At 45.5% G+C, this 70,286-nt stretch overlaps 4 protein-coding genes across 6 annotated transcripts; 2 read left to right on the plus strand and 2 right to left on the minus strand.

Annotated features, from left to right (window-relative positions):
• Nucleotides 1-1,754: 1,754 nt before the first annotated feature.
• Hsbp1l1 (heat shock factor binding protein 1 like 1) lies at nt 1,755-6,861 on the plus strand. Its single transcript, XM_048419431.3, has 4 exons — nt 1,755-1,935; nt 3,153-3,219; nt 4,796-4,890; nt 6,472-6,861. The coding sequence occupies exons 1-4, from the start codon at nt 1,885-1,887 to the stop codon at nt 6,475-6,477; spliced, it is 219 nt and encodes a 72-aa protein (XP_048275388.3). The 5' UTR covers nt 1,755-1,884; the 3' UTR covers nt 6,478-6,861.
• A 7,337-nt stretch (nt 6,862-14,198) lies between these two features.
• Txnl4a (thioredoxin like 4A) lies at nt 14,199-29,965 on the minus strand. 3 transcript variants are annotated; one of them, XM_048418996.3, is made up of 4 exons: nt 29,844-29,963; nt 29,419-29,608; nt 17,771-17,874; nt 14,199-14,548 (listed from the first exon to the last, which is right to left on the minus strand). In XM_048418996.3, the coding sequence occupies exons 2-4, from the start codon at nt 29,569-29,571 to the stop codon at nt 14,377-14,379; spliced, it is 429 nt and encodes a 142-aa protein (XP_048274953.1). In that variant the 5' UTR covers nt 29,572-29,608; nt 29,844-29,963; the 3' UTR covers nt 14,199-14,376. The 3 variants fall into 3 exon arrangements, with proteins under 3 accessions (XP_048274953.1, XP_085532503.1, XP_048274955.1); XM_085676377.1 differs by having other exon boundaries at nt 29,714-29,853; XM_048418998.2 differs by lacking the exon at nt 14,199-14,548 and adding an exon at nt 26,525-26,593 and having other exon boundaries at nt 29,844-29,965.
• LOC125390165 (N-alpha-acetyltransferase 11-like) lies at nt 17,771-24,791 on the minus strand. Its single transcript, XM_087895911.1, has 2 exons — nt 19,244-24,791; nt 17,771-17,874 (listed from the first exon to the last, which is right to left on the minus strand). Exon 1 carries the CDS (start codon nt 24,789-24,791, stop codon nt 24,132-24,134), a length of 660 nt encoding a protein of 219 aa, XP_087752037.1. The 3' UTR covers nt 17,771-17,874; nt 19,244-24,131.
• A 9,967-nt stretch (nt 29,966-39,932) lies between the features above and the next one.
• Nucleotides 39,933-49,660, plus strand: Rbfa (ribosome binding factor A). Its single transcript, XM_048419348.3, has 6 exons — nt 39,933-40,206; nt 42,781-43,000; nt 43,558-43,670; nt 46,570-46,654; nt 48,408-48,481; nt 48,880-49,660. The coding sequence occupies exons 1-6, from the start codon at nt 40,043-40,045 to the stop codon at nt 49,277-49,279; spliced, it is 1,056 nt and encodes a 351-aa protein (XP_048275305.1). The 5' UTR covers nt 39,933-40,042; the 3' UTR covers nt 49,280-49,660.
• Nucleotides 49,661-70,286: the final 20,626 nt, after the last annotated feature.

The following is a 70,286-nucleotide window of genomic DNA, read 5'->3' on the forward strand; positions in this document are numbered from 1 at the left end:
ACACAAAATTAATGCAGAAACAAATCCAAGTGATGGTGGCCTACGCCTTTAATCCCAACACGCCCTTAATCCCAGCACTAGAGGGAACATAAAATGAGAGGAGAGAGAGGCAGTTCTGCTTAGTTTATGGTCGCCCAGCCGTGGCAGAGGTGAGACTTCTCTAAGGGCTTGACTACCTTGCTTTTCTGGTTTTTGGGTCAACCCCCAATTTCTGTCTCTGGGTTTTTATTATTCATGCTACAGGTGGCCTTTCTTCCTTTGCTGTGTGTGAAGTTTGTTCGCGCCATGTGTACCATCGTACTTGCCTGTTGTTGAGTGGCATTCATAGGCACACACACCTTATCTGCTTGCCCATCAGGCTGCCTCCTCCTTGACCCGTGTGATGAGTGGGCGCTGCTATAAAAGGTGTGTGTGTGTGTTTCTGTGTGGGTGTACGCGGCTGTTTCCTGTACACACCTAGGAGTGGAATGTGGTTATGTGGCGAATCCTGTCTACCTATATTTTCCAAAGGGGCTGCACGATGCTGCATTCCTGCTGCCATCCCTGTGGGGGTGAAGCAGGGGCTCGTGGTGGGTGCTGATGATCAGTGGCGTTGGGTGCCTCTGCCTGGAAGGCCATGTTCTTTTTAAGGTTTTTTTCTATTTATTTTATGTGTAGACATGTTTTCTCTTCATGTCTGTAAGCACATCATGTACATGCCATGCCTGTGGAGGCCAGGAGAGGACATTAGATCTCCTGGAACTGGAGTCACAGACAGTTGAGCAGTCACATGGTGTTCTGGGAACCAAATCCTAGTCCTGTGCAAAAAGCAGCCGGTGCCCTTAACCAATGAGCCAACTCTTCAGCCATGCTGCACTGCCACCCCATCTATTTAAACATTCGCAGCACGCTGGCATCCATGTGGTACCTCTGCACTAGGCTCTAGAGATACTGAGGTGCCCTAAATGACACAGTCTGCTCATCCTTTCAGCCTTCAGCCCAAGGAGTGATAGCGTATAAACAAAGCGGGTAACTGATAAAAGGCTGGCCCTGGGAATCACCCACAATGTGACCACAACTCAGACTTAAAAAGAAAAGGAAAGCCAGGCGGTATTGTCCCACACCGTTAATCCCAGCACTCAGGAAGCAGAGACAGGCGGATCTCTGTGGGTTCTGGTCTACAAGAGCTAGTTCCAGGACAGGCTCCAAAGCCACAGAGAAACTCTGTCTTGAAAAACAAAACAAACCAAAACAAAACAAATCCAAAAAAAAAAAAGAAAGAAAGAAAGAAAGAAAGAAAGAAAAGAAAAGAAAGAAAAGGAGTCCTGAGATCATGTTTCCAGACACACAATGAAATCAGACTTGTGAGCATCCCTGAAGATACTCAGCTCTGAAGCTTACATCTTTAGACCTTCAGAAACGACAGATTTGCAGTAACAGATTCAGTTGTTCAGTGTGGTGTGCCATCGCCCCACTAAGAGCCAGCGCATCATATGAAAGTGTGTGACTAGACAAAAGCTAGCAAGGTGTGGGATCAAGAGGGGAGGGTCCCTTGCTGTTTGATGGGCACTGAGTATCAGTGGGAGACCAGAAGCTCTGGAGATGGAGAGGCGGGGTGTGCGTACTTACTGCATTGCACTGTGCATTCAGAAGTGGCTAGGGGGTCTCACTATCTGGCCGTGTTTACTGTATCACAGTAACAAGAATAAATAAGTACCGACAGAGTTCCTCCCAGGTCACCTTCGCTGAAGGATGAAAACACGCAGCAAAGCCGGATTGGCCGGCTGCTGGTCCGGTCCCCACCTGCCCCTGCGCTCTCTCCAGGGTTGCCAGTGCCCTACCCAAAGCTCGACACCTGCTGGGTTCACCCAAAACCCGGGACCCCAGACTGCTACGCCAGTGCAGATGGACGCCCGAGCGCCGGAAGTTCCTTGCGGGGACGTGCTGCAGAACGCGGTGAGTGACGCGTGCCCTAGGGCTCCGAGGACCGAGGTCACCGGCTTTAGGGTACTAGAAGGGATCGAGGTCACAGCCGTAGGAGTGTTGGGGAACCGAAGTCTTGAGCCAAAGCGGTAGATGGCGGACGCTGAGCTGTTGGGGATGAAACTTGTTCCTACAGATCCCGGATCCTTGTCCCATACCTTGCTCAGCCTCTCCCCTCCCCCACTTCAATTCTGTCCTAAGTCCCTAGCCATCTGAGAGTCCTTTTCCCTTTCTCCAGGTCCCACTCCCGTGCCCCAGATCCCGCCCACCCCTCCTTTCCCTTCTAAAGGCTCCGCCTCAAGCCGAAGCCCCGCCCCGTTCCTTCTCCTGGTGTCTTCTCTGGCCCCTGCCAAAGCAGTTCCTACAGTGGTGTTTCTGATAACTCCTGCCAGCATAACCATGAGGACCATGCCAGGTCCTTGTGTTTGTCCCATTTGAAAGAGTCCACTAGAGCCCAGTTAATTTACATTCTTTCTGAAGGCTGCCTGCCACAGGGAACCTACACAGAATGCAGGGTCCAGATTCCAGGACCCACGCTTCCACACTTTAGGACAGGCACCAAAGGTGTTGGGACAAGGATCACACAAGGTAGACACATACAGGATGTGTGGACCATAAAGCATCAAAGAACCCGAAAGCCTGGCAGTCACCACAGTGGCATTTCTGTAGGCGTTGTGCCATACACTATTAAACAGCCGAAGCTCAAACAAAGGGCCCGCTGGCCTTTGATTCGCCCTGAACTGCTTCCTGTGCTCAGTCCCCAGGGAGATGACTTAGAGCCCCTCTGTCTTGTTTAGATCTTGTCCATCATACAGATGGCACAGATACAGGCTCAGGCCTGTAATCCCCGTGTTGGAGAGCCGAGGCAGGAGGATCTGAGTTCCTGGTCAGTCTGGGATACATAAGCAGACCCTGCCTCAACAACCAAAACAAGTGCCCTGTATCATGGCGAATAACTTATTTTCCCAAGATTGCGAGGCAGAAGGAGGTCAATGAACATTGGAGGCCATCTGGGTCCATACAATGAGTTCCGGCATAGCTGGGATTAATAGAGAGGCCCTGTCTCAAGCAACAAAAGAAAAAAAATAAACCAAAATCAATGGGCATGTATGTTTAGGTACTCCATGATATTTATGATGTCCTACACTAATAATAAATACTTTGTTCAGTTACCTAAAGTTCATTTTCAGGCAGAAAATCTACTTCAGGAGCTTGAAGAACACTTCCGAGCTATGACTACAACATTAAACCTCAGAAATATCCTTTCCTGGGCTCACCAAACACTATCAAGCCGTCGGGGTGGTAGATTGCAGTGGAGTAGTATCTTGTTCTCTGATAGCGGCACGCGACTGCTTCCGCGTGATGTCCTAGTGTTTGCGTTTGTGTTTCTATGTGGCAAGGGGGGTATTAAACATCATTCGCTTGGCACGGGCTTTGCTTCCGACTGACTGGCAAAGCAAGGCATTTGAACGGCCAGTAGAAAAAGCTGAGAGAGCAAACCTCAGCTCTGGCTGAGGGGCTGCCCTGCAGGCCTCACTGAGCCTGTCTGGCTTGCAGCACAGACACCACAGCAATCGGGAACCGAAGAGAGCAGTGCTGATGGATTCCAGCACGGAAGGACATTCCTGGGGCACACCTTCAGTTTGCCTGGAATAAGCAAGTCAGTGTTCATCTCAGAAGAACCGGATGCTCAGTCCCAGCCCCACGTGTCAGGGAGCCTCTTCATGTTTAGAATGGCAAGCTGGAACCGGGCAAGTGTTTGGGTGGCTTGCTTAAACTGGTTCTGTGATGGCTTTACTTGTGAGTTTACAAGGATATAGTTATTTTATAAAATTTAAAAATAAAATATAGTGTGTGTAAATATAGGTTAGCATCTGCCCTAAGACTTGCCAAATCGAAGGGGTTTTTAAACATGATTTTTTTACATGATTAAATTCACTTTAAAAATCCTATTCAGGGGCTGGAGAGACGGCTCAGCTGTTAAGGCATGTGCTGCTCTTACAGAGGGCCCAGGTTTGGTTCCCAGCACCCACAAAGTGGCTCACAATCATCTGTAACTCCAGGTTCAGGGTATCCCACACCCCTTTCTGATCTCCTCAAGCACCAGGCAAGTCTGTGGTGAACATATATACATTCAGGCAAAACCCTTACACACATAAAATAAATAAACCTGAAATAATAAATCAAGTGAAGTGGGCCATTGAAATGAGTCAGCCTGCAGGAGTGCTTGCTACCACGCCTTAGGTCCATCCACAGGCTCCCTCCTGAAAAGAGACAACTGTTGCAGAGAGTTGTCCCCGACCTTCAAACCTGTGTCATTTGTACACGTGCACACACGTGTATACACACACACACACTCACCCAACTCGTGTACACCCACTAGATACTTTTTTGATTGATTTTTATTGAGCTCTACATTTTTCTCTGCTCTCCTCCCTGCTTCTCCCTTCCCCCCTAGGTTTTAAAAAATAAGCTACCAAGAAGTTGGTTTAAAAATGAGCTAATGTCCATCACAGTTACACTCAGTGACTCAGAGTTCGGCTCAAGCTCGCCAAACTCAAGTCTTCAAGCCTATGTCCAAGCCTGGGGCACTGTTTTCAAAACTTAGTCCACAGCTGAAGACACAAAATTTAGTCCACACTTAAAGACAATGTGCTAAGAAAAGCCGAGGGAGGGGTAATTACACGGACTTTGGACAGCCTGACTCCCTCACTGGGCAAGCCACTCTGCCGTGTGCACAGGGACATGTGCCGAGCAGGTGCAGGCTGAAGCAGGAGCTTTCCGTGAGTCGGGCTAATGGGACCCACATGTGCCATTCTCCTTGACATTGTACTGGAAGAAATGGGAAATCGCATCGAGGACCTGCAGAAAAATGTTGATGACCTAATGGCTCAAGCTGGAATCGAGAATTCAATCAAAGAACAAAGGGTAAGGCCATGGTTAAGACTCAGCCTGTGTGTATTATGAGTTCTTTCACCACTGTGTGAACTGTCCCTGGGGTACATGAGAAGTCTTCAGTACTAAGGAGAGGTGCGTCCATGAGCTCTTTTACCACTAAAACGTGGTCGTCATTCCTTAAAATTCTCATCTAAAAATTAGATTTTATAAGAGTATTTTTCATCCTTATTCCTCAAGTCAGCTTTTAGCCACAACACAATTATAGTGAAAGGCTTCCTGTCTGAGATAATACATTTGTTTGATCAGTTAAAGAAGAAAGATGCAGGCTGGAGAGATGGCTCAGAGGCTAAGAGCACTGGTTGCTGGCAATTGAACTCAGGACTTCTGGAAATGCAACCCATTGTGGCATTGTTAGATACATATGACAATCTACTTTCTTCTCATTTACCCCTTCTCACCCCTCCCCTTCAACTGCTGCCACCCCTCCCCCCGACAAGGTCATTGAACAATTTAGATACCCCTGTTTACTTCTGTCTCACTGTCAGTTTATGGTAAATCACCCCTGCTTACCCAGCTAACCCAGAGCTAGGTCACCTATCAGTGATGTGGGGCTATCCTAATCAGTGGTTTCAAAACACTGGAGGAATGAGCATGGGGGGATCCCCCCCAAAAAAACTCAACAGGGCAAAATAGAAGTAAAATTTCTGACTGGAGACAAAACATGCAGCTTTCTTTACCTATGAAAGTCCATTCAAATACACCCCGTTCACCCAGGGGCCTCCGGGCACTGTGGACTCCAAATCCTCCACCCTCCCTCCGTCAGATTCCCATCTTTTGAGAACAGGGCAATAGAGTGGCGGCAGGAACAGACAGCGCTCATCTGGTACGCTGACTCGAATGCTGCTCTGGCCGTCACCTGCAGGGTGAGCCTCTCAAACTCTGGCTCTGAATCCAGTGGATTAAAACACCAACCAAATATAGGTTTAGATGTCAAATTGAGTGTTTAAGTAAAAATTTCGCTTTCTTAATGCACACACTCACCAAAGGCAACATGGCTGAGGCCAGCTATCTAAAAGCCGTTAAAGCCTTTCAGAACAAAGGCCTAAGTAATTAGAAGACTTGCACCAACTTGTGCTTGCTCTCAGCTGGGGGTTTCACACGGGGCTTCAGAAACCCTGCAAACCCTACATGGTTCTCCCATTGTGCAGATAACCCCATATCCATACTAAAAACCCTTACAGTTGATGATATAGGCTTTTTATCTGTGCTTCGAAATTGTACAATATATCCCGGCATGCAGTAAATGCAGAATTTTGTCTAGAAAGTTCCTGTCCCCTACACACCAGAGAACAGTGAGTTGGGGGTGGTTAGTCACAGTGACGGACTCCATGCTGCGGCCCCAGTGCCCACAAAGTGCACTTATCTGAAGAAAAGGAATTTCTATCATTGAAGTATTTCTCTGTACTGAGTTTTGCTATATATAAATATTTAATGATTACTAGTAATTATGGAATTTTATTGAAAACTACTCTAGAACTTATTTAACTGAACATTAATTAATCTGTTTATAAACCATGTAAATAAACTTATCTCTTTCAAATCCTCTTTCAGACCTGACGATGTTAAACGAGCCCTGTGAAATTGCGAAGATGAAATCTGTACTGCTTGAATAATCTGTGCAATATGAATTTTGATGTTTGGTTTTTAATTTTGTTTTTTTGGAGACTTGAAATAAAACCCAGGACCTAAAATGTAGTAGACAAGTGGCTACCACTGGGCTATATGCTAACCCATTAAAAAATAAAATTCATTTTAACAAATAAAAAACAAAAAAGCAATAAAATAATAGCATACTTCAGAAAGTGACTATATACCAAAGATGAGACTTGTAAATAAGAACAAAATATTTTTTAATGTGTATTTGTAAATCATGGAAGTAAAGCATACACTATATTAGTTAACATATTTTCCAAATTAAAATTCTACCTTGATTTTAAAAAAGTCAGTTGTCTTGATGTAACTGCTTTTAGCTGCTTTCATTTTTATTAATTTTTTCTTACAATATATTTTATCATATTCTTCCCCTTCCCCTTACTCCTCGCACTTCCTCCCTCCCCCTCCCCCAACTTCCTGTTTGTTCCTGTAGCTGCTTTTATTATTTTTATTTTCTTTTTAATTAATATGCTGCTCTTCTAAGCAAATGAACCTGGTAACATTTTTTTAAACTTTCTTGAGATTTATTTTTTTATCTTAAGTGTATGGATGTTTTGCTTGTGTGCGTGCAGTGTCCGGAAGAGGGTGTTGGAGCCCATGGAACTCCAGTTAAACATGGTTGCTAGCTGCAATCTACGCGCTTGGGAGTCTCATCCAGGTCCTCAGGAAGTTAGTGCTCTTAAGCCACTGCGTCATCTCTCCAGCCCCCTATGTATCTGCTTTTAAACACCTGTTCTAGCTCCCTCCTGCTCGTCACTCATGCCTTCAAGACTTGATCAAACATAACCAGGCTAAGGAACTCAGCAGCAACTGTTCTGCAAAATGAAGACCCCAGAGCTCAAATCAACACAAAGGAACTTGAACAGCAAACTTCTCAGCCTCAGAACCCTGTTCCACAGCAACCATACTGTCCTTTATCTTTTACTCAGGGGCAGATGCTTTTCTCCCAGAGAGAGCACTCCTGAGCCTTGAGGTGATCCTCACCCCACCCAGGAATCACTGAAGAATAGAACAAGGTCAAGATAATTTCATAGGCTAGTCAGCCTTTTGAACAGTTTCTCAAACCAATGTGAAATAGCTGTTATCCTCTAAAGGGCCTCATTCACAACAAGATACTTCTACATAACATAAACTGAAAATCACTCCGGTTCCACCACCAATTGGCCACCGATGACACTTGTCCTATGGAGTTTAATATGTTCAGTCATGTCACCTCTAATCTAATAGCCTATTCTCTTTAGGTATCATTTCACCGTTTTCCCCCAGTGGCTGCCGAATATTTCAGTATATGGCAATAGTCATCTAGGCAACTTAAGGTTTACTAGTTCTTGGACACTGAGGCAATTACTCCTTTTTGTGATGTGATTAATAATGCCATTGTGAAAAATTACCGACAAACCCCTTGCACATTTCAGCAAGTCAGAAATGTGACTAAATCAGCCAAGCATAGCTAAGAAAGGACCGTGCATTGTTCTCAATGATAGTAGACATCTTTTGATCCTAACAGTGTGCCTTAAGTTGGATCGTTCAAGTTTGAAAGTTTGGTGGTTTGAAGTCAAGGTAGTGCCATTTGACTATGTGCTAAATTTCAGAGCATCTTAGCTATCACTGTAATTCTACAATTAAGTAGAATCAAGTCTCTGGATAGTTGAAGAAAGTCAGATCTGAGACCTCATCATTAGAATCAAGAAAGCTATTTCCCAAGTCTGCAATCCCTGCAATAGGGAAACTGAGGCAGGAAGATCGTGAGTTTGAGGCTACCCTTGGACTCCATAGCAGATACCTGTCAAAATAAACAAACAAAACCCCCATAGATTGAGATTATATGCCCAATATTCCCGAAATGAGTTCTCACTGGCCTTCTGTGAGCCTCTGCATGTTCATCCATCTTATTTTCCTTACCCTGCTTTTGGTTTTAATTTAAAACTAATGGCTTGCAGGGGTTGCCTTTAATCCCAACACCCAGGCAACAGAGGCATGCAGATCTCTGAGCCTGAGCAGCCGGGTCTATTTAATGAGTTCTAGGCCAGCCCTGTCTCAAAAACAAAGTACAATTTTTATGCTTTTAGTTGGTTGAAATCTGAATTTATGGATGGGGCTGCTCCCCCATACTTTACTTTTCAGCTGTGCCCTGTATGGTGCGCTGTATCTGTCAGGCCTTCTCTGCGGCTCCAGAGCAGTCTGGGCTGCCCACCCTCAGGGCTCCTAAATGGCCCAGTGTGAACACTGCGTGTTCATGTGTTAGGTCTTTGTCTTGCATGCTCTGAGACTGCACAGGCAGACTGCAGCTTTCTGCACCTTGCTATTTGTTGACCTGGGCAATTTGTTGATCCCTGGGATTCTGGACCAACAACTCAGTGCCATGCAACAGTAACTGAGCCATTTAGTTTCTCTTTGTGCCTGGTGCATCTTTGAATAGCATGCAGTAAGGCTGCCGTTTTCCTTGTGTGCACTGGCAAAGTTGTGTCCCCTGAGTTTACTTTCAAGCTCACTCTTCTTCCATCCAAGTACTAACCAGGCCCAACCCTGCTTAGCTTCTGAGATCAGATGAGATGGGGCACATTCAGGGTGGTATGGCTGTAGACCCAAGCTTACTCTTCTCTATCTTGTGTAATTCCTGGGCATTGCCTAAAGGGCATCCTGGAATGTTTGGTGATGAATCTCCAGGTGCTGAGAGATCCACCAGCTGCTTTCAGCTGGATCCAAGCAGGAATGCGAGATCAAATCAACTATTTTGCAGTCTTGGAGCACCAGTGAAGATGGTCACAGAGTGAGAGCCAACTGAACAAAACTTCTGCATCTGGGATGGTCTGAATGTTTACATACCTTCAACAGGTAGGTTGGGACGCTGACCCCATGACAGCTGTATTTGGAAAGAAGGCCTCTAAGGAAGTAATTAGGGATAAATGAGATCACAAGAGAAATGAGGTCACCAGGGCAGCACCCTGATCCAGCAGGTCTGGTGTCCTCCTAAGAGACAGCAGTTTGATCTTTCTCCGTGTGCATACTAAGACAGATCATGGGGACACATTGGGAAGGCTGTCCTCTACAGGCCAGTATCCTGATGCCAAACTGTCCCCAAACCTTGGCCTTGCACTTCCAGAACTGAGAAAATTCATTTCCCCTGTTTAGGCCAGTCTGTTCATTCTGTTAGGACAGTGTAGTAGGGAGGGGGCTGCTTGTTCCTCCTGGCCGCCCAGAACCAAAATAACCACACAGAAACTGTATTATTTAAAACACTGCTTGGCCCATCAGCTCTAGCTTCTTATTGGCTAACACTTATTATATTAATCTAACCCACTTCTAGTAATCTGTGTTATTGCCATGTGGCTGTGGCTTACCAGCTAAAGTTCCGTCTGGCTCCAGCTGGGCTCCATGGCTTCTCCTCTGACTCTGCCTTCTTTCTCCCAGCATTCAGCTTAGTTTTCCCCACTTAGCTCTGTTCCCCTATAGCTCTGCTATAGGTCCAAAGCAGTGTAACATGAGGGGGCCTGTTTGTTGGGGGGGGGTTTCTGTCCTGCCTGGCCCCCCAGCTGTTTAATCCCAGAGAAAAATCACACATGAGATCTCTATAAGTTATAATGCTGATTGGCCCATTAGGTCAGGCTTCTTACTGGCTAACTCTCACATCTTGATTAACCCATTTTTCTGATCTGTGTTAGCCATGTGGCTCAGTGCCTTTTTCAGTGGGGCAGCTCACATCCTGCTGCGTCAGTGATCTGGGCAGGAGTGGAAGGAATCAACTTCCTCCTCCCCAGAATTCTCCTGCTCTCCTTACATCATTTCCACTTCCTGTCTGGTTTTCCCACCTACACCTCCTGCCTGGCCAATCAGCATTTATTTAAAACATGATTGACAGATTACAGACAATTCTCCAACACCAAAGCAGTTTCTTTATTCATTAAACAATAAAAGCAACACACAGACAGAAGGACCTCCCCCACCAGGACAGTTCAAGCATACGATAACAAGAGGTATACAATGAACAAGGAATGTGGAAAGGAAAATGTTTGCTCACTTTTTTCTCATAACATCTGAAAAACTATTATCAAGAAAGAGTAATCTAACTTCATACAATTCACACCAATTCAGTAAACAACTTATGTTCATTGTGCAAACAACATAAGTAATTCTAGAACTTGTTCATAATATCAAAGAAAACCCACAGGCAGTTGTTACACACCCACCTCTTACCACACCACGTCCTACACAACCACTCATCCACTTCCTGTCTGTACATTGCGACTGTTCATGCAGGGGTGGACACCCAGGCTCCACAAATATGGATACATATTTCTGTGTGGACATATGTTCTTCTTTTGAGGGTTGGGGTAGGACTGGCTATACCTAGGAGTGACATGGCTAGAATATAATATCATATTGAGCTTTCTGAGGACATGTCTATCTTGTTCCCATTATAATCTCACCAGCGGTTTATGAAGGCTGCAACTTCTCCCCATATTCACCAACACTTGTTACTGCCTGTTCTTATGAATACAGCGTGCTAGTGGAGAAGAAATGAAATCAAACTGTGGCTGATTTCATTTCCTTCCCAAACAGTGACGCTGCATATTTTTATTTGTTTTCTGGTCATTTCCCCTTCTTTAAAAGAATGCCAGGAATATACTCAATGTCTGTTATATGCGAGGTCACATATTTAAAAAACTTGCTACTTATAACACTGAGATGTAGTTTGAGTTATTTTTTACTTTAAAATTTTTTATTTATTTTTATTTTATATGCACATTTGTCTGTGTAAGGATGCCAGATCTTGGAGTTACAGACAGTTGTGAGCTGCCATGTGGGTGCTGGGATTTGAACTCTGGAAGAGCAACTGGTGTTCTTAACTGCTAAGCCATCTCTCCGGCCCCTATTTTTGACTTTTTGAGATATGGTATTTTAGCTCAGACTAGCTTTGAACTCCATTTCAAGTGTTCTTCTGCCTCTATTTCGAGTGTTATTATCACACACATGTGCCACCGTGCCCAGTTTTATATCATGCATTTCTTTATAATTTATTTTTAGTTAGAGAGAATTTTCCATCCACTTTCCACTTTGCTTATGTACCTGGAGAAGAATAGCTATGGCTAATTGTGGTAATTTAGTTTCTAGAAGTAAACTATCTTGTTTCTCCAGGTTCTTGACTGCCCTGCCCCAGGTACCCTAGTAATGGCCAGTCAGGAAGGATATTTGCTGATCATCTGATATTTTTAACAGTGCTCTCAACCTGTGGGTTTTGACCCCTTTGGAGATGGAACAACCCTTTTACAGAGGTCACCTCAGACAAACAGAGAACAGGTATTTATATTATGATTCATAACAGTAGCAAACTTACAGCTATGAAGTAACAAAAACAGTTTCATGGTTGGGGGCAACACACCATGAGGAACTGTATATTAAAGGGTCGCGGCGTTAGGAAGAGTGAGAAACACTGCTCTAATCCCTAATCCCAGTGGTCGGCTGTGGGTTAAAAAGGAACTCTTCACCCTCCTTCTGGGCCTCCACCGGACTCTAACCGCCCCAGCTTGTAAGCACTGTGGGCTGATTCTCATAGAGAATCCCCTCTGCAGTGTTTTACCCCATAAATAAGTAAATAAATAAATAAATAACTACAAAGTTTTATGTTGCTTTTTCTTTCATCTGCCTTTTGGCTTGCTGACCTTCCAGAGAGCAGCTGGTAGCTGTTTGAATCCATTCAGTGGCTGAACAGTGAGACCTGCAGTGTGGTCCTCAGTGGCTTGGGCACAGAGGCACCTGAATGCTTTCGGGCCTGGCTACCACCTCTAGCTGAACAGCAGTGAACTCGGGCATTTGTGCTGAAATTCCTCTTTGGCCATAGCCTTCTCAGGACCAGCTTAGCTTGTTCTTCCTTCTCCCTCTCCTCAGGATCTCTGTTGACATCACACATGACCTCCTGTTGGTGCTCACGGGCCAGTAGCTACCGTGTTAGACCACTAAATGAGTGCATTTACTGCATGAAATGGTAATATCTATCTACATAGTGTGTTGAGAACCTGTTACATAGGGATGGGAGGCAGGTTGACACGAAACTGATAACGTCCACCCTGTCATCGGTCAGTGAAGGTGGCAGGAGTGAAGACACCAGCAATTGAAGTGTCTCCGCCAACGGCAGCAGCAAACCTCCACACAGGCCACACTGGTGGCACCAGCAGGGATGCTTTCCCCGGCTCTCTCACGTTTATGACGTGCATACCACCGCTTTTCCTTCTGTAGTCATGCTGTTCTGTAGAGAGTAAAGCTGTACTACCTAAGTGCTTTCCTGCTGCAAAGAACCTGAGGACATTCTCTCCAGCTACAGGAAAGCAAGGGCTCCAGACGCCGAGTTTCCTTTTACGTCAGAAATCAAGAGCACCTCCATATGGGCCCATCCCTGGGCAGTGAAGAAAGCGAAGCTTTTCTTTTTTCCCTGACAGGGTCTCACTATCTAAGCCAGATGAGATCTGCCTGCTTCTGCCTCCCAAGCGTGCACCATCATGCTCGGCTAGACTATTTAAGTGGGCAAATTCATCCTAGGGATGAAACTGCAGATCTCCATATGAATTTTACTTTCTGCAATGCTAGGGATTATGAGTGCTGCTTCTACCACCAAGCTGCATCCCTATTTCAGTCCATTTGACAGGCAAATTTATTTGTAAATGTAGGTAAGAAATTTGGTTCACTCCTGACTTTTAACAGCAAACAACAGCAGGCGCTGCCGATCTGCCAGTTGCCCAGTGAGTGCCACCACGCCAGGCCACAGAGGCCTGCCTGCGTCGGGGAGGAGCTTGTCAGTAAGGCTAGCTCCTTTCTCTTCTGAGGATGTGTTCAGAGAGGTGACAGGAAAGATCCAGGACACTGCCAGGGAAGAGAAGAAACAAGAGGAAACTGATGTAGACGAGGGGCCTTCCCTGGGGTGGAATGAGGGGCCTACCTCCATAGGAAGCATGATACATATGGAAACAGTCTGACGAGTGGAAAACTACTCACAGGGGAAGGCTTCCACCAATGGTCACTGCGTGTGTGTTTTGAGACGAGTTCTGCAGGCTGGCCTGACCTGTCGTCTCCCTGTCTCAGCTGGAGTGCAGGAGTGTGTCACATCACACCTGGCTCACTGTGCTATTTTACATGAGGAGTAAGATTAAGACTGGATCCTGCTGTGGGTTTGTCACCTCGAAATTCATATACTGATGTCTAAACCCAGTACCTCAGACCATGACTTTATTTGGAGTGGCTATCATATGTAATTAGTCAAGACAAGGCTGTACAGAAGGGGGTGTGACTCAGGCTATGTGACTGGTGTTCTCCTAACTAGGGGTATTTGAGATATACACACATAAGAAAGCTTGTCAAGAAAATGCAAAGACTGGGACAAAGTATCCTCAATCCAAGGACCAGCAGAGACTTCCAGAAACCTCCAGAGCCAAGGGGCGAGGACAGCGGCCCACAGCCTCAAATGGACCCCAGAACACCTTGACCTCAGGCTCACCCTTGAAGCGGGAGTGTCTTTGTTGAAGCTACCCAGTCTGTGGTAGTTTGTTCCAACAGCCCTAGCAACTACTCGACCCTAGGTTTCATTTGAAGAGTAAAGACATTCACAGTCAGTAAATCACACAGCAGCAACCGACTCTTCCCCACTGCACGTTTATTTGCTTCAGCTAGTTAAGGCCCCACAACCCCCATCTCAAGGATCCTCCAGCCTCCAGCCGTGTTCTGCTGCAGGCCCTTCCCAAAGGCTGTGAAGAGCTCAGTATTTCTACATGGAGGGGTCCCCAGTGTCCTCTGCACAGCCTGTGAGGGCAGTGCTCAGTATCTGTACTTTGTGGAGTAGTCCTTGGGGGACACCACCAGACCCCGGCCTTTGCGGGCGCCACGGTACACAGTCTCTATGATGTCAACCATTTCTTGCTTGTCTTCCATGGCCCAATTGATCTTGTTGTTGTTGCCAGTGCCCAGATCAATCATGATATGTTTGTTTCTGAAAGAGAAAAGAGCAGCAATGCTCACAAGACTTCCACAAACAAGCCCATTCTCCCTGCTGTTCTAAGCTCCTACAATATCATTTAAGGGCACAGACCAGCAACGAGATCAGTCAAAAACCAAATAAAATAAAAACAAACACTAAACATTATTCCCTAGAAATGCAATGCAGCAGTCACACACTCCTCCTGTACTCTGCTGCATTTCCTATGCATTCGCCTATATATTATATACAATTTAGATTTTTGAACAGGGTTTCTCTACATAATTCTGACTGTCCTGGAACTCACTATATAGACCAGGCTGGCCTCAAACTCAGATCCGCCTGCCTCCGCCTCCCAAGTGCTGTACTGAGGGCATGTACCACTGTGTCCTGCAATTGTGCATTCATATCTTAAGACTATAAAGGCCAAAAGGCAGTTGTATCACTTGGAAAGATAAGTAGTTTTCCAAAGAGTTGTGCTAATTTTCCTGAAAAGGCAATATGTAACCTCTGCATGTTTTGCTTACAGGAACTTGGTAGTTCTACCAAAGCCCTGTAACTGTGAAGTGAGGATGGTGACCTTGCACACCCTTGCCTGCTGGGACTGGGAAGCAGAAAACCTTTAGAGGTTCGAGGGTTGGGCCCCGCCCCCTAGGAACCTGTACTTGCATTTTCTGAATAAAGATGTTAACTCCTGTTGTACTTGCATGAATTTTTCCAAGTTTCCTAAAGATCTATTTTTTTGTTTAATTTCTCACTTCTATGGGATCACACATCTGGTTTCAACTATAGTCCAGATCATGATCCACTAGTTCTGAGAGCAGCAAAGAGGTCAGCTTGACAAAATATCTGTGTGTGAAATATCTGCTCCCAGGTTACCATTCAATGTCCTCGATTAGCCTAGGAATGGGGTGGATGCCCGCATTGCCTGCTTACTCTTTGTGCTGAGTACATCTATGCTGAGTACCCTGAACATAACTGGTCTCTTACATACCTGGCAGCCCTGTGTGACTCACACAGGCTCCTTCCTCAGTGATGTCTCTGCAAAGGTCTGTAAAAAGAGGAGCCTGGCTTCTCTTACTCCGTCCTACACTGCACGTGCACACTGGTGCATGAAGCGACTGCTCCTACACTCTGGGTTACAGAGCAAAGAGGAAGCTCATCTTCTGTTCTGAGTACACCAGCTGTCCTAAAGACCTCAAATGTGTCAGCCACGTCCCTGTCTACACATCAACATTGTTCCCTACAACCTCCTTCCATGCCTAGCACTGCCTCTGTAAGACTACCCCACCTGAAGGGAGGACCTTGTTTCTAGAAGAGGAAAGAATTTGGGTGCACACTAGGAGTGACTTGAACTTGGTTGTGATGTGCTTGTGTTTCTAGCAGACTTGACGTCCAAACAAGGAAGAGTTGCCAGCTTCCTCACTGTCAGTAAAACGAAGAGATGAGTGGGCACAGGACTGTTAATGAGAAGACTAAATTCCCAGCCTCTGCAGATAATAAGAGGCTGGGATTCTGCAATGGCAGCTGAACACGTGGCACAGAAGGACAAGGGCATGGCCACCAGAACTCATGCTGCGGCCTGGAATAACCACAGGAGAGCACTCAGACACAGGAGATAAGGTGGGTGTCTCCCAGGCGTGGGTGGCTTTCCCAGTCTACAGGAGGCATCTGAAGCTGGGACACCACCTCTGTTTAACTTGCACCTTCAAACTGTGAGGTCAGAAAGGACTGGAGAGAAGGGAATGGCCCCCACTGTGGCTGCAAGAGGCTGATCGACTTGTTCAGTTATAAACACCAATCAAAAGGAGACTTGGTCAGACCCCTTCTCAAGCCACATTACCTAAAAAGTTTGTGTAGCCCTATTGGTTGTGTGTGTTTGGGGGGAGGGGTGTGTTCCCACCCATTTCCTCTGAACCTGGACTGCTGGAGGCCTCCTTAGGTCTCAGCTTCACAGACGCACAGATAAAGGGGAGCTGTTCCGGGCATGAGGTCTCAAGGGGTCCTTGGGAACCCTGGGGACAGTCCTGCTTTGCTTATGGGAAGGATGACAATCTTCAGGAGTAGCAGGGAAAATCCTACGATACTTCCCTGTGACCCTGTGACTGCAGAAGCTCTTCTTGCCTGTGACTCTGGCATGGGACACTGTGCAGGACATTCCAGATGTGCATCAAGCTCCTCAGCAGCTGGCTTTAAAAAGGAGATTATTCTAGATGACACAGGTGAGCATAACACCCCCTGAGAGGTGGAGCCGGAAGTCAGGACAGTATAAAAAGGATTCGCTGCAGGGCTGGGAAAATGGCTCAGAGGTTAGGAACACTGTGCTCTTCCAGAGGTCCTGAGTTCAAGTCCCAGCAACCCACATGGTGACTCACGACCATTTACAATGAGATCTGCTGTCCTCTTCTGGCGTGAAGACATACATGCAAATACAACACTATATAATAAATAAATAAATCTTTAGAGAAAGAAAAAGGACTTTCTGTGACAGCATCGGATGCTGCCTCCTCCTGGTGGAGGAGCATTTAAGAGCAGGGTGGCAAGCAAGCAAGAAGCAGCAAGAAGCCTTAGACACTCAGAAGGGCCTCCAGACAATTATGCAGCCTACAAGTCAGGCCTGTGACACCCTGGCAGGGAACCAGCTGGTCCTGCTTATTTCCAGAAGTGTAAGGTCATACATGAGAGTCAGCTTACACTGCTAAGTCTCTGTATAAGATGATGCACATAACCCTGCTTAGCAATGTGGACACAGCTTTTGGAGGTCTGTGACTATACCAACTTACTCAGGGAAAACTTCATGTCAGCGCCAGTGTGAAATGGAGATGTCTTTCCAAATTTCCAGCAGTGTTTGAGATGATGAAACAATTTTGATTTGCATAAGCCAAGTACTTAAGTTCAGATTTTCTTGAGTTTTATCAAAGACCAGTAAATAAATAAAGTCAATGATAATATTTAACAAGTGAAGTTACACTTTAAAATATTATTCATCAACAGATTTTATTTGAAGGCATCGGAAATGCATGCAAGAATGTTTTCCATTTAATTATACTTCACACCAATTTCTACACAGTATTTCAAATATGTAATTTGTTCTTGAGTGAATGTTAAACCTGTGAAATCATTTAAAAGATTCACATTGACTGCCTTGTGGCAAAACTGCACAACTGAGCTCCTTCTCAGCAGAAGACTCTGTCCCACCAACAGTATTCCATAAGAAACCACGTGAAGAGAACATACCTGAAGAAAAACATGACAGTACAAGGGTCGTACAACTCATACATCTTGTTGAAGTCAGGCACTTCCGTAATATCCACAAGATAAATAACTGCAAAATTTTTAACCTAGAAAGAGATTTTAAAAACTAAAATAAAAGATCAAATTGGCTTTCATTTCATAAAGGCAAATTAGAGCAAAAACAAGACTCTGTGTAACGGGGCATTTTTCAAACCTGTTATTAAATACTTGTCCGTAGAGCTGACAGAGGAAAACCATGGACGCTGCCAGGGCCCTGGTGCTACTTATAGCTCTGACATTGCCAAGTCTCTCGCCTACCGAGCCACACGCATTTGTACATTTATACTCTGACAAATATCGTTACGTGAATTAAACATCCTTATAAAATTTAACCATTCAGACTCAATTGTTTTTGCTCCAATGCTTGCAAACACTAACAGTTACTATCCCACGAGCAAAATTTTCTATAATTTTGTGGAATTTTCTAGTTCAAATTTATCAGTTTATAAAAAATTAAAAAAAAAACCATGAGACTAAAATCATCTTAAATTGCACTCAGAGGCAACTGCTCTGAATATTTCTGCTAAGTTCTATCCCACCTTTTCTTAGGTGTATTCTAAAACTATACCATTTTAACAAAATGACTATACTGTATCTTTGGTCTGCTTCAATTACAGGCATTCTCACATAAATTTCCAAAGACTTTTTTCTTTTTTTCTTTTCTTTTTTTGAGACAGGGTTTCTCTGTAGCTTTGGGGCCTGAACTGGAACTCACTCTGTAGACCAGGCTGGTCTTGAACTCACAGAGATCTGTCTGCCTCTGCCTCCCGAGTGCTGGGATTAAAGGCGTGCGCCACCATGCCCAGTCATTATTTATTGATCTATTTATTGATAAGACAAGCCGACCTCAACGTGACAAGTGGCTAAGGGTGACCTTAAACTTCTGGCCCCCCTGCCCGAGCGCTGAGGGCTAAGATTACAAGCTGGACTTGGGACCTGGTGTCTGTGCATGCTAGGCGAGCATTCTAACCGAGCCGTACCTTTGCCTTCACCAAAGATAGCTCTGCCTAATCCCATCAAACCGCTACACCATATTTTAGTACTCTTTGGTTATTTTCTTCCTGAAATTCTAGGAGTATCAATAAATCCATTTATCTTTAAATTTATGTACATATTTCACAATTTCCTAAGGATAAATCTTAAAACTACCTTAGACACAGAGCGTGATTTGTTCCTTAAAAATGCTCTGTGCACTATATAAAGGCACAATGTAGAAAGGAGCTGCGGGCAGGCCTGTTTTTCATCCTGCCCGGCTCCTGCATGGCTAGCTTAGTCCCAGAAATAACAACACACAAATTGTATTCATTTAAGCACTGCCTGGCCCATTATCTCTAGAGAGTTAGTTACTGACTAACTCTCATATCTTGATATTAACCCATTTCTAATAATCTGTAGCACCACGAGGTCGTGGCTTACCGGAAAAGATTCAGCATGTCTGACCTGGTGGCTGGCTCCATGGCTTTTGCCTCATTGCCCTCTTCCCAGCATTCTATTCTGTTTACTCCGCCTACCTAATTTTCTGCCCTATCAAGGGGCCAAGGCAGTCTCTTTATTGACCAATGAAAATAACACAATAGACAGATAACCCTCCTCCATCAGCACAAGCTAGATGTGATGGCACAGCTGAACTGTGCCCTGAATTGAGAAGTGACTCTAGGAAGAAGGTCAAGGGGAGGAGCTGGCTCCTAAGTCCACCACTGCCCTCTGTTCATAGGCACAAGTTCACATGACGACCACTGGGGAACATGGGAGTGGAGACATATATACAAGCCAAGGACACCAGTGACAGCTCACCCTTACCAGAGTGGCACCAATCAACAAGCCAAACTACTTTCCTATTTTCCATTCTTCTATAAAACACTTTATTAGCACGGGTCTGTGTGCAGGGATGGGGGCGTGCCACAGCATGCATGAGGTCAGAGGACTTTAGGAGCCAGGTTCTTCTTCCACAATGGAGATGTCCTGAGGATTGAACTCAGGTCATCAGGCTTATGGGGTTTACCTGCTATTAGGTCATCTTGCTACACACAAACCTATTCTTAGACATACTGTCTCATTTTATCTTCACAAGAACCTTAAAAGGTTCCTCAGAGACAGGAAGACACTAGCTGGTACCAGGTCATACATGAGTATATATACCCAAGTCTGACTCCATGTTCTTTCCTGAATTGCTTTAACAACCCTGAAGGGTCAATATTGTTGACTTGGTATCCACTTTCCTTAGATGAAGACTAGAATTGCTCAACAGTTAAGGGCTCTTATCAAGCCCAACAACCTCAGGACCCTGCAACACACATGATAAAGAGAACCGGATGTGAGGGCGATCTGGCCGCGACATCTGTCACCCCACTGGTCACCAGGGTTGATAAAGAGAACCAACTTTCCCAAGTTGTGCTCTGGCCACACTCGTGCTGTGGAACACACAGCACACACACAACAAGACTTTTCATATCCTGTATGCTTTGGGTTTGTCTGAGACAGGATCTTATTATATAGCCCAGGATGACCTCAAATTTGCTCTGTAGTCCAAGGGGACCCTGAAGGTGTGGTCCTTCTGCTTTGGCCTCTGGGGTACAGGGATTACACCTCACCCGGCTAGGTGCACGTGAGTGCTTTGTTCCTTTTGTGGCACTGGTGACTGAGCCCAGGGCCCCACGCCTGCTGGGCATATTGCCAATGATCTCTGGCGTTTTCTAGTTTTAATTTTGAAATAGGGTCTCACTAAATTTCCCTAACTGGCCTTGAATTCACTTGAACTCAGGGAAGCCCAAGCAGGCCCTGAACTTGTTTGTGATCTTCCTGCCTCAGCCTCTGAGTTCTGAGAGGGCAGGCATGCACCACTGTGCCCATCTTTTAATGACTATCATTCTTAAAAGCTACCAGATGGGCATATAACCTAGTGAGAGTGTTTGCTACATGTGGAAGGCCCTAGGTTCTGTCTCCAGTGTGTTCCCCCACTAAGTCACCTACAAAAAACAAACCCTCAACTTATCAGCTGAGAATGTAGGTCAGTGGTGGAGCACTTATCTAGCAAAATCAAAGCCCTGGATTGGATTAACAGAACCACAAAGAACAACCCCACCCCAAAATCCGGTTTAGAAAATGGAAGTGAATAACATGGCATCTGGGAGCTGCTGCGGTGACAGCACAAAGGCCAGCTGGAGAACACCACAGTGACAGGCACTCACTGCACGCCGCTGTTGAGTGACAGGCACTCACTGCACGCCGCTGTTGAGTGACAGGCACTCACTGCACACCACTGTTGGGAACACTTTGAATATTGGTAAGGAAATTAAATCTACTACCACGAAGTGACAGAACTGACATTTAAGAAGGACGCCACTTGTCTTCAGCTTTGGTGAAGATCTTAAACACAGTACACTGCCCATGTGTGCTCCGCTGTCTACACATCACAGCCCACAAGGGGTATGTGCTGTGTACATGTCATGCCATGGTGCACAAGGGAAGTGTGCTTTTCTATCAACCGCTTCAGAAACCCTTAGTTAGCATTGTGCCTTCAGACATCATACACACCTCAGCTGGATCTCATTCTTACTGAACGTATTTCACATCTCACTGAACATCATACCTATGCTGAAACCATTAGTCAGGTCACCAGGACCCAGCTTTCAGAGTAAACACACTCTAATCTGGTTTTATTTAAAAATAAAATAGTTCACCACAAAAGCTGAGGCTACAGAATGAGATTAGTAGTGGAGGCTGCATTCCATTTTCTCTCCAACTTGCTCAGGATCAACACATACAGTTAAATACCAACCACACAGCCATTTAAATATGGGGGCATTTCGTCACCAGGGAGAGCACCTGAACAAATATCAACCTGTTTGAAGACATGTTTCTCCTGTGTCTTCATGTTTAGTCTGGTCCATCATCATTAGATAAAGACTTCACATCAAACACACCTACTAGAAGGACCTAGCAAACATTTCAGGGCAGATTGGTTCAAGAATGTCTAAAAACCTACTATATGCAAGGCACTTGTCACTCATAAATTCTAACTTTCAACAGTCTTGGCAACCTTGCAGTGTTTCACATACAAAGAAATTAAGGCTCAAAAGGATGATGTCGCACCAAGCCCGTTGGAAAAAAGCAGGGCTGAAACTGGACCCAGGTCTGTCCCGAACGCGTCAGGACAAGACTTCCTGAGCTGTGTCAGAAAGAAATTGTTCCGCTTGAAAAGGTAGAGGCAGAACTGCAGAAGGTGGGAGTCACTGGGTAGAGAGAACCCTGCCTATAAAGACAGAGCCAGGTGGGAGTCACTCGGGTAGAGAGAGCTCTGCCCATGGAGACAAAGTCACAGCCAGGTGGGAGGCAGAGGCAAGCAGATCTGTGTGTTCAAGGTCATCCTGGTCTGTAGAGCGAGCTCCAGGCCACCCAGGACTACAGAAAAACCTATCTAGAAAAACCAAATGGGGGTGGGGGTGTGGCAGGGAGAAAAAGACAAAGACACAAAAGAACAGCCTAAACCATCTAGCTCTTGGAAGGTAAAGCAGACTGCTCAGCCAGTCTGCAAGGGCTGGGCTCATGAGGCATCCAAGTCCAGTTGTTTGAGAATAAGCATGGGGTAATGGCTCCAAGGCTTGGGGTGCACCTGACGTTGGCCTGAGGAAAGTCACCTTGTGGTCACAGGTGGTGTTAATGCTGAGGCTTCAGCGTTTGTGTGGGAGGCCTTAACAGAGCCAATGCTGTGTGTGTGTGAGGCCCGCATCAGAATCTGAAACACCAAAACCCAGCCAAAAATGAGGCACCTGTGCGGAGGTCGCTGAGAACTTGAGTCAGCCAACAATAAAAAGCTGTGACTGGCTCCTGGGCGCTCACAGATGAAGGCAAACCAGGAAGAAGCTGCACCAAAGCTCTGAGGTCAGGCACGAAAACGATGATTAGGCAGGTGGGAATGTCTTCAGCCTTCTCTCTGTTCTACAGGGTCTTAGAGAGCCCTGAGAAAAGGTTAAGACATTCACAAGTTGAAGCTCCAGTTCCCTGGCAAGTTCTTCTCTTGAAGACAAGGTCTTATTGTGTGTCCCAGCTGGCCCAGAACTTGCTCTGCGCATCAACTGTCTTGGAACTCAAGATCTGTCTGCCTGTAGCTTCAGAGTACTGGGATCAAAGGGGATGTCACCGTCACCACACTGCTTAGCCTGCCTGTCAACATCTCCGTGTCAGAGACACTCTACATTTCAAATGCATTACAACCAAGTTAAAATAAATGATCAATAGTGAAGACTGACTCTGCCTTTCACAGTATTAACAGCTAATCCAATGAAAGGTTAGAATACCTGTCAGAGTGGGGATTATTTTGACATCTAGATTAATGTCCCAAATAAAAATAGAAATTGGTAAGCGGAACCATGTCCTCTCAAAAATGAAAACCTCACCTGTTTTATAAGTAAGCACACAAATTTTAATTCAATCTTACACAATTTTCCACAATAGAAGCTGATTTACGTAAAACCTTAAGTCACTGAACAAGGAAATAACAGGTCAGCCAGAAATGACGGTGATATCCAGTGTCTTTTGCCTTCCTGTGTCTCACAACTTTGAGAGCAACTGAAAACCCCTAAGGGTGGAATTTGTCACCTCCACCAAGGCAGCGTTGGGATCAAACAGACTAATTAAGGATTAATCAATGAATTCTCACAACAAACGTTTATCCCTTTTTAATATTTTTATTTGGGGGGGGTCAGAGATTACAATATGATTTCTGCTTGTCCTTGCCTTAAGATCTACAAATTCTGCCTGTGCAGAAGTCCAACACCTATCTCCTCCCACCACAAGGGAACAGTTTTCTTCAAAGAGGGAGGGCAGGGCACGGGCAGTTTCCATAGAAGGCAAGAGTAGCTAACTTCCACCAGACAGAGGCAGAGGGCATAAGGACTAATGATAGTCCTGCTTACTCAAAAATGAAAACCCAAATAATGGCAAACGCTGAAAGCTGGGGAGTTTCCTGAGCTATCGCCACTTCCTGTTTGGCATTCTAGGCAAAACCCTACAGCATACACACAATCAGTACAGGACAACTGCAGACTGAATACAGCGGCTGGCAGCGTGGGAGAAGCCAAGGACGGTGCTGCCATGGCAGTCCTCAAAGTTCCTTGGCTCCTGCACAGCAGCTTCTGTGTCCTGGAGAGCCTTCATGATTAGGCCATGTGGACGGCTGCTAAGCGCTGACAATGAGAAGTCATGTGGGTCACTGTGGGTGACTCCAGAGCTACTGCAGAGCACAGCCAGGATTCCCAAGAAAACTGTGGCTAAAATGCAAGAACCTACAATGCTCGAGCGGGCTCTAGGAGGTGGAATCCAAGTCTTGTACGCTGTCTTGGACATCAGCGCTGTCTTTGCTGTCACTGCCACTGTCATCTCCGGCCAGGTTCTGCTGACCGGCCTCTTCAGAACCAGGAAGTGTGCTGCCCTGATTCTCCTTGGAAGCCAGAACCACGTATCTGCCCTTCTTCAGCACCAGCTGCCGTCTCAGCTCCTCTGCCATCTGGGAGAGATCTCGTTTCATGGCGTATGCATCTTCTCCATCTGCATAGTACTTGGGCTCCACCTCACTAACCTGGAAGTTCAGGGTGTTGGAATAAAGGTGCAGGGCCGCCCTGTTGCTCTTCCTCACGTGCAGGGATACATACTTGGCGCTGAAGTTCTCGATCATGGCCCGTGAGGCCTGGTCCATCAGCTTCTGGGCCAGGCCGAGGCGCCGGTGGGAACGTTTCACAGCCAGTGAGGTGATGTGTCCATGAGGGACATCATCAGGGTCCTCCTCCATCTTGGCCAGGACATAGCCCACGATCTTGCCATCCTCATCCTCAGCAATGTAGGAGAGCTGGGGCCAAGAGAGGCCGTGGTAGAAGTAGTACTTCATCTGGTAGTTCTCGGGCAGGCACAGCAGGTTGCAGTGCTGCATGTTCATCAGGTCATCGGGCCGAGCACGGCGGATGTTCATATTGGCAGCAGACAGGCCTGTCAGGCTCGAGAACCACAGAGGATGCCACGGAGCACAAGCGACACCAGCACCGTTTGCCTCGAGGAATTGACACAAAGCGTATTTCAACACTCAAGAAACACAGCACTGTCGTTATCAATGTATCTTTGAAGACTATGGATTCAACAGAGTCCTGGGTATGGGACCTTAATGTAACTACATAATCTAATTTTGTATGCATGCTTGCAGAGGCTCACATTCAGGGTCTTGTCAAGGACTGAAATTCTTTGAGTGAGGACAGGGTCTCTGCCTATGAGGCTATATATATTCGTGTGACAATTAGGTCAAAGCCCTAGCATAGCACCAGACCTCCTGAGTTCCCTGCTAACTCCCGCACCTTCTTGGATTCTACCTGCAACAGCAATGTGTGCAAAGTATCTCAAAATAGGGGCTGCTCGACCTCTGGCCCTTGCTCCCACGTAGACTGGAACACAGACTCAGCAACACTGCTTCTCCTGCTACTGTCACCCAGGTATCAGTCTGCAGGTCACTAAAATTTTCACCCATGTTTCATATAAAACTGAGATTAAAATAGATGCCCATTACTTTTTTCCTTCAAGAAAATTTTTGAAAGAAATCTAAAAATAAAAGGGAAAAATATTGCTTTGCATATGCCTAGTATATGTATTTATCACAAATTATGGAACTTTAAAAAAATTCCATAAAATTATGGCATCATTTGTATGTGCATCCTAACAAGCATGTATCTGACTGAGCCAGGGAAATCCTTCACAAGCCCCACAGTGCACTCTGCTGGTCTGAGACTCCTCATGTAGCCGAGTGCTGACTTCCAAAGATCAGCTAACTTAATCATCACTGTCATGCAGAAGACAAGCTCTCAATGGTATTCTTTAAAAGCTCTATAAATATAAACTGGTCTTGTACAGCTCTCTAAAATTGTATCATGGGGGCTGGAGAGATGGCTCAGTGGTTAAGAGCATTGCCTGCTCTTCCAAAGGTCCTGAGTTCAATTCCCAGCAACCACATGGTGGTTCACAACCATCTGTAATGAGGTCTGGCGCCCTCTTCTGGCCTGCAGACATACACACAGACAGAATATTGTATACATAATAAATAAATAAATAAATATTTAAAAATAAATAAATAAAATAAAATTGTATCATGTGTGCATTAGTATTCACGGTGTGTGTGTGTATGTGGTACAGACACTCCATGGCACATATGTGGAGTCAGAGAACAACTTGTGGAGTCGGTGCTGTCCTTCACTGATGTGGGTTCCTGTGTGGCAAGGCCACCATCTGCTGAACCATCTCACCAGCCACAATATGTGTCTCTTTCAGAATATAACACATGCCAATATATCCCTAAAAATATTTCAAATGCCATTTGTATGGGCTTTTCAATACACAAACTGTCTCATGGTTTCTGTGTCACAGTATGAAGGAATAATGATGCCCAGAGCACTTCTGTGGCCAAGTATATTCCTACCCCACAGGACAAGATCATAGGTACAGGGACTGGCCACATGTACCAGCTTTACAGAACCCACTCAGTAAGCTCCAGAGCTTAATAAGGGTATCTTCTCCCTACCACCTTCCTTCCTAACTATTAATTTGAAACTAGCCCAGCATGAGGAGGAGGTGGGCCATGCAAGAGAAGCACACTGGCTAACGCAACACATCCCAGGAGACACGGGACACTCAATTCCAGCCTGACCACGGACTTTTACTCACTTTAAAACAGCTGGGATATCCAAACAGGACTCACACAAGATGAGAAAGATCTCCCACTATCTTCCATTTCTGCGGAGGGAGATTTTTAAATAGTTATATTGTTCTTTATACTAAAATCTTTAATTTCAAAAATTTATGTTCCCCAGGTTCCAGAAATATGAATTTCTATTTTGCTATTATACTATGAAAGTAAAACATTTAATAGTCTTTTTATTTTATTTTAAATTACACTTTATTTTGTACAGTATTCTGCCCCAGAAGAGTGTACCAGATCTCATTACACATGTGGTTGCTGAGAATCAGGACCTTTGGAAAAACAGCCAGTACCCTTAACCTCTGAGTCATTTCTCCAGCTCCCTTTAAGTTACGTTTTTAGTAACTATACTAAATCACAGCATGGCGGCCTATCTGTAATTCTAGTCTTCGAAGATGAAGATAGGGGTAAGCTGGCTAGCAAGACTAGCCTTAATGGCAAGCTCTAGTTTTCAGAAAGACCCCGCCTCAATGGATAATGAGAAAAAAGGACTGAGGATTATTGTTAACAAGGCCTCGGGCTACTCTCTGCAGGCCTGTGCGGGAGCACTGAGCATGTGCGTGCACAGGCACACACACAAAATGGAAAAGAAAGTTGGGTGACATAGCCCGCCTGCCTAGTATGCCAGCACCATAGTTTTAAAAAAGGGAAAAGTGGGGAAGTTATTAAGAATGTAATCAAGACCCGGCAGTAGTTGCACATGCCTTTAATCCCAGCAGAGGACGCAGAGGCTGGTGGATCTCTCTGAGTCTGAGGCCAGTTCTGGTCTACAGAGAGAGTTCCAAAACAGTCAGAGCAGTTATACAGAGAAACCTTGTCTTGAAAAACAAAACAAAATGACTTTGGACAAACAAAAAAGCAATTTAAAAGGCTAAAGAAAATATTTTAAAATGAGACTAACGAGCCCATTACCAAACAGAACACAAGTCTAGTAGAACTGACAGTTGCCATCTGCACCTGACACAGCACAGTGAGAAAAGAAAAGTACACGTCTGGCAGAAAAGTTCTCCTTAGCTGGGGAAAGCCAAGCATGACACCTAGGCACCCTGACAGGAAACCCCACCCGAGGTTGCTCATGCCACCACCTTCAGGTTAGGACAGTTAAAGAGCAGCTGCCCCTGACTAACAGACTCAACAGAGGAAACTTGCTTTTAGTGCTGCTTTAGCATTTGTTGATGTAAGGGATCCAACCACCTCATTCTTACCTCAGACCTGACTGGCAAGACGGCCAGCGCGGGACAGAAATGCTACCCTCTCACTCCAGCCACACCCTCAGGTCTGCAATGTCCTGGCGTCCAAGAGGAGCAGGGCAGGGATGGCTGAGAAGTACTGCTGAGTTCAATTTCCACTGAAAGGTTCCTGAATTCCCTAGGACCCTCTTTAACAAGGCTTCCTGGGCCTCAGCCCAGACCAACAGAGCTCCTGAGACTCTCTTCAGAAGCACTCCCAAAGAAACCTGTGACAACTGAATGTGCCACTGTCCTTGACTATTCTCTCCTAAGTCCGAAAGCAGAAATCAATCAATGGAAGGCAAAATAACATTGCCTTTCTTACACACACACACACACACACACACACACACACACTCCTGTCTGACTCTAAAGCTTCACTTGCAGCACACATAAATGAAGTAATGCTACGGAAAAGCCACTTGGGAGATAAGAATTACTTGAGGCCAGCTTATGTTAGCATTTGTGAGGGGAAAGGAGTTCCATCACTTCTATTAGTGTTTACTCTTCTTGAAAACAAACTCTCGGGCTAGGCATGGTGGCCTTCAATCCTAGCCCTGGGAGGTGGAGGAAGAAGCAGGTAGACAAGTTCCAGAGCTACTTACAGAGGCCCTGTCTCACGAAAACAAATAACTATGAAAGAAAACAAAAGAATGTTGAAATTACTTATGGAACAGTATCATTAAACATTACTACTTTACCGTCTTTGCCATTTGCCCTGTCGTTATGCTCAAAAGCCTAAGTAAGTTATCCTACAATTGTCTAAAGGAATTCACAGAAAGAGAATAAACCTCCTAACCAAAGTGCTTTGGAGGGTCATGCCTCCAAGTCCCAGGGCTTGTGAGAGGCATTGAGAATTAAAGTTCAAGATCAGGCTGGGCTACACAACAAATCCTTTTTCTCCCTCTCCCCAAAAGGAAGAAAAAAAGGTTAAAAAGTTTACCACATTAACCTAGAAGTTCTGGTTTACAAACACAACAAATAAAGAGCCAAGAAAGGAGCAATCCTGTTAAACTAAGGTACTTAGGTAAGTTCCAACACTCCTGGCAAAGCTTGTTCACTATACGCACAACACAGGAACTCTTCTTTTTCCTTTCTTTCCTTCCTTTTTCTGTTTTTTTTTTTAGACTAGGTCTTACGTCCTGACTGGCCTGGAACTCAGATCAGTCTGCCTCAGATTCCAAGAGTGTTGAGGGTAAAAAATGCTTGTGCCACTGTACAAAAAAAAACAACAAAACAAGACAAAACAAAAAAACAATCGGGGTCCAAGGTGGTGCAGGCCTGTAATCCCAATACTCTAACGGGCTGCCGCTGAACGGTAATGAATTCAAAGTCCGTCTCGATTACATAGAAGACTTAGCTCAGCACAATTTTCCTACCCAGTCATCACACACACACACAAAAAAATCCATCATCACAATGAGTCACTTACTTTAGAGGAAAATCATAAATCTCTTCAAAGTTTATGAAACTGACTATTTCCGGCAGAAGCCTTTCCCGTACGTGTTCATGAACCCTGTCTCTCTCTCTGTGGGTCAATGGGTCTGCATGGAACACGGGGTTCAGGCTTCCATCTCGCGTCCAAACCGCGCCGCAGGGCCCAGCAGAACGAATACTGCACCATGCGTTACCTTTTCGGCGATGCTGTACAGAACCTCGTCCATCTTCATGCAAGTGGGGTCCCAGTCGTGTCCGAAACGAATGACGACCACGCGGTCCTCCTCCGACAGGATGGCCTGGTCTACCTGCCAGCCATTGTGCAGATGCGGGAGCATGTACGACATCTTGAGCGGGCCTGCGCGGCCGGAAGCCGCGAGCTACCTGCGGGTGCAGAGAGCTGTAAGATCGCGAACCCCACCCGGGTCCCAGACTCTCCGTCGAGGGCCGCCGCCCTGCGAACCCCGCAGACCACCGCCACCCACAAACCTCCAGTCGGGGCTCGGGGCCTACACCGGGCCTCGGCTCGCACCGGGACCGCACCCCTGCACCTCCGTCTCCACGGGGACCATACCCCGGCGGCCCCAGTCCCACGGGGCCACACCCAGCAACCTCTAACCTCGTGAGAGCCCACGCGGCCCGACCGCCCGCAACTCCTCTCAGCACCAGCGCCCTCCCGCGCCCCGGAACGTCCGGGCGTACGCGCTGACGTTGTCTATCGCTGCGGCGCAAGCGCACGCTTGCCCGTGCGCATGCGCGGCGAAGACGCAGGCGAGCCGCAGGCGTGGTTACCGCCACTCGGACGCTTGCCTTGCGCGCATGCGCGGTGGGGATGCGAGCGAGCCTTAGGCTCGGTTACAGCCACCGGAGCTGTGCTCGAGTGTCCGCGGAGGGCTGCGCTGTTGCAGCGGTCCGTGAGGGTATGGTTCCCGCCTTCTTGGCGGCCCGGTGCCTCTGCGGAGGGATGCTCTTGTCTGATCTACCTAGTGTTGTGGGGTGGTGGTTTGCCTCTACTTTTTTTTAGTTTTTGTTGTGCTGAGAAATATGCCAAGTGTTTGGCCAAACTTCAGCCATGCTCCTGATAGTTTCCGTAGGCTTATCTGTACGCTCTTGTGTAAAATCTACTCTTCCAGCGCCATCAGACGCTCCTGAGTATGACCAAGTTTTTGGTCCTCTACCTTACCGCAGAGGTCAGATCTTGACTTCAGCCATTGTCCTCCTCCTAATTTTCTCTTTCACAGATCCTTCCCTCTTCCCTCATAATTGTCCATAGTTGGTAGTAGAACTCATTTTCCTCCCTACAAGATCCTGGCGCCGTGTCCCAAACCATTTTCTTAAGCTTTTACAAGTAGGATTGATTGCCCTTTTCGTTACCATATCTATATCTATGTGCGTATACTTGTGTATATTTATGTGTGTATAAATTAGTCACTTTAACCATTTCCTGGCATTAAGTTCAAGGACATTGGTACTGTACAACCATGACCATTATCTCCTGATAAAATTTAGAAACTGAAAAACAGGGGCTGGAGAGATGGCTTTGAAGTGAAAGCAGTTTTTGCTCTTCCAGAAGACTCAGATTCGATTCCCAGCACCTAAATATCACCTGACAGCTGTGCATAACTCCAGTTCCAGGGAATCCAGCATCCTCTTCACATCTTCTCGGGCACAAGGCACAAACAGTACCCTTACATACCTGTAGGCAAAACCTTCATACACATAAAATAAAAAATGTTTTCTCTTACGTTTAAATTCATTCTTTTGCTACATAGTATGTTTGAGGCCAGTCAGAAATACATACGTTCCTGTCTCAAAAAATAAAATATTTTTTTTAAAAAACACCAAAACTGTAGGTACACAGGTCTGGTGCGGGAGAATTATCTGTATTCTGTCAATCATATTTTAATAAAACGCTGATTGGCCAGGCAGGCAGTATAGGCAGGAAAGCCAGACAGGAAGTAGGGGTGGAGCAAAGAGACTGGGAGTATTCTGGAAGCAGCTCTCTCTCAGCCATTCCTGCGCAGACCACCAAAGAGGCAACATGTAAGCTGTCACACTGAGAAAGGTATTGAGCCCATGTGGCTAACATAGATAAGGATAATGGGGTAATATATGTTATAAGAGTTAACAAGAAGCCTGACCTAATGGACCAATCAGTTTATAACCTTATGGAGTCCTGTGTGTGATTTTCTTTGTTGCTTGCCGGCTGTTGGGGTACTGGGCTGGACAGAAACCCCAACAAGTCAGCCCTCTTACTACATATGGCGCCAACGTGGATAACTGAATCCACAGAAAGCTTGAGAGAGCTTGGGAACAAATAGAGTAAAGCATGTTTTGTTGGTAGCAGCAATTTCTCAGGTCTGCTCTGTTTGCTAGAGGCAAACAAATGCTCTCGTCTAAGGGAGGCTTCCTGACTCAGCTTTAGCTGCAAAACTTTGTAGCTCATTAAGAGGTCCTGCCACGAAACACTTAAACGGTGTTGGTGAAAAACTGAATGCATGCTTTTCGGGTTTCAGCCGTAGCAGGAAAAAAAAAAGCTGCGCTGTTTTAAAATGCCGTCTTTCTGGGCTGTCCTGCCAGAGCAAACTCTGACTCTTTCAGGCAGGCAGTCCAACTGAGTGTGGTCTGTGAGCAGAATGCTGCAGCTTGCTTGCTGGCAAGGACCTTGAAACGCCATAGAGTTGTGGCAGTGAACACAGCTCTGGCTGGTACCTCAGCCTTGAGGCTGAAATGCTAAGGAATGAGCTGGATCTAGCTGTCAAAGCCACGGCTCTCCATATTGCTTAGTAAATTAATGGCTCATGTGGTCAGAAAAAGAAAAATATACAGTAAAGAGAGATTCAAAGAGGAAGAAAACCTCTAAATGGTTTACAGTGTGTATATGCAGGCTAAAAGTTAAAGTTCTTAAAGTTAAAAGGAAAGAAAGAGAGTAGTTGGGTGTGGTGGTACACATCTTTAATCCCAATGCCTGGGAGGCAGAGGCATATTGACCTCTGTGACTTCAAGGGGTAGAGGTAGATTGACCTCTGTGACCTCAAGGTGTGGTAGTACACGCCTTTAATCCCAATGCCTGGGAGGCAGAGACAGATCTCTGTGAGTTCAAGGTGTGGTAGCATACACCTTTAATCCCAGCACTGGGGAGGCAGAGACAGGAGGATCTCTGTGAGTTCAAAGACAGCCTAGTCTACAGTGTTATTCCAGGACAAAGATATACAAAGATCCTGTCTCAAAAAGTAAAAGTAAAAATAAAAGAAATAGAGGTTAAAATAAAGCCACATAAAGATGGAAAATGCACAGAGAATCTTCATACTGTATGCTTTTATGCTCTCTTTAAATTGTTTGATTGCTGAGGAAGGAGCAACAACTGCTAAAAGACTTTTGTTTATAAATGCTGCTGAACTAACCCAAGATAGGAATTTTGAAAATACCTTGGCTTCAAAACTGAAGTCAAAAGGTATGTTACTTTGGAGAAGAGATTTTGCTTTTGTTTCCACAGAAAACGAGAGACTCTGGATTTATTCAGAGTTAAGAATAATCACCTTTGACCAAGGGAGGCCACCTGAAAAATCTCCGATAGGAACAGATGGCCCAGATGACAGAGGTCTACATCCAGAACTGATCCAAGACTGCTGCCTGAGATGATCGAGACTCACAGGATACTCCAGTCATGACTTGATTATAACTCTAAATTTTCTTTAGGTCCCCTTAAGACTATCAGCGCCCCCAACCAGCAGGAAGTAGCCTGAAATACTATGCCCACATTCCCAACAAATGGATTATGGGTATTTTCCTTTGTTTAAAAAAAAAAAAGAGGGAAATGGTGCAGGAGAATTATCTGTATTCTGTCAATCATATTTTAATAAAACGCTGATTGGCCAGGCAGGCAGTATAGGCAGGAAAGCCAGACAGGAAGTAGGGGTGGAGCAAAGAGACTGGGAGTATTCTGGAAGCAGAAGCTCTCTCTCAGCCATTCCTGCGCAGACCACCAAAGAGGCAACATGTAAGCTGTCACACTGAGAAAGGTACTGAGCCCATGTGGCTAACATAGATAAGGATAATGGGGTAATATATGTTATAAGAGTTAACAAGAAGCCTGACCTAATGGACCAATCAGTTTATAACCTTATGGAGTCCTGTGTGTGATTTTCTTTGTGCTTGCCGGCTGTTGGGGTACTGGGCTGGACAGAAACCCCAACAAGTCAGCCCTCTTACTACACAGGTCTTTCCCCCTTTTCTTCCTGGCGATTTGCAGGGCCGTTTGACCTCTGGCTCCCTGGAGATTCTGCACTAGCACTGGCTTGAGGGTATAGTTTAGAAAGAACTTGGCTCTCTTTTGTTATGGTAATTCCACCTGTAAACAAGGTTCCAACTGCTGGCCCTACACGCCTGCCTCCCACAGCTGATTCTGCCTGAGGCACTGGGCACCTGTAATCTTCTTCTACTGCTCCTGATGGGAGGGGGCCGTGCCCTTTTGCCCCCGTTGCCCACTAATATAAATACCCGACTTGAGTTTAATAAAGTGGCCATTTACTCTTTGGGTGAATGAGCAGGTCTCTTTGTGTGTGTCTGTTTAAACCCTTAGGACAATCGTCCATTCTTGTGGACTCGGTTTGGGAAAGCGTGCACCTGAATCGGGCCTGGGTATTCACAGAAAAGTGCGGAGGCTAACACAAAACCTTTGTTGACATGTACTGCATACATGTGAGATGAGGTCGGAGAACTGTGGATCTGAGACTGCAATCAAAGTTTAGGGGGAAAGTCACTCTTGAAAGAAAAAGCAATTGTTTCCCACTTCCTTATCTCTTCGTCTTCTGGCAGACACCAACCTATATTCTGCTTATAGATTGACCTATTTTAGACATTTCAAATAAATGGAATTGTATTTAGTCACACCTAGCAGCCTTCCCAAGTCCAGATAGCTTCGTGTTCTGAAGTCCATACATGTTGTAGCTAGCATCAGTATTTCCTCGTATTGCCTTTTAACATTCAATTATATGGATATACCTCTATATACTATTTCTCAGTTCACTGACATTTAGGTTCTTTTTTTTTCCTCTTGCTGTAAATAGATTCTTCCCTCACATAATGTATCCTGATTGGGAGATCCCGTGTGTGCATCAAGGGGTCAGCAGGCAAACTACTTAGGTCTCTGCCCAGGGCAGATATATTCAGCTCAGCACAAATCTCATTGCTCGATGGGGCCCACTCCAGCTGTGACCCGCCGTCCTTCTGCTCATCTCTCGTGACACTAGCCTTATACTCTGCCTCTATGCTTCTGTGTCTTGCCTTCCACAGCCCAATGTCTCTGCGGCTCAGTTCTGAACTTCAGGTCAGCTTAAAGTTTCACACCTGAGACTCTGCAGCTCAGCTCTAAAATTTCAGCAGATCTCCAAATGGATTTCTTATATTTCTAACCACTTCTGTCTCCAGTAAGGTCTCTTTGAACTGTGGGACCTTGTTAAAACTTTTGTAGCCTCCCTTAACCTACACACACACACACACACACGCACACACACACCTTATGTGTGAGGTGTAATGTGTGATCCAAGAGTTAATAAGATTGGTGTTAAAGAACCTGTATTTACCAATAAGCAATTGGAAACCAAGAGTATTTGGTGAAGTGTAGCCAACAAAACCAGCATCGCCATGGATCTGATGCTATTCACTGCATTCCGGCATCATAAGAAGACACAGACTCGTCCATGTTTCTGGTGTAATAGGCTACAAAATCAGCATTGCAGATGCCTCTTTGAGTTCTGTTATTGATGTTATTATCACCTACATCATTTTCATCTTCACCATCCAACACATCCTCTAGAGACTCTGCCACCCAGTGTGTCACTGTATCGGGGGTCGGCCAATCAGTAAGATTAGCCTTGAGGAACTTAAAACTCTAGATTGTTTTACTTTAATGATGAAAATGGTCAGTTTGAAAACATTTTTCTATAACGAAGTTTGAAAAGTACCACCTCCAAACAGGCTGCTCTGATTTATTTACTATTTTGAATTAACGGCATTTAAAAATTAGTGGGTACAAAAAAGTTCCCTGATTCATATTATTTCTTAATAGGAGATGAACTTCCTGTGTAGAGTTGTTCTCCTTGGCCGGGTGTGGTGTGCACCTATAATACCAGCCCTTGAGATGCCGAGGGACGGGTTTTAGGTCAGAGCCCTCCCCTGAAGTGACAATCCTCTGTTACCACAGTCACAGTGCTGAAGGTCCCTTCTGTCTCCTGCTGCATCTTCCTCTACAAACTGACTGCTCTGGTTCTTGGGCCTTGCCACACTCAGGCCCTACTGCTCTGTCCACTGCAGTATACGTGTGCCTGGCTACCTGTGGAGCTACCATTCCTTATGGGACTTCATGCAGCATAAAACTTGGATTTAAAAACTCCACATAGGTTCATCCTGCTTATCTGGCTTGTATCAATTGAATTCTCTAGCCCAGACTGAAGACAGAAGTGGATTTTGTGTTCCATCATCACATGCATACACTATCCTAAAATTTACCGCTGGAAATAAATGTCACATCGCGATTTGTTTACACCAGAAATATAGCAGCAGCTAGGCAGTGGTGGCGCATTCCTTTAATCCCAGCACTCGGGAGGCAGGGACAGGCGAATCTCTGTGAGTTTGAGGCCAGCCTGGTCTACAGAGTGAGTTCCAGGATTAGCTCAATAGCTACTGGATTATCTAAAAAAAAAAAAAAAAAAAAAAAAAAAAAAAAAAAAAAAAAAGTAGCATCAGCTGCTATGAGGCTGAAGTCAGAAGTGAGGCAGGGCTGCCATGTGGCTGTCCCACTGACAGTCCCAGGTCTCTAGGCACAGCACGGGCTTTTTTCCACACTAGGAAGCGTCTGAGCCTTCAGAAGGCCTACCCCAGAGACAGACAGAAAAGGACACAGGGAAAGAGGGAGGAAGCACACAAGTAACTTATAGCAAAGCCACTGCCTGCATCTGTTTGGTTTTGAGACAGGATCCCACTATGCTGCCCGGCCTGGCCACAAAGCCTGTGCACAAGCTGGAACCAGAGTCAAAGGCTCTGGGAGCTCCAACACATCAGTTCTAGCCGTCTGCCCTAAAGAAAGCAAACAGAGGGCTGGAGAGATGGCTCAGAGGTTAAGAGCACTGGCTGCTCTTCCAGAGGTCCTGAGTTCAATTCCCAGCAACCACATGGTGGTTCACAGCCATCTGTAATGAGATCTGGTGCCCTCTTCTGGCCTGCAGGCATACATGGAGGCAGAATGTTATTATTAAATAAATAAATCTTAAAAAAAAAAAGCAAACGGAAATAGAGACAAAAAGGGAGGCGAGGATTTTCGTCAACATAGCCATGTTGGGGAGGTGGAAGCTAAACATGTCAGCCCATTACTATATTACTGATAGGAGATATAGATTTTTTTTTGGTCTTTTTTTTTTTTTTCAGATAGAGTCTCAAGTAGCCCAGACTGGCCTTGAACTCACTATGTTAGGACGACCTTGAACTTCTGATTTGGGCTTCCACTTCCAAAAGTACTAGGATTGTAAGAGTGTTCACCACTCAGAGTGAGCTTTAGATGCTAACAGGGGATGAATGGGGGCGATGTCTAGAGCTGTGGATTAAGCAGTCTTGATTAAACTGCAGTCTGGCTGTTTTCTTCTTGTTTATTCTACAAAGTGGACTAAAGAAGTCCTCATTGCCTGAGGGGACAGGTACGTTCTTGTGAGATAACTGCTCTTATTTGGGGGTAATCGTCACAAAGAGATTAGTCCGTGTCTGCTGTTCTTAGAACTCAGGGTGACTTCAGGTTAAGGACAACGACTTGAGTCTTTCAGGTGACTTTTGGGAATGCCTGGAATAAGACATTGGAAATATTGACAGCAAAATGCTTTGGTTATTCTTTAAGGAAAAAAAATTGATTTATTATATCTGCACATATCCCTTCAGACCAGAAGAGGGCACCAGATGTCACTACAAATGGTTGTGAGCCACCATGTGGGTGTTGGTAATTCAACTCTGGAAGAGCAGTCAGTGCTCTTAACCCCTGGGCCACCTCTCCAGCCCTATTTCTTATTTTTGCACTCAAGCCTTGAAGCAGGGTGGCAGGCTCAGTCTCACCCACTTTTAGAAGGGTACTCTCCAAGGAGCTAATGTGCTTACTTACAGGGTCAAGCAGAAGCCTGGATCACAGTTTTAATATGAAAGAGATGGAAAATGGCAGGCAGAGATGCCAGGCTTTCATTCTGCTTTTTGTTATCTTGTGGGCCTGCAAGATGCTAGTTGTTTTTTTGTGTTTTTTTTTTTCTTTTTTTTTGCAAAAGCAACATCAACATGCTCATTATAAGCCAACCCTCTGCCCCCCTTTCCCAAGAGAGATATGTGCCGTCATCCCCTCTGAACATTTTTATCCTTTGGAGCAAGTTTGATTACCTTACTTTTTGATCTCACAGTATTTATGCTAGATGGTGAGTTTAGACGAAGCTATTTAGTGTAGTGTTTAGCTAACTCCAGTTTTTTCTAGTCATTTTTCACTGATCTAATATCTTGAGACTGAAGCTTTATCTCAAACTTCCAATACTGCTGATCATCAATATCCATAGAATATATTTATATGGAAGAGTTACTGTAATTGTCTGTCCTGTCCCTTTAAGAGAAAGCCCCCCCTCCCCCCACTGCCGAGGCAGGCAGTCCTTCCTCTTCCAGTCTGAGTTCCTTCCTTTCCATCTCACTCCCAAAGAGGTAGCTGCTGTGTGGCTCCTCTCCCCACCGTTTCTTTCCTCATCCCCCTTCTCCTTCCTTCTCACTTTCCCTTCCATAACCCACTAAATAAATATCCAACCTCACTCTGCATGGCGTGCCTATCCTTCTTGGTCTCTTACCCGCCATACAGCTCCCTGCCTGGGACTCACTGCCCCTTGTGGCCCATGGGCCACTTGGGGACTCCCTGCTGGGACTGGCTGCCTTCGTGGCCTGCTGTGGTCTCAGGACCCACTGTCCACTGCCACCACCTGGGGACCTGCAGTGTTTTATTTTTACCATTACAGCTACACCATATATCAATATGCCCACAGTACAATTCAGCTTCATCACTGAGTGAGTTATTAAGAATTTTAAAGGAGTTTTTCCTTTCTCTTTTGAGATCTTAACCTTGAAGTCATCCTCTTCCCTCGGCCCCCCAACTATTGGGATTGCACATATGAGCCACTCCAAATGGCTACAGGCGTAGTCTCTACCTCTCCCACCTAACAAACACTTGTCTATCAGATGTTACTATGGACAAATGTCGATACATCTAGCTATGTTCTTTTGGAGGGTGGGTGGGTGTTCCGATTTAGTTTGGACTGAGGGTATGTGACAGCTAGCCCTAACCTGTTGTTGCTGTGTTATTGCCTCCTGCTCGGAAATGAACTGCTCCATCCCAGGCATGAGAGTGCACAGACCCGAGTAATAATTTACACAGTGCCCCCGTGATGGCCGAAGAATCCTAATAGGGAGCCAAGCATTCCTTCAGAGTTTTTGGCGTTTCGCTCAGGGAGATCATAGCGGCCTACAGATGAGGTAAGAATAGAGTGGTGGCTGTGATGTGTTAGCAGCTGCCTTAGCCTCTGTAGAGCTTCCTTGTTGTTGGGGTGGGGGGTCGCTCTGTCACGCACCGGGCGAGAAAATATCACTGTTCACACGCTACTGAAACAGCATAAGGTAGGAAAGGCCCATCATCAGATTCTGGTTGGTTGGTTTCTTTTTTCTTTTTTTAGCGATTCCCTTAAAGCACTCCTTGTACTGACTATTGGCGAACATGACCTCCCTTGCCACCCGGAACAGAACGACCTGGAGAAATAACTAAAAGAATCAGTCGTTGTCCTTAACAACTGCCTTCAAAAGCTCAGCCTGAAAACAGCAGATTTAAATGAAAGCACCAGGCTTGTTTGTCATTTGAATTTGGGCGAAAACTCTGGGTTAGATCTACTGATTTATGTTAACTTCATCTTGCTACGTTCTGATACATCCCTGTACTATTTTTCTCCCATGACGAAATGACTGCTTATTTGAGTTGAGGAAATACTGGGGGAACAAGGGAGGAGAGGGACGCTAACGATAGTCAGGAAGAAAACGGTCCTTGGAGGACTATAGGCTGTGGAGGTAGGCCCATTTCCCATCTCCTCATCCAAAGTGCGTGCATGCAAAGTCTTCTTAATTCTTTGTCTGCCTGGTTTTTCACTTTTGGAAATTATCTTAAAACTAATGCATCAACCCAGAGACAGTACAATATCGATGACCACCATACATTCTTTCCACACACAGGGGCATTGCAGGTTTGAATCAACTAAAGCTTAACTGTCTCCTCAGACATGTCCCTTCTTTAGTGGTGAAAACATCCAAAAAAGCCCGTCCAGCTTTTTGAAGCGCACACTACAGTATCGTCACCATGGTCTTGCTTTAAAACAAGCTGGGTGGGCTGAAGAGATGGCTAAACTATTAACGCTTGGCTGCTCTTTTGGAGAGGGGTGCTGAGTTCCCATCAAGCCATCAGCAGTTCATCCCGACTCCAGGGATCCCATGCCCTCTTCCGGTACCTGCATTCATAGAAACAAAATAATTAATGGGTTAAAAAAAGATGCTAGGTGGTTGGGACCCCTGGCCACACAGCCCGCAGTTGGCGCCCCACCCCCAAGCCGTCATAACTCCGCGCCGTAGCCCCGCCCACCTGTCGGTTAGCCCCTCCCACGGGCGGCTGAGGTCTACCCTATACCCGGTGGCGGTCGCGTCTTTAGTCGGCTCAGGCTCACACGCCTGTCGGTCCTGCGCCCACTCGTGTTTGCGGGCCGCGCGCTCGGAGGGATGTGGGCCGGGGCCGCGGGGCTGAGGGGATCCTGCGCGCGGCTGCAGACCCTGCGGGGCGGCCATGGGGCCGCGCTTCTTCCCGGCGGCGCGCAGGCCCTGCACATCTCGGTCGCTTCCTGCGGCAGCAAGAACTTGCTCAAGAAATTTGCCTCGAAAACCAGGTATGCACCGGCCAGGGTCCGCTGCGGGCCGGTCGCCTGGTGCACGGTTGGATGGAGGCTGTTTCTGCAGGGGGACAGATGTCCACGAGGGGCTGGGTCGGGACCGTGGGGTAGGTGTCGGTGGGGAGGGGAGCGATGATAGCCTATATTCGTGTTAGAAGATGATTATTGGCAGGTCACCTGCAGTTTGACCTTTGACAATTTCCCACTACGCTTTCAATTTTTTTTTAATATTCAGTGTTTAGCCTCCTGAAACATCACATTGCGTAAAATTTGTCTTATTTAGATAATTTTAGTAATAAGCACATGAAAAGATACTCTGATTTTGCTGGGTAGTAGCGTCGCACGCCTTCAATCCCAGTCTGGAGGCAGGGGGTGGGATCTCTGAGTTCAAGGCTACCCTTGGTCTACAGCTGGAGTTCCGGGATAGCCAGGGCTAAGCAGAGAAGCCCTGTCTCGATAAACAAAAACAAAACAAGAAAAAGGTACTTTGATTTCCTCACATCTTGGAGTCTACTAAGTGTGGTAAGCGAGTTTATATTTTGGGAGGTTTTGTTTTAACAATTGATTTTGCAGGTGGTTTTAGTTTACTGAAGAAGGGCTTAGTTTTGTTACTGGCCTCAGATTCTTTATCAGAATTTAATGTGGTATTCTTAATGTCCTTTGCTGTTCAGACGGTAGCTCGGCTGACATGTTCAGTCTGTCCCTGTTTGACAGCTGTAACGGTTTCGGGAAATCCTGGTTGGAAGTTGTGTGGTTGCACACCTCTGGAATTTGATGGTTTTTTTTTGTGACTGTATGTGGGTTGTGGAGTTGGAGGAAAAGCAACAGAGGAAAACCACCGGTTTATCAAGGGCATATCTGGCCACTGTGCTTACATTGCCCTGGGGTGTTAGGTATCCCTTTTTGTCATTGTTGGTAAGAATGTTGCTTTGTGTAACCCCTGAGGAGGTGAAGAATTGTGGTCATGGATTGTTTGGAATTCTTTGTGGGAGATGTGCCCCTTCGTTCATTAATTCATTTATCAGTATGGACTAGTGGTAATCAACTATTATTTTGTTTTGCTCAAAGTGTTCCATCTTTGGACATCAGCAGCCTCCTTAGCTCCTTTGTTCCCTTGACATATCCCATATGTTTATTGATTCTTACTTTGTGGCACTTCAAGATATCTTAAGTTCATCTTACATATACCCCAACCCCCCAACACTAAGAATTGGTCATTCTTATGAGGATCCCAGGTTACTGTGCTGGGAAGCTTGATCTGGGAGCAGGGTGTTAGAGTGGCGTTCCATCTGTATTTTAATAAATAAAGCTGGCCTGAAGATCAGAGAGTAAAACAGCCCCACTGGTCAGCCTTGCAGACCAGACAGTGGTAACACATAATCCCAGCCCTCCATAATTCCTAGAGAGGAATATAAGATGGGAGGAGACAGCTCACAGGCTGAGTCTCATTCTGAGATTCCTGGAGGCAAAATTGCCATTTTCAGACTGAGGTTGAGGTAAGAGCCAGTGGCTGGCTGCTTTGCTTTTCTGGTCTTCAGGTTGACCACCAATTTCTGTCTCTGAGTTTTTATAATCGTGCTTCAGGGTATTGGTGTATCTGGCCTTTGGTCCTTCTATTTGTAAGCATTTTGTGCTTTTCTGAAGCCTCTGTCCTCTTTCCCCACCATTCTAACAGTGAGAAGTGAGGCTCTCCTCAGTTTCCTAACTGTTCAGTCCATCACTTCAGAACCATTAACCTTTATCTTAATGAGTGATCAGTGAGGCCTAGTGCTTTAGTGAAATTTGGAGGTAAACTCTCAAGGCCCTTCCATCTTCCCACTGTAGGCAGACATTACAAGGTTGTGTTAAAACTGTCTTCTGTCCATCCCCACAGCCATGTTGCTGTCTACCAACCTTCAGTGGTTGTTACGTGGTTCCCATTAACATGTCTCTGTGTCCCCTGAAAGAACTCTACACTTGGAGTGTAAGGCCTTTTGACCTAGTTCATGCAACTCTTTTTTCTTAGCTTTCATAACTATACCATCTAATTGTTCTTAAAAAGAGACCCCTTCTTAAAGATTTATGTATGTGTGTGTGTGTGTGTGTGTGTGTGCGTGGTTTCTTAATGTAGCCCTGGCTGTCATGAAACTAGTTTTGTAGACCAGGCTGGCCTTGATCTTGCAGAGATCCATCTGCCTCTCCCTCTAGCTGAGTCTAAAGCTGTGTGCTGCCACCACTTGGCCTATGTCTATGACTTGAAGATTCGCTCACATCTTTCATCCTCCACTCGGAGGCAGAGGCAGGTGATCTCTGTGAGTTCGAGGCCAGGAAACTAAACGAACCAACAGAAAACATTTATTATATGTGTAAGCGTATTTGGTCTACATGTGTGTTATATGCACCATGTACAAACCTGGTATCTGTGGAGGTCTGAAGAGGGCATCAGATTCCCTGGGAACAGTGATTGTGAGATACCATGTGGGTTCTGGGAACTGAACCCAGGTCCTCTGAAAGAGTAGCTAGTGCTCTTAACCACTGAGCCATCTCTCCAGCGGCCCCCGCCCCTATCTAAATTTTGTCTTCTTGGTATAGAAAGAAGTTTTGGTATGAAGGGCCATCCCTGGGGTCTCACTTGACTCAGAAGCCGTCCAAGTTTGAGTTCCTCACGAAGAACACCCTAAGGAAGGCCAGGAAGGAAGACACTATCCGCCTAAGAGCCCTGAACGGTCTTCTCTACAAAGCAGTGACGGAATTGCTGTGCACTCCGGAAGTGAGCCAGGAGGTCTACGACCTGAATGTGGAGGTCTCCAAGGTGAGCACAGGTCAGAACTGGGGGCAGGAAGGCACAGGCTTAGTTTTGCCTGAACCCGTCATACCTGACGTCTTGGTTGGGGTGCAGAGGTAGTCCCAAATCTGGTTTAAGTCTTGGGACAAGGTGCGGAAGTAGAGCTTTTTTCTTCTTGGGTGAGGGACCTGTGACCTCACAGCAGCAGCCAGAGTGACGAGACAAAGCACCCAAAGACGTTTTGGGAGGTGGTGTGGGATCCACTGTGTTTGCTTTCATAAAAGTAGTAGGGCCCTCCATCTTTCCTCGAAGGGCTGATTTCAGAAGAAATAGGGGGCGATTGGTCATTTCCAGTTCCCCACATCTGGAGAGATTGCTGTGCAGCAATGCTGTGGGGATATGGGGGTGAGCTTAGCTGCTGTGACCTCCTTCCCTGCCATGAGTGCTGTGGTGTCCGACTGGCATCACCAGAGCAATCTTCTGGTGTCAGAGGCAGAAGAAGCTCTTGTTCTTACCTGCAGCAAGCACACTGCGTGAGCTGCGAAACCTAACCCTAAAGTGACTTGCAGCTGGGTGCACCCCAGGTCTCTGTGACTTCAGACTTCTCAGCCTGCCGAGTGTACTGGAAGATAGGTGTCTCTGCAGACCAGAACAGGCACACGGAGGCCGTCCTGCAGAGGAGCGCTGCCTACATCAGGTGATGATGTTGCTTTCTACGCGTACTGCCTTCTGCCTGCACCTTAAGTGGCTTGGCTGTTTGTCTGTAGGTAAACTTTCAAAATTTCTCACCGAGGGCTTTTGCTTTTAAGGAAAATCCTGAACTTCAGAGTATAAGTTACGTTTTCCTGTAAGACCTAATCTAATCAGATCTCTCAGAACTTTTTTTTTTTTTTAACATTTATTTATTTATTACATACACAATATTCTGTCTGTCTGTATGCCTGCAGGCCAGAAGCGGGCACCAGACCCCATTACAGATGGTTGTGAGCCACCATGTGGTTGCTGGGAATTGAACTCAGGACCTTTGGAAGGGCAGGCAATGCTCTTAACCTCTGAGCCATCTCTCCAGCCCCTCTCAGAACTTTTGTGGGGCACCAAAAGTTTTGTTCAGACCTCTGAGGCAAGAACTATTTAGTCAATAGTAGGGCGTTCCGTCTGCTTCCCTGTCTAAGGCTAGCTCCTTATTGCATTGCTGCCCATGCTTACTGTTCAGGCCTACACAGTGCCTCGTTCACTTAAAAGTATCCTGGATAAACAAGTAAAAGGTAAAAGTACATGATTTTAAATATCAGCGCTTAATGGGAAACACAGGCAGGTCTCTGACATCTGCTGAGGCACAGCCCTCCCCTCAGGTATTCTGTACACACACACACACACACACACACACATACACACACACACACGAGAGACTGTCTACAGCTTCTCAAGTGTAGGTTTTTGGCAGATGTCTCTGAAGAATAAACAAGTGAGCCACCAAAAACAAGCAGCTGATCATCCCCAAAGCTGGTCTTAGAATGTAGCCTTCCAACACCTGCGCAGTTGGCATCCTCTGTGAGCTTGATCTCCTGAAGAACTCTGCGGCTGTTCTTGTGGGGTCATGACTTCACCACACAGTACTGTGTAGGGTTCTGGCCGGTGTCAGCCTCAGGACTAGCATACAAGGCTGTAAAGCCACACATGGGGAGAAGGTGCGTTAACCTGCCAGGCCCTGATGCATTTTAATGTGATGCCTAACTTATCAGGGTGTACAGAGGATCAGAGAGGTCCATGCTTTCCCAGTACATTTCCTCTCCTCCATTTCTTACCTGTGTGAGGCCACAGTTTTGTGTGCAGGAAGCAGACGCAGAGTGGAGCCTTAACTGTCCTCCACTAAGCTGCTCTCAAAATGTGCAGACCACAAACAAGGCCGCTGCTGCCAATATGTCTTTAAAAAGTCATTTTTTCATTAAAAATGCTTGTGCTAGCAGTTAGTAGGTTTATCATTTTAAGCAACTTTTAAAACATGTCATTTGTAAGTTTCTCAGATTTAATTTCTAGTGTAGTAAACATCAATAGAACAACATTTAAAAAAAAGTTATTGGTCTGGTGGTGGTGACGCACGCCCATGATCCCAGCACTCAGGAGGCAGAGGCAGGCGGATCTCTGTGAGTTCGAGTATAGCCAGGGCTGTTAAGACAGAGAAGCCCTGTCTCAGAAAAAAAGAAAAAAAAAGCGCTGGCTATTCTCAATAACTTCTTTAGATTGTAAAGAATCCTGAAATGCAAAATTTTGCAAATTGATGAGCTGTTTGGACATGATGAAGTTACTCCGTGTCTTAGCAGCTAGGGCTTCTCTTGCTGTGACCGAACACCATGGTCAGAAAGCAAGTTGGGGAGAAAAGGGTTTATTTGGTGTGCACTTCTGTATTGAACAAAGTCAGGACAGGGACTCAAATAGGGTTGGAACCTGGAGGCAGGAGCCGATGCAGAGGCCGTGGAAGGTGCTGCTTGCTGGCTTGCTCACGTGGCTTGCTCACGTGGCGCTCAGCCTGCTTTCTTACTGAGCCCAGAACCACAGCCAGGGATGCACCACCCACCACTGATCACTAATTAAGAAGATGCCTTATAGCTGGATCTCATGGAGGCCTTTCCTTAACTGAGGCTCCTTCCTCTCTGATGACTCCAGCTTGTGTCAAGTTGGCAAAAAACCAGTCAGTACTCTCAGTTTGTTCAGTTAAAAAAAAAAAGGCAGAAATCCAGCTGGCCACACATCTTGGAGCTGGTTCCTTCCCACATACCTCTAGCTCCTCCCTGTTGCTCTTGCCTTCACATATTCCTCCAGCTCAGGAAGAAGACTGTGCTGGGGACACACGTGGGACTTTGTCCAGCATGTCTGTCTGTCCATTCATCTGTGTTCTGTCTTGTGTTCCCTGCAAGGGTCACTAGCATTCACTTCATAGAGAGTGTCTCCAATTATCACCGAAGGGCTGAGGCACAAACAAGTGTGGGTGTGGTTGGAGGCAATCAGATGTTAGCTGAGTTGAATGCTTCTTCGAGACTATTGCAGTTGCCCAAATTTGGTGCTAAAGTTTTGGGATTACAGGACCTAGACCTCATTTTCTGATCTGTATCATATGGCTGAGTTGTGCCAAAATCCTTCATCTCTAGCATGCTGGGATGTCAGGTTGGAGTCCTCTCAGGCAGTGTCTACTGAGTACAGGGTGCTGGAAGTCCAGAGCTAGAGTGCGCACCAACCCGGGCAGAGTGAGGAACAGCTGTGGGGTGGGGCATCTGATACTCTTAGTGGTGAGGCGGTCTGAGAGAGGCTCCCCGAGACTTCATTTCTCTTTCCCCTCCCCTACCTTCCCCTCCCCCTCCTTTTTCCTTCCTCTCCCTTCCTCTCCTGTCTTTTTATTTTATTATTTTTATTTTTTCATCAAAAAATTTACACTTCCCCTCCTCTCATTCCCCTCCCCCACCCCCTCTCCTTCTTCCCCCTCCCTCTCCTGTCTCTTTCCCTCCCTTTTTTGCCTCTATAGTGAGCAAGCCTCCTTACAGCCTGGGTGTGATGTGGTTTGTGTTTGGCTACTTCCTACTAAATGTGTGCTCTCTCCTCAGGCACCTTCTGATGTCTCAGCAGACCCTGAGAAATGTTCCACCCATAGTGTTTATTCAAGACAAAAAAGACGTAGTTCTGGCTGAGGTGAGCTTTTGAAATAATTAACTTTTTTTTTAAATTTTTTTTTGTTTTGTTTTTTGTTTTGTTTTCAAGTCAAAGCTTTTTAGTTTTGGAGCCTGTCCTGGAACTCATTCTATAGACCAGGCTGGCCTCGAACTCACAGAAATCTGCCTGCCTCTACCTCCTGAGTGCTGAGATTAAAGGCATGCTCCACCAGCGCCCTGATATTTATTTATTAGATTTTTAAAAAGTTATGTGTGTGTGAGTGTTTTGCCTTTATGTATGACTGCGTGTATGTATTACCCTCTGAGGCCAGAAAGGACATTTGGTCCCAGGAACTAGTGTATGGGTGCTGGGAATTAAACCCAGATCCTCTGGAGGAGCAACCGCTGATCGCAACCGCTGAGCCATCTGTCTGGCCTGCTATATTTCTTCACTTTTGTATGTGTGCGTATCTTAGTTAGGGTTTCTATGGCTATGATAAAATATATGATATCATATGATAAAACACTGTGATCAACAGCAATTTGGGGAGGAAAGGGTTTATTTCAGCTTACATTTTTTTAAATTAATTTATTTATTATGTATATAGTGTTCTGTCTGCATGTATGCCTGCCTGCCAGAAGAGGGCACCAGATCTCATGGTTATGAGCCATCATGTGGTTGCTGGGAATTGAACTCAAGACCTCTGGAAGAGCAGCCAGTGCTCTTTACCTCTGAGCCTTCTCTCCAGCCCCCTTGGCTTACAGTTTTATATCACAGTTCATCACTAAAAGAATTCAGGGCAGGAACTCAAACAGTACAGTAACCTGGAGGCAGGGACTGTGTGTAGTGTTGCTTATCACCTTGCTCCTCAGGGCCTGCTCAGCCAGCTTCTTTCTGTACCCGAGGTCTACTTATAATGGCCCCACCCACAGTGGGCTGGGTACTCCCACATCAATCTTTAGTTTAAAAAAATGCCCTACAGACTTGTCTACGAGCCAGAAAATGTGTTTCTCAGTTGAGGTTTCCTCTTCCCGAATGTCAGGTTGGTATAAAACTTGCCAGCACAATGGGTGTGGAGGTCAGAGGACAGCCTTCCTCCATGTCTGTCCTGAGGATCCTACTCAGGACACCAGGCTTGGCTGCAAGTGTCCTTACCGACTGAGCCATCTCCCCTGCTCAAATAGTTAGCTTTTTATACTTTACTTTCATACTTTTTTATACTCATTAAACTTCAATGAGTAAAATGTTAACATTTATCTTTTTTAAGACAGAGAGTCTCATTTTGTAGCCTTGACTGGCCCAGAACTTGCTTTGTAGACTGGGCTGACTTTAAACTCACAGAGATCAACCTGCCTGTGACTCCTGAGTGCTGCTGCCTTTGGTTCAGGCCCCTTGAACCCACAGAGTGGGCCCTTGTAGCTGTGACTGACCTTTGTTTCTGTTCTGTCCATACTGGAAGCTTCCTTTTCCCAAACGCTCAGATTCTGTGGCAAAGTGGAATCGTTTTGCGAAACTACTTTAGAAACCAATAAATACTAGTTACACAATTCATGAACTTGTCTAATGTTACAGTAACATTCTAACCTCAGTCATTGTCAGAGAGCTTGTGTTAGGTTGAAGCGCCAGCAAGAGTGTGAGACATAAACTCTGTTGTGCCGCCACATTCAGAAGGCGTCGGGGTGGCATTGACTGAAGCCCGAGACACGTGCTGGGCTGTGTGAGAGGCTGTGATGCCGATCCTGGGAAGCAGAGGGCGGAGCTGAGGCCTGCCATCCCCATGCTTTCTTCTCAGGTAGATCGCTTACTGTCAGTGGCTGACTTTGGGCCCCCAGAGGAAAGGGACGACTTGTCACAAGATGGTTTGAGGTAAGGTTTGTGGACATCTTTCTGTTCCCTGTGACAGATGCTTAGGCTACAGCAGCCACTCAATCTGTGTCTCCACTAGCCCACATTGCCTCCATGGTACCTGCCCCTGGGTCCAGCATGTGCCTGCATAGTTCTGGGTGGCTGCCCGTACACTCCCATACTCAGATGAGGAAAACTGAGGGTTCACACATTGACCAATACCAGCCATTGTCTCTGACTTTGAAGAACCTAAATCAGGGTCACCTTTCTATGTCCTTGTCACCCTCAGACAAGTTCAGAAGTGCGAGGAGGATGTAACAAGTGTTCTGTGCACACGCTTTGGTCCAAACCCTCTGGTTTGGAGCTTGTTTTGGGCTCTGCGTGAAGAATTCTTTTCTTCCTCTGCCCTCACTCCCCAGGAGTCCCGAAGGCCTGTCATCACACGATGCCCTAGAACCAGCCAGACCCCCAAATCTGTGCGGGATTGACCATGAGGCCTTAAATAAGCAAATAATGGAGTACAAACGCAAGAAGGAGAAAGGACTCCTTCCGTGTATAAGCCTGGCGCAACCGTCAGGGCGGGAGCCGGTGCCTGATGTGACTCATCTGCTGCGAAGGAGAAAGAAGACGTCATCCCGCCGGCACCAGGACACGTCCCCCAGAAGCTTCAGTTTGGGTGAGGAGGAGGATGAGGATGAGGACAGCACCGCAGAGTGTGAGTGCCAAGCCCACGAGGAAGAAGAGGAGTGGGAAGCGGAGGCTAGAAGTGATGGGGTGCAGCACGGACTCCATGGCCAAAGAGAGCAGGGGCAGGGGTGAGGCCTTGGTGCTGGCTGTCCCTCAGAGTGTGTGGTCTGCACTTCAGAGCATGCTGGGGAAGGCAGAGCTCTCAGTCTAGGCCATTCTCATGCTGTTTGTCATTCAGCTAGCTGAACAATTCCTATCCTCACTGGTTTTTCTTCAACGTTCATGTGTAACTAAAATAAATGACATCCCTGAGAGACTCACAGATGTGCTACATCTTACCTCACAGTTGCTGACACAGGCAGCTGCAGGCACAGGCGCCTCCGTAGCAGGAGAGTTAAGCACAGAACCCCTAGGCCTGCACCTGCAGACCTCCACAGCCTATTATTAGTGCTTGGTCCCTGTCCCTGGATGACTTCTCTTTAATAAAGTATCTTGTATTTTTTGAGAATATCATACATATGTACAATATATTTTGATCATATCTACTTCTCTCGTCTCCCTTCTAACCTCCTAGGATTTCTGCCCCTAAACTTGATGTCTCACTGACTCTAGTTAGTGCTGTTCATATGTGCGTGGGTGCGGGACCGTCACTGGAGTACAGACAACCTACCAGGGGCCACACCTGTGCTGCCCCTAAAGAAAACTAACTCTTGCTGGGCGGTGGTGGCACACGCCTTTAATCCCAGCACTTGGGAGGCTGAGACAGGAGGATCTCAGTGAGTGCGAGACCAGCCTAGTCTACAGAGTGAGTTCTAGGACAGCCAGGGCTGTTACACAGAGAAACCCTGTCTTGAAAAAAAGAGAAAAGAAAGAAAACTGACTCCCCCCAGCAGCCATCAACCGCCAGTATCTTCGTAACTAAGGCCTGGGAGACCATCCTCCTCCATGCTGGAATGGTGACTGGTGTGATCACCTTGTGCAGGCAGCCGTCTGCTGTGAGCTCAGGAGTGCAAGACTTGTGCCCAGGACACTGTTTTGCCCCAGTCCTTCCTGACCTCTGGTATTACAGTCTTCCCCCTGCCTCTTGAAAGTTATTCCCTGAGATCTGAGGGAGAAAGTGTGCTGTAGATAAATCACATTCAGGGCCACAGGTACTCGTCCCTATGAATACTGCTGACTACTCTCTGATGAAGATAAGAGCTACACTAATCTATGGTTATAAAGATAAATATTCAGAAGGCAGTTTGATACTATGTCCGTGTAAGCAAAGTGAAGCAGGTTCTCTATGCCCTATGATCTTTCAACCCCAGGTTCTTACAGTACCAGGCATGAATCGTTTTCTGTAGAGTGGACCTTAGATCCAATCATAAAGTCATGGGTTGCTACTTTAGCGTGTATGTCTCTGTTGCATTGATGGTCATATCTTGCCAGGCTGGCCATTCTTGTAGCTCACAGGATCATAGCTTGGCAAGGCGTTTGGTACCTTTTTTCCGGCAGTAGCCTACATAGCTTCTTCTAGTACTATGAAAGCTGCCCAGCAGGGAGAACGTTTGCATGTCAGTACCCACTGGAATACACCATGTTGCATGACCAGCGTGTGTGGAATCTCCAGCAATAAGGTGTTACCATCAAGGTCTGTTGGACAGTTACGAGCATTGGTAATAGCTTTTGTCTTTACAGAGCAGTCTCTCTGGAGCCCCCTTAGGTTCTGTATGACTTCTTAGTCACAACTCTGTGTGGAGGCTGTGACGGAGCAGAATGCGTGTATCACAGGTTTGGTGGGGTGCCCAAGTGACCCTGGCTGTGACCTAGATATGATAATGCCATAGTGACAGACTTTTTAATTTTGTTTTGGTGTTTCTGACCCCTCCTCCCACTCCCATGTGTAATTCCTGAAATGCATCCTTGTGCCAGCTGACCTCATCTTTACCAGTTTGGGAGTCTCTGCCTCTTGGACACAAGCTATGAACAGCTCTATTGTACTAAATTGTTTGTATGAGCTCATTTTGCTGTTCATGCTCCTCCTTGTAAATTACCTTTTGGTTTGTTTTAAACGCCAAAACATCAAGACGAGGCTCAAAAAGTGAAAAGCACCTATCGAGACTGCAGAAAAGATCCTCCTTTCCAGTGAGCTGAAGCAAGATTGCGGCCATGCCTAGGAGCTCGGTTGAGTGGGACTCAAATTGCTCCTCTGCTTGTGCTCAGATGGCTACGGGTGCCATGATGACATCTAATAGCTCCAATGATAGCCAGTGACATCCAGCCACTTAGTCATAGCCAGCCATCAGCTGTCTTTCCAGGACAAGTGATGTGGGATGTCCGTCTGTATGCTGCGAGTATGTATTGACTGTGTTGACTCTGTGGGAAATAGTAAACTTTTGCAAACACAATGCAAAATCTGAGCTGGGAATAACATTGATTTATGGGCCACTATAAAGTGAGGATGTAAGGTACCATGTCAAACACATAATATTTCCAAACTGTTGACATCAGAGTGGTATTCCCCCACCCCCACTTAAGGCACACAACCGAGAGGACAGTCTGCTGCTAGCCCTTGCATCTAGGGTTGTCATCTTTCCCACTTAGTTTCGGTTCTGGAAGCCAGAGCCCTCTAAGGCTCCGGGAAGGGTTCATTTGTTTCCCCTTTGCAGACCCAGAGCATCTGCTGGATTTTTCCAGGTCCCCACCTGTGCCTGCCTCCCATCTTCCCATATCCAAATCTCCCTCAACAGTTTTCCCATGAAGATACTTGTTTTACTAGAGCCCATCAGCTCCAGGATCATGGTATTTTGAGATCCTTAGCTAACTCATCACGAGGACTATTCCCAAATAAGATCATTTCCCAAATGGATGCTCACCAGAATGGCTGCTTTGCCTTTGGTCCACTATTATCCTAGACTGCCTACCTCCCTGCTCCTTGGCTTCTTTTCTGCCCCATCCCAGAGTGGGACATTTGGCTCCCTTCAGAGGGGAAGGAGGGGTAGTAACTGGGACATGGACACAAGAGATGGCCACTGCTGTTGGTGCCAGGGAAGAGCTGGGCAGCTCTGGGCACACCGTGTATAACTTGGTGGCTGTAGTCTGCCCTGAGGAGTGCAGGCAGAGACACAAATCCTTTGGAAGCAGATGCTAGGAAGGAATTTGGGCAAGGCACCAGTTGGGCACCTGCATCTAGGCAGTGAGTAAAGAAGACCGTGGTGCACGAGTGTCTTGGATTGCACAATTGTGTGATCATCTGTCTAGGCAGAAGATTCAGTTTAAAATTCTGAGGTTGATGACTTGTGTTTTACAGCTTCCGAATCTGTCTTTCCTATAAGTGACAGTGTCTTAGTCAGTGCCCTACTGCTGTGAAAAGACCATGACTGCAGCAACTCCTAGAAAAGAAAACATTTACTTGGGGATGGCTTATAGTTCAGTTTAGTCCATTATCATGGTGGGGAGCATTGAAGGCATGCAGGTAGACATGGTGCTGGAGAAGGAGCTGCATCTACATCCTGACTCTTAGGCAGCAGGCAGAAGGAGACTCTGGGAGTGACTTGGACTTTTGAAACCTCAAAGCCCAGCCCCAGTGACACACTTTCTCCAAGAAGGCCACACCTTCTCATTCCTCAAGTAGAACCACCTCCTGGTGATTATGCATTCAAATACATGAACCGGTGGGGGTCATTCTTATTCAAACGACCACAGATGGGTACCTGTTGTCCACCCTCTGCAGTAAAACAGGAAGCCCTCTCCAGGGAAACCTTAGTCCTTAGTTCAACAGGCTCCATCTGTATCAAATCCCACCACTCCATGTTCTGTTCTTCTCCTGCTGCTAATCTGCAGCTTCTTCCCTTCCCTGACATATGTAGGCTGTTCCTCTTTGAGGAATGGGCCTCTGTGCACTGTCTCACATGGTATCCTTTCCAGAGTGCCTGGCCAAAGTGTCCCCTGCCTTATCCCAGTGGTTCTGACGTTGGAAACGTTCAACTAGCTCTCTAGGTGGTCCCCAGTCTAGTGAACTGACACTTAAGTCATCCCAGGTCTTTTGTGTGTATGGTGTATGTGTGCATAAGCCTGTATTGTTAGTACTCAACATCTGTGCTGGCCTGCCCTTGGGGTCCTGACAGGATGTGTCCTCAGCTGCAGCCACTAAGAGCATCTCCTGTGCACATTCACTATGCTCCTTTTTAAAAACCTCCCATCTCTCTCATCCATCCATCATCCATCCTTCTCTCTCTCTCTCTCTCTCTCTCTCTCTCTCTCTCTCTCTCTCTCTCTCTCTCTCTCTCTGTTACTCTTATCCTCAGGGACCAGTCTCTGTTCCCTCCCTACTCTCTGCCCCTTCTCTCTCCTCTTCCAATAAACCTCCCATGTGAGTACTGTTGTATGGTGTGACTTCTCTTCGCAGCCTTTTTTAAAATTACATGTATTATAAGGGGGCACTTATGTGCCTCTGTGTATGTGTGTGTAGGCCAGAGGTTGACTTCAGATGTCTTCCTCCTCAATCACTTTCTACCTTATTGTTTGAGGCAGGGTTTCCCACTCAATCTATAGCTTGCCGTTTCGTTAGACCAACTGACCCAGTGAGCCCCTGGGACCCCCGTCTCCTCCCAGCTGCCAGCACTGAGGTTACATATGCATGGCACCACACCTGGCTTTATGTGCATGCTGCAAATCCAAACTCGAACCTTCACGCTTTCACAGCAACCACTTGACCCTTTGAGCCATCTCCCCACCCCCACCCCAACCCCTGACCCAGTTCTTAAAGTCAGGAATCTAGGGTTCCAAAGATGGGTTCAGGTCATGCTGTTGAGCACGTGTCTGTGGGAACCAGTAGCTTCCACTTCCACCCTGTTTAATGTTCGTGCCCAGGAGAGATGCTGCTGCTGGTTGTCGTATTGTATTATTTGATCTTAAACAAGTAACTGATATGTGTTTCCCTAGCCTTACTTCCATGTTGGAAGTAAGGAGGAACACTTATTGGTATTTTTGTATTCAGCCTGCTAGAACCTGCCCCAGACTGGGGACCCCATTGCTTCCAGACTTGCTACAACTAAGGTTGAGGGGCAAGAGCTTCTGGGATGGCTTCTCATTGCCTTTACTGTCCACTACTTCTGAGGAGACTTTGTCTCTGCTCTGGTCATCCACAACTGAGACGACCTTCCTTGTGACTCTAGGTAGTTGGGAGGTCTCCACAAATCTTACCTGAACATGTCCTCCCCTAAAGCTCCCTGGCTTCCTGTGCTTGGAGGATTTGTCACCTCTGAGTTCTGGACCTCTATGGAGGTGACCTGCACTGGGTGCCCACCTGTCAATGATAGGAGAAGCACATTTCAGACTGGCCTTGTTGCTTAGGTGAGGCATTGGGCCTGCTGCTCCCCGCTAGGGCCCAACTCTTTTCTGTCCAGCCCTGATACAGCAGAAGCCATTTGCCAGTCCCTATACCACAGCACAACTCCCAGAAAGAATCCAACATAGCACTGTGTTGAAATAAAGACCAAGAATGGAGTCATGCAAGATTTCTGAGAGCGTGTAAGAAAACTCCAAGAAACCAAGACAGGAGACCTGTGGCCTTGGTTTCTTCAAACACACCACGAGGAATTGTTTTTGGAATGTGCTTTCCTGCCCCTGCCCCAGGATAGTGCCGAGAAGCGAGTTTACTTCAGATCATTCATCACAATTGACTTTTGTTATTTGTACGACATTATGAAAAACATGTGTTTTTTTTTTGATGTGTGTGTGGTTTACCCTTGTGATTGTGTATTTTACTCATGTGACTCCTAACCCTTAGCACATTAATTGTCTGATGCTCTGAATAAAACTGGCTATTGCATGAGACTTCAGTCTGCCTCATTTTTAGGCTCCATCCTCCCACCGTCTCTAGAGTGGTAAATGCACTATACTCTGACAGAGTCCCACATTGAAAGAGTTCCTTATTCAGACATAGTCCCCTGCCTTCAACACAACTCCGTACCTACACCTAGACGCAGAGCCTGTCACAGTCCCGCACACTAGACGTGCGCCCACACCAACACAGCCCCATGCTGAGACACAGCCGTACACCTGGACAAAGCTCCACACCCAGTTACAATCCTACACACATAGTTCCAAACCCGTGCCAGACTAAACCTGGACTACCCATCCCTGCTTGTTTGTCCTGCACCTCTGTGATTTCCCTGGCTACAGGTTGAAAGGAGGTCAGGGTATGTTTCTCCACTTGTCTAAAATCCCTGCTCCTCCACACTCAGGCTAAAGTCCTCTGCTTGAGGATGAGTTCAGATCAGAGCTACCCCTAGGCACCTTGAGGCCAGAGGCATGAGATCCCTGCAGGTACATGAGCTGTGGTACACCAGTATAGCGGGGTGAAAAGCTTTGCTTGGGAGAGAGAAAGAAGGGCAGAGGCTGAGAAGGTTACGTAGGCCTACCAGTGGCACGCACTTGATTTAGGCCCCTGTTGGTGTCACCTGTCAGTTTGGGGGTCCAGGCGCATCAGAGAACCCTTCTCAGACCACTCCTCTACTATGATCCAGGCTAGCCATGCACAGAAGGAGGTATGTGGAAACTGCTCCCAGATGGCAGGGGTCCTACATATGGTCAGGATGTCACTGCCCTGTTAATAATGGTCTGAGGCCCAGTTGCTGTCCATAGATGGCCAAACTGGGCGCCTTCTTCTAGTCATAGATGCAAAGATGAGAAGCTGCATCTAGAGCTCAGTCTGTCAGGCTTCTCTCAGCCCCATGCTAGTGGTTCAGCTCCTGGAGCGAGCTCCGTGTTCCACAGAGGGGTGACTCCAGTAAAGGGCCTGGGGAAGTTAAGCCTTTTCCACTTTGGGTTCACTCCACCTTTTCAAGTCCTTCACGGGGGAATAGAAGGTACTGGTGGTTGTGCAGTTAGGAGATGGGAGCTCTTCTGACCCGCATTTTATAGAGCATTTACTTCACCTTTTCTGTCTCTTTTCCCAAAACTACTCAGCCTTTGAGGTGGCTGGAATAAGAACGGCCCTCATAGGCACATTTATTTGGATGCTTAGTTACCAGGAAGCAGAATTGTTTGAAAGGATTGGAAGGATTAGGAGGTGTGGCCTTGTTGGAGGAAGTGTGTCACTGCAGGTGGCTTTGTGGTTTCAAAAGCCCATACCAGGATCAGTGTCGGTCTCTGCAGCCTGAGGATCAGGATATAGAACTCTCAGCTACTTCTCCAGGACCATGTCTGCCTGTGTGCTGCCATGTTCCTCACTGTGGTGCTAATGGACTAAGCTTCTGAAACCGTAAGCAAGACCTCTTTTAAATGCTTTCTTTTATAAGAATTGCTTTGCACATGGTGTCTCTTCACAGCAATAGAACAGTGACTAAGCCTTGTATACACCTTAAATACAATAGACAAAGGAAGATTGAAGGTTTGGGGTCAGTCTTGTATATACACAGAGTCCTTGCCTCAAAAACCAAAACTATAGTGCTGGAGAGATGACCCAGTGTTTAAACGCAGTGTGATTTTTTTTAATTAATTAATTAATTTATTATATATACAGTATTCTGTGTGTGTGTATGCCTACAGGCCAGAAGAGGGCACTAGATCTCATTACAGATGGTTGTGAACCACCATGTGGTTGCTGGGAATTGAACTCAGGACCTTTGGAAGGGCAGGCAATGCTCTTAACCATTGAGCCATCTCTCCAGTCCCCTGTGCTGTTCTTCCAAAAGGCCCAAGTTTGGTTCTCAGCACCCATGTCAGATAGTTCACAAGCTTCTGTAATTTCAGCTTCAGGGAAATCCAATGTCTGTGCTCTCCACAGACACCAGCACTCACATGTACATAACTGCACATAAGCACACACCTATACACATAATTAAAAATATAAATGTTTAAAGAAACCTTAAACTATAAACCAATGAGTTAGTTACTTGAATCACAGCAGGGCAGGTCTCTGCTAGAAAGACAGTAAGGAATTTCCCTAACCTACAAACACTTTTTGTGTTGCTGAGTATCCAACGAACATTTTACTGTTTCAGCCTCTGTATCTGAGGAAATTTGCCTGGAGGCTTCATGTCACTGTTTACTAGAGCACGGGATGCCATCCAGGGACTGTCCACAGCTAGGAACAAGTACACCTGTGAGAGAGTGTGGGCAGAATGTGCTTTCAGATGCCACAGGGGCACATGCTAGATTTTGTGCAGTAATGGACTCAGATTTTCTATCGGAATTCATTGATGCAGCTTGATGGGGTGCAAGAAAATCAATTATTTTTCTTCCAGTGTGGTTGGGCATCCCTTAAGTTACAGCATTTGGAAGGCAGAAGCAGATGGAACTCAGTGAGTTTGAAGCCAGCCTGGTCTATATAGTGGGTTCCAGAACAGTCAGAGCTACATAATAGAAAGACCCTGTTTCAGATAAAACAAAACAAAACAACAGCAACAAAATAAAACAACAAAAATCCACATAAACAATAAAAAACAAAAAATAGAAATAAAAAATCTTTTTTGGGGGGATCTATTAAATGGTGTTTTATGTCGGTCAGCTTCCTGTTTTGAAGTCTGATTTCCACGTGTGGCGCCCCATGGTAGAAAACTGACTCCTGCTGCTTCCGGGACTGATGCATAAACAGAAGGCTTGAGTGGCAAGGGTCTCGTCCATCGCTGCTCAAAGGGCCCCTCTGCAAAAGAGGGAGGCAAGGGTAGTAGCTTCAGGGGAATATCTTGCTTTGATGTGGGATGCCCTTCTGTATATGTGTTGCTTATATTGGTTGATGAGTAAAGCTGTTTCGGCCAATGACTTAGCAGAGTAAAACCACGCAGGAAATCTGAACAGAGATACAGAAAGAGAATAGGTGGAGTCAGGGAGACACCATGTAGCTGCTGAAGAAAGAAAGAATGACAGAAAGAAAGGAAGGAAGGAAAGAAGGAAGGAAGGAAGAAAGGAAGGAAGGAAGGAAGGAAGGAAGGAAGGAAGGAAGGAAGGAAGGAAGAAAGGCGATACTGGAACCTTACCAGTAGACCACAACCTCATGGTGATACATAGCCTAATAGAAATGGATTAATTTAAGATGTAAGAGCTAGCTAGAAATACACCTAAGCTATTGACCAAACAGTATTGTAATTAATATAGCGTCTGTGTAATTCTTCGGGTCAGAGCAGTCGGAAACAAAGAGCAGTCCCTGTTTACATAGCCTTATTTGTATTTTCCCCATTTGATTAATCTCTTTAGTTAGTATTGATTGTGATAGATACTCATTTCTCTTCTCCACACTGACCTCAAACTCACTGTAGCCAAGGTTGTCTTTCTACTCCTTATCTTTCTGTCCCCACCTCTTGTATGGGGATTACAGATGTGCACTGTCATACCGGGCCTCAGTGTTTCTTTTTTTGTCTTTTTTGGTTCTTCGAGACAGGGTCTCTCTGTGTAACAGCTCTGGCTGTCCTGGAACTCGCTTCATAGAACAGGCTGGTCATCTTTGAACTCGCAGAGATCCACCCGGCTCTGCCTTCCAAGTGCTGGGAATAAAGGCGTGTGCTAACTCCGTCTGGCTCAGTGTTTCCTTTTTAAGTGAACAGGAAGAAGAACTTGCAAGCAGCATGCATGGACTCTCTTGCATTGGAAGTGATGGCTGGTACGACTTTAGTTATGTGCTATTCTCAGAAACACTGAATCTAGCAACGATAAGCACTGTTAGAGAAGGAACACAAAGCCGCTACTCATCACCCATCACCATCTTTGGTTCAGTGCTTGCTTAGGGCATCTCTAGAGGGTACTAGAGGGCTCTCAGATGGTTAGCCGGCAGCTTGACCTTGGCCTCAGGGTGCTTCAGGGGTGTTCTCAAGGGTGTTTAGAGGCTGTGTGGTCGTGTGAAGTTGTGTGTATGTGTGTGTGTGAGAGAGAGAGAGTGTGTGTGCATGTGTGTATGAGTGTGAGGTTGTGTTTGTGACTGTGTGTGAAGCTATGTGTGTATGAATGTGAGGTTGTGTGCGTGTGTGTGCGTGTGTGTTCATGTGAGGTTGTGTGTGTGGGATTGTGTATATGAGTGTGTGTATGTGTGTGTGTGTGTGTGTGCAGATGAGGAAGACTCAGATAGACCACACTGTTGGCTTTTATAGGCCTCTTCTGATTCTTTATTTCTGATATTACTAGATCCATCCCCCTCATCTGAATAATGAAGTCATGCTAGAAATCACTAAATATTGTTTAATGTCCTGCAGATTCTGAGTAATCCATATACAGTAAACCAAATACCTGTTGGTATTTCTGCAGTGCAACATGATCCAGGATTATTCTTTATATATAAAGCTTGTGTGAAGATATCAAGTCAGTTATTTTATGTACCTGTGGCAAATGTCTGAGAGAAACAAAGGAAGAAGAATTGATTTTGACAGGTTTTTACAGGTTTCCGGTCATGGGCAGCTGTCTCTGTTGCTGTGAACCATGGCGAGGCAGGGCATACTGCTGGGCGGATGTGGCAGGAAGGGGATGGGACAATTACAACAGTCTCCCAAGGACACTCCCTGACTGACATAGTTCTCCCACAAGGTCATACTAATTAAAGATTTTCTGAACTAATACCACTAACTAGGGACCAATGGAAGTCAAATGCTAGTTTTGAAGTCTACATAACAAGCCCTTGTCTCAAAAACAAAAGGTTAGCTAAGTTACCTTTTCAGAGATTTCCTTGGGCTGAAATGGCTTAGTGGGTGAGGGCACTTGCCGCTGTGCCTGGTAACACGAGTTTGATCCCTGGGGTCCACATGCATGTCATGGCATGTACTCACCTCTCTCACCATACTATGTGCAGGGGAATATGGGCACACAAAATAAATAGATACAATTTAAAAACCCATGGGTTTTTGTTATTTTATTTATTTTTTTCCCCATTTTTTTTGGTTGTTTTTTTTTTTTTTTTGATGCCCTCAAGTTTTCTTGTTCTGTGAGGTGAAGCCTGGTTTGTTGGTCACTGGGTGTTGTGACATGAATGTGGAATATTTCCCAGAGGCTGATGTGTTTGAAGGTTTAGTTCCAGCTAGTGGTGTAGTATTGAAGGTTGTGGGTCCTTGAGGGAGAGCATCACTGGAGAATATGAACTTTTATAGCCCAGCTCCACTTCCTGTATCCTCTGCTTCCTGACGGGGTACAGTGTAACCAGCTCTTTCACTTTTGCTGCCATGCTTTCCTTGCCTTGTTGGACTGTGTGGTGGTTTCACTATGAATGTCCCTTAGAGGTTCATATATTTGAAGGCTTAGTCACCAGGGAGTGGAACTCTTTGATAGGATTGAAATGATTAGGAGGTGTGGCCTTGTTGGAGGAAGTGTGTCACTTGGGATGGGGCTTTGAGGTTTCAACAGCCCACACCAAGTCCACTGTCTCTCTTTTTCGGTTGCCTGAGGATTGGAATGTAGAACTCTTAGTTCCTTCTCCAGCACCATGTCTGTCACTGCACTGCCATGCTTCTCACCATGATGATAATGGGCTAAGCTTCTGAAAATGTAAAGAAGCCCCAAATGTGTATATATATTTTATATATATATATATATATATATATGTATATATATATATATATATATATATATATATAAAGAGTTGCCTTGGTCATGGTGTCTTCACAGCAATGGGACAGTAACTAAGACAGACTGAATCCCCTAGACTGCAAGTCATGCCAAATAAATACATATTGGTCATAGTGTTATGAAAGGTGGCTAATACACCAGGCAATGTGTACCAAGTAACTAAGTCACATAGATTTCCCTTCGTTTTTTGCTAATATCAACCAGCAATTGCTTTTAGTGGCCTACTCTTGAGTGTTTTTGAAAATCTGACCAGTGAAGTTGCTAGCACAGGAAAGAAATCAAGCACAGTGGTACTTACTGGATAAAGGGGAGAGCAGCTGAAGTGGAACGAGAAGAAAGGATCAATCTGGGATCAGAGTAAGGCAACGGTTCTTAATCCCCAGTAGTCAGGTCTGTTGGGTTGGCCCTTAGGAATCTATTGGCATCTCTAGAGTGAAGGGTGATATTGAACCAGCTTTGTCAATAGCAGAATGATAGGTCAGATACCTTACACCAATGCATGGGTGCATGCTCACTGTTGGCTTAGTGTTTGGTCAGATACCTTACACCAATGCATGGGTGCATGCTCACTGTTGGCCTACAGAAGAGAGGGTAAGTTTGATTCTTGTCCATGGTAAGAGTTTGAGTCTGACTTGATTGTCAAATGGACACTAGAGTATGAAAGATAAGTAACAATTTGTTCTCTTAACTGCCGAGCCATCTCTCCAGCCTAGGAATTTGTTCTCAACCGAGGCTGTTCTTTGTGGCCATGCCGTTGTGTGGGTTTGAATATTAGCCTGTAAGCAGCTCACTTAAACCCAAATGGATGAGAACACAAAGCCACCCAGGCAGGCCAGTTGTTAGCTGCCATGTAGGTTCTGGCAGTTGAACCATGGTCCTCTCCCGGAGCAACAAGTACTCTTAATGATTAAGCCATTTCTCCAACACCTTACTTTTTAAGATGTAACCCTAGGTGGCCTATAACTCACTGCGTATAACCTGTCTTTAGACTCCAGAGATGCAAATGCCTCTCAGATTCTGGAATTAAAAGTGCAGGCTGCCATGTCTGACTGGTTAGCTTTATCTCAGTTGATAGGTTCTAAGCTGCACTTGCTTTAAAAAATGGTGAGTTCTGATTTTACGAGAAAACCAAACTGTATTTTAAATGACTATTATAAGAGAGGACAAAGTTGACTTAGGAATTATGTAGTTTTGTCTGATTTTCTATGCAAAATATATAGTTTAAGCTTTTGTGAAAGCCCAATTTCAAGGGTTTGTTAATGCATCCCATTTGCGCAGTTGCTTGGCAGCGTGCTCTGCAGAGGCCAACATGAGTGTAAACATGTTTATGGTTCGTCCTAACCAACTTATCAGGCAGTCTGGGCATGGAGAGAGCCACTCACATGCCTCAGGGTAACAATCATCCGAATTTTATTTTAAAATTCCCCCTAACCAACTGGCAAACGCAGAGCCGAGGGTGTTGTTTGGTGCGAGAATTCTTGCCTAATATGCTCCAGCCCCTGACTTCCATTTCCAGTCCTGCAGTAAATCTATGAACTAACAGTAAAATTCAAGCTCAGCTGAATGTCCTGCTTAAAAGAAACAAAGGCTGCTGTGCCTGTGAGCTTCATTATAGATGTGGGACGGTGCTCTACAGAAGGCAGCATGCTCTTCCAGAGGCCCTGGGTTTGATGCCCAGAACCCACACGGCGGCTTACATCCATCTATAATGATCCAATGCCTTCTTCTGACCTGCAGGTACACATGCAGGCAGAACACTGTGTATATAATACATACATCTTTTTTAAAAAAAGGCGAATCCACATCATTTGCAGCGGTTTTGAAAAGCCGCTATTGGAGCTAGAAAGACGGCTCAGCGGTTAATGGCTCTTGCCGGGCTTGCAGCAGACCTGGGTTAACTTCCCAGCACCCAGAGGAAGCTTGTACAACTGCCCGTAACTCCAGAGCCACGGGATCCAACTCCCTCTTCTAGCCTCTGTAGGCACCTCACACATGATTTACATACACAGAGTTAGGCTCACAAGCATACATATAAAATAAGATAAGTAAGTCTCTTTAAAGTCATCATCAAAATAACCAAATAAAAAATTTAAAGCTATCATTTTAAGAAAAAAAAAAACAAAAACAAAAACCAAAAACACCCTAGCTTCTATCACATTGGTCCTAAAATTAAAAAGAAAAGAAAAATTCCCATTTTTCATTTAGGGTAGGGAAGGAGAAAGGGATTAGTATTTAATCCCTATGACATTAGGTAGATATGACATTGTTCCTTTACCAATGAAATGTAGCTCAGAAAGATAATGGTGACTTTAGACAGTCCAGACGACTCTGTGGGTATCCCACAGACTTGAAAAATTACCTTTAACACAGCAGTGTGGCTTGGGGACAAATAGGAGGGCTAGTCCTGTGGTGAAGACCCCTTCTTTATTCCCAGCCTCCCAGACCTGAAATAATCACACAGAAACTATATTAATTGCAACACTGCTTGGCCAAATAGCTCCTGCATATTTCTAGCTAACTCTTACATCTTGAATAAACCCCTTTCTATTAATCTGTGTATCTCCATGTGGTTGTGGCCCTACCAGTAAGGTTTCATCCCTGCGTCTGTCTCCTGTGGTGACTCCACATACACACACACTCTCTCTGTTTGGATTTCCTGCCTGACTGTACTCTGCTAAGACATTGGCCAAAAGCAGCTTCTTTATTAACCGAGGGCAATAAAACATATTCGTGGCATACCTCACCTCCCACGTCATAGTCCAAAACCTAGAAGCCCCAGTTTGTGTCAGTTTCTGTACTGAATAGTTTCATGTCAGCTTGACACAAGCTAAAGTCATCCTAGAGGAGCGAGTCTCAACTGGGAAAATGACACCATCAGATCAACTGCAGACAAGCCTGTAGAGCGTTTTCTTAACTAGTGATTGATGGGGGACCCAGCCCATTGCGGGTGCTGCCATCCCTGGGCTGGTGGTCCTCAGAGAGAGCAGACTAAGTAAGTCATAAGAGTAAACCAGTAAGCAGCACCCCTCCATGGCTTCTGCATCAGCTCTTACCTCCAGGTTCCTGCCCTGCTTGAGTTCCTGTTCTGGCAGCTTCCTTCAAGGATGGGCTGCAATGTGGAAGTGTAATCCAAATAAATCCTTTCCTCTCCAGGTTGCTTTGGTCATGGTGTTTCATCCCAGCCATGGAAACCTTAGCTAAGAAAGCTCATTTCCTAGCTTCACCTTTGCTTGTCTTCCTCTCTAATTTATCTTCACCCCCTGGGTTTTGAGTGGGTTTGTAAGCTGTTAGTAAATGACACTGGGATGCTGTCTCCATATTCCCCTTTCAGGGTGCCCCTTTCTCCTGCCTATACAATCTTCACATCACAACACCGCCTTCCACTCTTGCCCGCTGTGATTTGTATAACTTCCAGTTCCCCAGTGCAGCTCCCGATGCCCTTGCTGCCGCCTTCTGTAGAGTGCCGTCGCAAGCACCCGAGTTTGATTTGTTTCTTAGTTTGTTTGTGTGTCAGAAAATCATTTTGCTTCTCAATGAGGAGGATGAAGTCGATTATCATTATTTGTAGTGGTTCTGTGTCATACCGTCACGGTACTCACTGAATTGATTAAAGAAACCTTATTTCATGTATTGCGGCATCGCTAAGACCGAACCCACAGCCGGAAATGTGTTCTCGAATGAAGCTTGCTCCACGTGTGCCTCTTTTCCACGAGACACGTTACAGCCAATGTGCTGAGGACAGTAGACAGCTCTTCTGTCTTGCAGTTGAGATAACTTAAAATAGGAGCACTAACAAGAAGTACAAGCACATGAGCATGTGACATGAAAGAGACCATGCTAAGGACACTTGTCTCTAGCGTGCTCTGAGACAAGAGAATAGAACATGATCCTGTTGGCCTCAGTAGAGTGAGGCTGTGGCTGGCAGGGAAGAAGGCACCTTGTCGCACTAGGAGGGCTTTCCAATAAGAAAGCCGTGGGGGCTGCTGAATCTTCTTGGGAGCTGGAGGGATGCTGCTCTTTGCACAGTCCAGGCAATTGCAGGAAAGTGAGCGTTCGCTGCCTTTGTCGCTAAAAAGCTTGTCTTAATAACATATTCCACACCCTAGTCCGGCTACTAGAGCAAAAATGACCAGACTCTGCTCCTCTCAGTTTTCTGCTTCCTGTAGCCTTGAGTCTATGAGGAGTTTGTTTTGACCTGGTTCTTGGATGCAGGGCGACTGGAGGATTCTGTTTTGACCTGGTCCTTGGATGCAGGATGACCTGCTTCATCATGACTCCAAGTTGCCACTGCCTGCCCTACTTAGCTTGTCTCTGAGTCTTGCCACCTGTCTCTGAATCACCAGGCATTAGGCATCTGCTCCCATGGCTTCTTCTCTGAGTAGCTTTGTACTTCCCCTTTAAAAGGGAAAACACCCCATGATGGTGGCATTCCCACAGCTCACACAGGTTCTTTGTTTTACTATCATACGTCTTAAGGTCACACTTTTATCCTGACTTCTATAGGCTCCTGGTCCAACATACATGACCTGGCAGGATGGAAAGAGCTACTGTAGTGTCTTAGGAGAACAGAGCCCCTGGGAGGTGCTTGTAAAAAAGCACTCACCACCTTGTTCTTCAGAGGGTGCATGGTCCTTGTTATACGTCTGCTTTAGTTAAAGTTTCATAAGCCCTGCTGATGTTAGTGTAAAACATGCAGAAAAGAGTCCATTCTGTTTCTTATCCCAGCCATATCCTCCTGATTGGTAATGAACAGTAAGTTGGTTTCTCAGCCTTCCTAGTCACTTTCTGGAAAGTCAAGGTGCTGATCGGGAAGGAGGGGTGCGGGGCTTAAGAACCAGAACAGGGACAGCTGGGTGGATTCTGATGACTATGAGAACCTTGATGTTTGTAACTCTTGTGTTGTAAAATATTATTTTAAGATGTGCTATATTTTTTTATGCTGTGGAATATTTGTTTAATGATGCAAAGGTATGTTAATTCTTTTATGTTGCGTTTGTTTAACTCTGAAACTGTGTTACTTTGCCTTCTAAAACACCCAATTAGTCTAATAGAGAGATGAATGGCCAATAGCTAGGCAGGAGAGGGATAGGTGGAACTTACAGGCAGAAAGAATAAATAGTAGAAAAAGAGAAAAGAGAAAAGAGGGGAGAGCAAGGAAAGAAGAGGGAGGGAGGATGCTGGGGACCAGCCACCCAGCCACTGAGTGAGGAGGGAAGAAAGGAGTATGGACGAGAGAAAGGTAAAATCCCAGAGGCAAAAGGTAGATGGGATAATTTAAGAAAAGCTGGCTAGAAATAAGGCAAGCTAAGGCCGGACATTCATAAGAAAGAGTAAGCCTCCATGTATTTATTTGGAAGTTGGGTGGTGGGCCTCCAAAGAACAAAGAGTTAAAAAAACAATCTAATTACACTCTTGGATGTTAGAATTCAGAACTGTTTTCTCTCCTGAGACCATCAACCTCCATTCACTGCATTCAAAATGATGCAATGAAATTTTCACTACAGAAATTCAGTATATATGTATGTTTTAATTATTATTATTATTATTACTATTATTGTTGTTGTTTTTTTTGAGACAAGGTCTCATCATGTAGTCTTGGCTGGCTTCAAACTTGTTATAAGTAGAACAGGCTAACTTGAACTCACAGAGACTGGCTCGCTTCTGTTTCCTGAGTGTTTGGTGTCCACATTACCATGCCCAGCTTGTTTTTGTTTTTTACTTGGAAAAAAACTATATTCATTTGTCTTTGAAGCAGTCTCATAGTTGGCATTTTGGTATCTACCTAACACTAAACAGTGATAAGAGCATCTTTACCACTTGAGTTAAATGTCCGCACATGAGATTGCATAGTCAGGGCTGAGGAGGGCAGCTCAGTGACAGGACACTTCCTAGCATGCATAAGGCTCCGGGTTTCACGGGGAGAAAAGAATTCTGCCTAGGTTGTTAGGAAAGAATATGCAGGATGATTGTAAAAGGGAAAAGAAGGAAGAAAGGAAAAGCTTAATTTTGTTCTCTGTTAATCTAATCTGCTTGCTTGTGGTGGTTTGTGTTTTAGTAATGTAGCCTTGGCATAAAGATAAGCATGTACAAATCTGAATTTTCTCTTGTAGAAAAGAAAATATTTATGAGCAATGGAAAAGTAACTTAGATTACTATGGTCATGATTAATTTCTGTAACGAAGCTGGTGAGCATCCTTAGAGACAGTGAGCTGCTAAAGGCCGAGTCCCTAGTCCTTCCTGGGTGCTTTCCTCATAGAGAAGCTGGTGAAGCAGTTGCATAATTTAAGGTCAATTCCAATGCACATCGACAGTCATTCTATTTGAGCTTCACTGCATATTCAGAAACTATAGTCCTAAGAAAATGCCTGTTTGTCCCTGACACACTGCTGAGTTCTCAAAGCACACTAGAGAGATTGGAACTAGAGAGCTCAAGAGGCCCAAATTTATACCTCTTCTCAGTGGCCCATGAATCAGTTGTCGATTCAAAATCTAGTGGTCGGTGAGCTCTGCGGAAGGTGCAGAGACGACTCCGTTCAGCTCTTTTGACAATAATAGGTTTATAGTTTATAGTGTTCAAGTTTTCTATTTCCTCATTGTCAAGATGTCCTACCCACTGTTGGAAATAAGGCTTTGAAATCCCTAAGCTATTTTTTAAAGATCTTATTTATTTATTTATACAATATTTTGCTTGTATGTGTGCCTGCAGGCCAGAAGAGGGCATCAAATCTCATTACAGATGTTTGTGAGCCACCATATGGTTGCTGGGAATTGAACTCAGGACCTCTGGAAGTGCTCTTAACTTCTGAGCCATCTCTCCAACTTTCCAAACTATTATTATAGAACTGTTTTTTTTTTTTCATAAAGCTGCGTGCTCCTTGGAGTCTTATTATTTAGTGGATACATGCTTATATTTTGTTGATTGGTAGAGTTTCTCTGCCTCCTGAGTGCTGGGATTAAAGACGTGTGCCACCGTCACCAGGCTCCATAAGTTGCTTTTAGTCTTGGTATTTTATCATAGCAGCAAACCGTAGCTCACACATATAGGTAGTAAAAATCTAGGTTCATTTTTGTTCTGATTTGGTAGCCCATATTGCTTGATTTTTAGGTTAAACAATCAAAATAATTGCATATTAAATCAAGTGAATACGTTTGTCATTAATATTTGTTCATCACTACGTTTATTTCCATAGACAAATTCCCAAAAGAAAAGGTGTTGGGCCACAGAGTGAGTGAAAAAATAAATAAAAAGAAAAGGGCATGCGTGCTCCTAGGTCTGGTGGAGGAGCTTGTGTGTTGTAGATACGAGAGAGCATAGCCGGAGGCAGGGACATCTGGGAGAGCGCACACTGGACACACCCAGGTTGAGCTGATCCAAGAGGGAGAGAGGGGAACCAGGTGCAGCAGCTAGGAGGCCAAAGGTCCAAAAGGGGCAGGTAACCAAATGTCTGGATTATAAGGGGAAGAGCGTCTGGGGGAAGGGCAGCCTGGCCCCTGGGCTGACGAGTTCAGAGTAGAGGGAGGGATATGCAAGCCATACCCTGTAACAGGTAGGGACTGAGGGATGTTGGGAGAACTTGGTGGCCAGGTCCAGTTTTGATATGTTATATAGGCACTTCAACCATTTGTTTCTGGTTTGAAATGTAACACAGAGTATATACAATATACAGAAACTTATTTTTTCCCTTAATTTTTTATTGGCATGTATGTAGTATTGCAATTTATAAAGGTAATTTCTTTCAAATCTATTTTTTTAATTTAACCATAGTCACTCCGATCTTGTTGCCTTTCCTTAGGTCTCTCTTCTTCTTCTTCCCTGCTGATCCCTTTCCTTCCTTTCTATATCATCTGCTTTCATGTAGTGTGTGTTTTATGCTCACATGCACATGTGTGTGTGTGTGTGTGTGTGTATGTGTTTGAGAGAGAGATGTATGTGTGGGTGTATGGACCACAGTGGCATCAGAGGATAACTGTGGAATAGGTTCTCTCCCTCCACCTTTAGGTAGGGGTGAGTTCTAGAAATCAAACCCAGGCTGCCAGGCTGGTGGGGCATGGGACAAGCATCTTTACCTACTAAATCATTCTTTCTGGACCCTCAATAAGTTTTTACTAAACTGTTTTGTTGGTCAGTATGCAAAGAACTGTGTTTCATTATAACATTTCATAGATATTTCTTTACACTTTGTTCTTATTTGTCCCCCACACCACCTTCCTGCCCCCACCTCTGCTGGTTGCTTTCCTCTACCCAAATCTTTCTCCTTTTTGTTTTTATGATGTAAATTTCATTACCTTCTCTTTTTCTGCATCCCTTCCTTTAGACCTTATCTGTTCCATAATCCCCCTTTTCACTTGTATGCAATGTGGGTGTTTATGTGTGTGTTGGTAGTTGTGGGATTCCCCTCTATATGCTGTGAATATGTTTTATTACCATTGGTTAATAAAGAAGTTACTTTGTCCTATTACACGGCAGAACATAGCTAGGTGGGAAAACTAAACTGCATGCAGAGAAAAAGAAGATGGAGTCAGGGAGATGCCTTGTAACTGCCAAAGGAGAAAGATGCCAAAACCTTATTAGTAAACCATGAGCCCCGAGGTAAAATATAAAATAATAGAAATGGGTTAATTTAAGATGTAAGAGCTAGCTAATAATAAGCCTGAGCTAACAGGTCAAACAGTTTATAATTAATATAGGACTCTGTATGTTTCTTTGAGACTGAATGGTTGTGGGACCAGGTGGGACAGAAACTTCCACCTATATGTGGTAGTGGTGGGATAGTAAATTTAAAACTATATTTCTCATATGAGAGAAAATATGGTATTAATCTGTTGTACAAAGGGGGTGAGGGCTGCTTGTTAGTTCCCAACTGCTCAGCTCCAAAATAATCACAGAGAAACTATATTATTTAAATCACTGCTTGTCCCATTAGCTCTAGCCTCTTATTGGCTAAAACTTATATTTTAATTTAACCCATTTCTAGTAATCTGTGTATCACCATGTGGCTGTGGCTTACCAGGTAAAGTTCCCAGTATCTGTCTCTGGTGGCAGCTCCAATGCTTCTCTTTGACTCTGCCCTTCTTTCACCCAGTAATCAGTCTAGTTTTCCCTACCTACCTAAGTTCTACCCTATCAGGCCAAGGCAGTTTCTTTATTAACCAATGGTTTTCACAGCATACAGAGAGCAATCCCACATCACTTCTTTTCTGTTTAAATATAAAGGAAGATTTTAACTTTGACATAATAAAACTATATGTAACAAAACAGGTACCAAGTAAGAGTTATTGTTATAATATTTAAAACTATAACTATAAATTCTTCAACTTCATCAAAGACTCCAAAAGGATATAATATTACTTAAGTAAATAGAAAGTGCATTGTAAGCAACTTCCAAAATTCTAGAAATGACAGAAACATCTTGCTGCTTGGACAGTTACCCAAAGTTTTTCTGTACCATTAGGGCATCCATCTTAAGCCTACAGGCCTATAGTATCCAGCAGACATTTCCATGAAACAGAAAATTTCAAAGACAGTTCCGCCTTTATTGGCAGTTTGTCAGTCACATTTTTCTGTGTCTGCAGAATGTCTAGCAGACTCTTATGAAGCAAGAACCCT

Source organism: Myodes glareolus, chromosome 13, assembly GCF_982192425.1.
Source record: "Myodes glareolus chromosome 13, mMyoGla1.1, whole genome shotgun sequence".
Classification (NCBI taxonomy): Eukaryota; Metazoa; Chordata; class Mammalia; order Rodentia; family Cricetidae; genus Myodes; species Myodes glareolus.

Excerpts from the sequence above, each read along its gene's own strand:
- LOC125390165 (XM_087895911.1), bottom strand. The coding sequence starts at position 24,791 with ATGAACATCCGCCGTGCTCGGCCCGATGACCTGATGAACATGCAGCAC.
- Hsbp1l1 (XM_048419431.3), top strand. The coding sequence starts at position 1,885 with ATGGACGCCCGAGCGCCGGAAGTTCCTTGCGGGGACGTGCTGCAGAAC. Across the intron at positions 1,936-3,152 it reads GGGACGTGCTGCAGAACGCG|GCAGAAAATCTACTTCAGGA; the intron begins GTGAGTGACGCG and ends GTTCATTTTCAG. Across the intron at positions 3,220-4,795 it reads TACAACATTAAACCTCAGAA|TGGAAGAAATGGGAAATCGC; the intron begins ATATCCTTTCCT and ends TTGACATTGTAC.
- Txnl4a (XM_048418996.3), bottom strand. The coding sequence starts at position 29,571 with ATGTCGTACATGCTCCCGCATCTGCACAATGGCTGGCAGGTAGACCAG. Across the intron at positions 17,875-29,418 it reads TGTACAGCATCGCCGAAAAG|GTTAAAAATTTTGCAGTTAT; the intron begins GTAACGCATGGT and ends ATCTCTTTCTAG. Across the intron at positions 14,549-17,770 it reads ACTGTCATGTTTTTCTTCAG|AAACAAACATATCATGATTG; the intron begins GTATGTTCTCTT and ends TTTCTCTTTCAG.
- Rbfa (XM_048419348.3), top strand. The coding sequence starts at position 40,043 with ATGTGGGCCGGGGCCGCGGGGCTGAGGGGATCCTGCGCGCGGCTGCAG. Across the intron at positions 43,001-43,557 it reads TGAATGTGGAGGTCTCCAAG|GTCTCTGTGACTTCAGACTT; the intron begins GTGAGCACAGGT and ends GGTGCACCCCAG. Across the intron at positions 48,482-48,879 it reads TTGTCACAAGATGGTTTGAG|GAGTCCCGAAGGCCTGTCAT; the intron begins GTAAGGTTTGTG and ends CTCACTCCCCAG.